We start from the raw sequence: 66,984 nt of genomic DNA, 5'->3' as shown, positions 1-66,984 counted from the left end.
GACAGGTAAGTTGATTGCAGAAACATCGATTCTAGCTACGCAATTGCTGTAGCTAGAATTGTGTATCTGCAGTCAACGTACTTTCTCTAATGTAGACAGAGCCAAAGAAAGCAGACTGCCTTCCACTCACTTCTGGCTAGAGGAGAGAAGATCCTGCTATGGTAGGAAACTGGAGGGGGAACGGGGGCTGCAGCCCTTCTCTGCCTTCCCTAAATAGCACTCTTGCCCCTTTTCAGAGAAATCAGCTGGAACTGTCTTCTGCTGAACCAGCTGGCCTCATGGGGTGGTTGGGCCAATCAGGTGACACAGCAATATAGAAGGCAAGGCACTATCAAGTGTACATTGTAACTCAGGCCTGGATTTTACTTAAAACATAGGTCAAGGCAGTTACGGAATTTACCCCTGAACACCATGGTCACGCTGATCTAGCCCCCTCCGTAGACACAGCTAGGTCAGTAGAAGAACACTTTCGTTACCTACAGGAGAGAAGTTGCTACGATGATGGAGGAACCCCTTCTGTAACTGTCATCTCTCTTCACCATGGAATCAGAGCAATGAGCAATGGTATTGCATATATGCTACTGTAATGTCCACAGTGTAAAACCTGCCTTAGGCTGTGACTACACTACCAGATAGATTTGAATTTATTTATATTAATTTTCTAAGTTTGGAATTTATAAGTTCGATTTTGACCATCCTCCCTTCACACTTTGCTCCCCACAAAGTCGAGCCATTGCTGCCACACACATTGGCTAACATTGACCGTTGCAGTAGTGCATTGTGGGAAGCTATCCCACAGTTCCCTCATCCCCGTAGCATTCTGGGTGTGCTCGCTGGTCTTGACGTCATCTTCCCCCATTGCATTTTCATTGTTCCCCTCCTGATCCCTGAAAATTTGTGGATCCTTTGGAAATAATGCAGAAGACACTTAACATTAGAAGAAAGAATTTTTGGTTTCCCCACACGTTACATTGCCAACATGGGTGCAGTGACTGTATTCTCAACTGGCCATCCATTGCACCTCCCATCATCATGGAAAAAAGAATTGCTGGTTTTCCACCCAGCAGCAGCATGCGCAGGTATGTGCCAAGTGCGGAGGGAGGGGGGTGTCGCTGGATGACCAGCAGCAGCAAACCCAGGTATGGGTGAAGGGGTGAGGGGGGTGTCACTGGATGACCAGTTGAGTTGTTCCTTTCCCCTTGTGGCAGCAAACCCCCCAGAAACTTAATCACCGGGGGAGATCACCCCATAGCACCAGCAAAGCCCCCAGTATCTTAACTGCCTGGGGGAGACTACCCCACCATAGCAGCAAAGCCCCCAGTATCTTAACCATGGTACGGAGACTACCCCATGACAGCAGCTTAGCCCTCAGTATCTTAACCACTGGGGGACACCTCCCCATGGTGGCAGCAAAGCCCTCTCTTTCCTGCACGACTGGCATCATTGCCAGCACCCAATGGCAGGCACACCCTTTTGTTGGGTTGGGTTGGGTTGGGGGCTACCCACATAACGTGGCTGAGTGCGGGAAAGACCCAGACTGTGTGGCACCTGTCGGGGAGGGAAGGGGGTTCGCAATCCTGCTGCCTTTGCCCACCTGGCGCAGGGCCTCCAAACCAGGGGCCACCCGGAGCGTACTGCAGAGCAGGTATGCTCCAAGGTCAAGGAGCTGCAGCAGGGCTATGCCTGGGCCAGGGACGAGGCCGGCCACTCTGGGGCAGCTCCAGCAACATGCCCCTACTACCGGGAGCTCTGGGGCATCCTGGGGCCCCAGGAGAGCTCCCCACTCCCAGCATTCCTGGACACATCGGGCGAGGAGCTGCAGCTGAAGGAGGAGAAAGAGCAGCAGCCTGGACCGGGGACCCAGAAGGGCAAGGGGACCACCGAGTGGTCGAGTGAGGAGGGGGACCTCACCATTGTCACCCCCTCCCGCTCCTTCAGCCAGGTGACTGGGAGCTGGACATCCCCGGACATCGCTGAGGGACCCTCCAGTATGTCCAGGCAGGGGTGCATACCTGCTCCACAGGGTGGGGGCGATGCAACGGCTAGTCTCCCGCACACAGGACTGGTGCTTCTGGGCCGCACACAGGCCACCCGCCACCTGGGATGCGACACCCTGCGGTGGTGCACCAGCGATGCCCAGCACCTACCCTCAGTGGACAGCACCGCAAGCTGCACAGGGGTGGCAGGCGGTCAGTGCCGGAGAGCACCTGGGGCCTGCACATCACAGGCTGGGAGGGGCCACCTGCAGGAGAGACCCCTGGATGCACCCCCAGGCTGGGAGGCCCAGCCCATGGGGGGTGGGTCGGTGCCCCTTGGGGGGGGGGTCAGTGTTCTTGCGGGGGGGAGCCCCTTGGGGTGGGCCCGGATGGGTGGGCAGGCCACAGCCTGGTCCCCTCAGTGCAGGGCACATGACTGACATGCTCTCCTCCTCTCCACACAGCCGCACCATCCGTGGGCCGGGGGAGACCTATGCCATCCCTCATCCCCAAGAGCACCCTCCCCGCAGCCCTTGGAGGTGCCCGGATGCCGCCCCAGGCAGTGCACTGTAGAGGCCATGGCTGGAGGGACCCCCGCCAGGCCGAGGAGGACCCAGCCAGCCAGCCAGCACCAGGCTGACGTGGCTGAGCAGCACCTGAGGCTAACCCAGGCCAACATGGTGTGGTGGAGGGCAGCCTGGGAGAGGCTGCTGACCACTCTAGAGGACATTGGCCACACCCTCCAGGACCATACAGCCACAATTGCCAGCCACCCCGGGAGCTCCCCCCGAGCCTGACCCCTCGCCCCCACTGAGCCCACACCCTCCGCTTCCCCCCCACACCTCGAGCCCGCCCCTGGGGAATTGCCCAGCCACCCGATGAGCTCGGGAGCAGCTGCAGTGATGGTGCACAGCTCTGGCAGCAGGGCATCCATAATGAGGGCGTCCTCCTGCAGGAGCTGTCACTGGGCCTCCATCGTGGGCATGAGTGAGCTCTGCCGGGCTGGGAAAGGCTGGGCAGCACTTGGCTTGTGTGGAGGGGAGGGACCCTTTAAAGGAGGCGGCTGGCTGCAGCCCCGGAAGGGCTTGTCAGCCATGGGACCCCGTCCGCAACGTTTCCTGCCTCCCTTCTTTCGAAAGAGGGCATTGAGCCATGTGGACTCCCTCTTTCAAAGGACCCGCGGCGGCACTTTGAAAGAGCAGATCAAAATGCCGATCTAAAAAATGGCGGAGGAGGCTCTCTTTCAACAGCCGCTCTTTTGACTGCCGAACTTCGATTTTCACCCTTTCGAAAGGGTGCTCATGTGTAGACCCAGCTAGGCTGTCATAAACTAACATGAGCCCACCACTAAGGCTTGCTGCTCCTGCTTGGAAAAATCAGGCTCTTCCTGTTAGTGGAGAGCAGCGGCTAGAGTGTAGCAGTGAGAGGGGCATTGTGGGTTCCATACAGTACACGACTGGAGGCTAATAAATTCCATTTTAGGACATGGTGCTTCCATGCTGGCCTTTAATCAAACTTCTGAATTCCAGCTTGACGCTACACCTGTCAGGTAACTGCGATTTTGTAACCTCAAGATTAGTGCACCCAAAGTTGAGCTAATGGTCTTTGCAGTGAAGACAGTCACATGGTAACATCAAGCTAACTGAATTAAATTCAAATTTATCTTGTAGTGTAGTTGCAGCCTTAGATTTACATGACACATCAGATAACAATGCACACGTGTACCTTTGGTCAGGAGATGAACATTGAATACTTATGCTGGAGCCACTTTAACTCCTTCCAGTAGGGGGCGGTGCTGCCAAGACACCAGATGCTCATTACAAGTGGTGTTTTGTGAATGGCGCTGACTTAGGTTTGTGCTTTTTTTCCTTTTCTTTTTCTGAGGTGTGAACCGTCCAAGGCCCATGGGAAGAAAAAGCCTCTGGCTGAAGAGTGGAAGCAACAGAAAAAATTAAAAATGTTAAAAATTTTCAGGGTTTGAACCCAGTTTTGTTTCTAATGACTTTTTAAAATGGATTGTTTTAAAACAAAGTTGCGCTCTAAAAAATTTTATTTCCAAATACATTCACTAAGTTGAACATTGTATTTGAAATCATTATCATTTTTCTTTTTCAAAAACTGCTACAATACCTTACTTCCCAGTTCTACCGGCCATCGTGGTCTTTTTCTTTTAAATTACTTAAAAGATCTTCAGCAGAGAGTAATTCTTAACAATTCAGCAATCCCATCTCTATATAAATGGCATGGTTCCCAGTTCTTTTTTCATCAGCTTCCATTGTTGATGTCAAATGCACTGATGAAAGTTCATCTGAGAGAGTGAGTCACTTTCTGTCCTCTTGCCAGTGGCTGATTGGAGATTAGGCATGAAATAAAACAGAACATTTCCCTAGTTGATTGTGGAATGCCAAAATTTGCAATATTTACACTGTTCTCATTCAGCACTATTTGGATGCTGTAATACATTTAACAGCCACACCTCTTTCGAGATGGGGCTCAAACCAGTTCATATTAGATTCTAATTTTTTTTGGGACAGAGACTTCCTTTTTGTTTTGTGTTTTCAAAGATCCTTGCAAAATGGGGTCATGACTAGAGCCTTAAAACCATATCAACAATAATACTAATTAACAAATGCATTGAATAAAGCTTGCTGAAAAAAGCAAGTTGAGAGAAGTCAGGTTGGGGCTCTGTGTAGTGTGAAAACTTTTCTCACCAACAGAAGTTAATTCAAGGAAAGATATCACCTCAGCCACCTTTTCTCACATATCTTGTGCTGGTTCAAGTTACAATACCCCCACAAACAGCACACAATTAGTTCTAGTATGAATACTAGCCAAAAATATTCTAAATCCAACTTTGCCCCTTTCCCTCAAATCATCCAGTTCTATGACTGGCTCATCTCTCTGCCATTTTTATGGAGATTAAAAAAAAAAATTCCTAAGACACAGCTATCATCTTGCAGATTCGGGACAAATGAGAAAATAGTTCTGTCAGAGTCCAAATTCAAAAACTCCCTGTTTAAAAACGTCCGAAGAGAGACCTACCCAAAGTTCTATGGAAATTTCAAAGGGCATTAAAAGTTAATCCTGTGTGATTTTTGTCACCAACAAGCCTCTCATTCTCATGGAAAAATAGGAATTTATGTACCATCATCAGGCCATTTTAGTACTGCAGACCAGCTATGAAGGTCCTACTGGGTGCCTTCATCACATCTTTGGAACTGACCTAATATATGCTTTGTAAGTACATCCTTTTTTCTGAACTGAACAACAGTGACAGGCAGCTATCTACAGTGTTAGATGGTGTGTCCGTACATATTTCTAGAGAAACAAAACTAGGTTAAAGTTTCTATCTTGTTTGGGTAGCACTCAAAAGCTTTAAGTACTAATTTGACATAATCCGGGCCTTTTGTGCCTGCAGAACTGAAAAAAGTACGGATGGGTTGAAATACCATTTCCACAGAAGCTGGGAATTGCAACAGGAAAATCTTGAGAGGTGATATGGTATTCCTAGCAGCAGATAGAGTTAGTAGGCAGGTCCAAAAAGGAGGTCACTAGAAGAAAGAACCTAGGACTGGAGTGGCTTTGGGGAAAAACTGGAAAAGGGCTTGACATTTGAGGGTCAGGTTTTTTCTTTGGCTTGCTCATTTTCTGAGGTGGGGGAATAGTCTGACACTAGCCTGTATCAATTGTAAATTGTTCCCCCTCCACAAGTGCTCAGCAGTGCTGGTTGGTGAGGGTTAAGGCTCTGTCTATTTCTTACCTCTGTCCACCTACTGGTGTGGAAGGCAGAGTAGCAGCCTGACAGGGACCCTGCGTAGAGACTCTCATGATCATAGAGGACTCATGACAGCCCTTAGGAGGTGCACTGCGTCCTGCTCCCCGTCAAATTGTAATTGTTAAATAGTGCTACCCCACTTGCCCCTGCTCTTCTTGTACCCCTCCCCCTGCAGGCACCACTGTGCAGGGTACAATTCAGGCATATCAAACTCAAAGCCTACTGAGAGCCATATAAATGAAAACTGATAGCTTTCAGGGCCACCAAAGAAAATGCACTTCTATCACAAAGTCATTATTTATTGTAATAGATTGTTTCATTTATATTTTATAATATTTTACATCTTGTTTTGAACATAATACAATAAGTTTAATTGAGAATTTAATACTTCATATGAATGTGATTGTTTTATAACTTTATTAATAGTTCATAAAATTTGAGAAAAGACATACCTAGCAGTGAGGGGTGAAAGAGATAGAAAACACTGATGATAAAAGTAAACCAGGTAGAAAAACCCTATCAGAAAAGCCAAAGCATCTCACAGGAAGTAGGGACAAATGGTTTTGCAGTGAACATGCAAAGCCAGGCATCAGGACATCTGCGTTCTGTGGCTAGCTCTGCACTCTTTGTGCTGTCAGTTTCATCATCTCTCAATATGAAGATAACCTACCACACAGGAAAGTTATGAGTTGCCAACATGAATGAATGAATGGGCTTTGAGATTTGTGGCTGTTAAGAACAACAGCAAGACTTAATTTAAAGAAGAGTCAGAGGTGTAGCTGTGTTAGTCTGTAGCCACAAAAACAACGAGGAGTCCTGTGGTACCTTACAGACTAACAGATATTTTGGAACAGAAGCTTTCGTGAGCAAAGACCCGCTTTGTCAGATGCAATGTAGTGGAGATTCCAAAGGTCTAATGATACAGACTCATGAATAGGAGGGAGTCCCAGTCAAGCTAATGAGAAACTTCCAAAGAGAAACTGCAGAGCTACAATTCATTTGCAAATTTGACACCATCAATAAAGGATTGAACAAAGACTGGTAGCAGCTGGCCACCTACAAAAGCAGTTTCTCCTCTCTTGGTGTTCATACCTCCACATTAGCTGCTGGAAGTGGGCCACATCCTCCCTGACTGAACTGACCTCATCAACTCTGGCCTCCTTGTTGAGCCTCTATTCTTTCTCTCTCTCGCGCACACACACACACACACACACTGATGTTGTTACAATTGCCATTCTGTTGCTCACTGCGACTTATTGATCAGATAGGTCAGGTGTGAGGAAGAGGAACGGGAATCTTCCTGTCCAGAATGGCTCCACATCGTAGCAGGATGGAACCCAAAGAATAATACAAGATATTCCCTTCCTTTATAGGGTTTATCAGGCCTTAATCAACTACTGAGCAGTACAATCAGTCCTGCTGGCAGTTATCTGGTATCGCTATGCTGACAACCCCTCCTGGGTGGTGTTTTCTGGGACAGTTATCAGAGGGGTAGCCAAGTTAGTCTGTATTTTCAAAAACAACAAGAAGTCCTGTGGCACCTTATAAACTAACAGATATTTTGGAGCATAAGCTTTTGTGAGCAAAGACCTGTTTCATTAGGTACATCTGACGAAGTGGGTCTTTGCCCATGAAAGCTGATGCTCCAAAATATGTGTTAGTCTATAAGGTGCCACAGGACTTCCTTTTGTTTCTGGGAAAGTTATTATCAGTTCCCTATTAAGGAGTGCTTGTCCCTAACTTTGAGGCTTGTCAGTCTGCCCAATCCGGTCTTCCCTGTCCAGTCTTTGTAGTTATTTCATGTCCCCAAATCTTCAGCCCCGTCTCTGGTCATCGGGGCATGCAGTGGTGTTTATGCCTCTCTCTCTAAAAGCATTCTTCCTCTCGTTCACACAGACACCACATTTACACAACTGCAGCATGGAATGAACAGTACCAAAGTTTCTTTCTCATACCATCATCACCATGCATTACAGTTTAACATCAGAATACACCAACATTACACAGAGCTGGAGCTAAGTTAACAAAGCTGCCTGGTGCTAAGGCTTACGGCCTACATTGTGTAGGTAGTTAGTATCATAGCACACATTCATTAGAAGTAATTTGTTGCTTAAAAAACTATAAGGTTACATTGTTTATATTGATTATAACTAATTAATTTATTGTGCATTATAAGGCTTCACCACCCCCTGGCCCTGTGAGGGCTGCACTGCTCCCCATTACAGCGCAGCCTCATTGCACTGACCTGTCAGGTCTCAGGAGGCTTACGCTGCCCGCCCCCACATACTCCATCCTTATATTACTCTGCCTTGTGCTCCTCAGCTGCCCCTTGCTCCATCCCTCTCATGGCTCCCCACCTGCTGCTGCCTCCTTGCTCCTCCCTTGCTGCCTTGGCCCATGTGGGTTTCACCGTCTGTCTCCTTAGAGCAATCACATACCCTTCTCTGGCAAGCATGAGCAGCAGGGGGTGGGACAAATACCAATCCTGGTTCCTCAGGCTGTCCACGTCTGGCACGTGTGTTAAAACCCCCTGGATCCTTGGTGCTTGTCGCACCCCCAGCCGCTCATGCATGCCAGAGAAGGGTGTGTGACTGGGCAGGCCATGCTTAGACGTTTTATTAACACCTAGTTGTGGGCTGCAAAGAAAATATCAGTCCGGGTGCATGTGGCCCTGTGGCCATGAGTTTGACATGGCTGGAACACTTGAATAAAAGCTCCAGCTGGGCTGGGTCAGCTAACTCAGCCGCATGGAACTTGGACTGAAGAGTTAAATATCTCCCTGTAGACGCTTAAGCTCTAGCCTTGGCTCTGAGACCCTCCTCCCTTGCTGAATCTCAGGGCCCTGGCTCCAGCTGAGCCCAAACAACTACACTGCAATTTTTAACCCTGCAGCCTGAGCCGTGTGAGCCCATCCACTGCCCTGAGGCATCCGCTGTGTCTGTGTGTGCGGCTCTGCAAATGTATTTCCCATGTACGTCAATCTCAGCCAACTTTTACATGCCAAAACGGTGCCAAACTCCCTTTCTCTCGTGTGCTCCGTGCTTTTGCTGAGAGTATCAGAGATCTGCTTAGCAGCAGGGGGAAACAGGAATCTGTGCTTCACTAATCAAGTGGCCAGGCAAATCAAACACATCGGAGCTAGACACCATATGCACTGCCATCCTGGAGACAATCTCAGAAGCAAAGTAATTAAGCACTGTACCAGCCACTCTGAGGACTTGCTCAGATAGCACAGGGAAAGGGGTTAGATAGGTAACTATATTGTGAATTTTGGGCCAAATCCAAAGTCCTTTGAGATCAAAGCAGAAAGAGCTCATTGCCAACAAGCTCTGTGTCAGGCCAATAAAGAAAATCTGGAGTGTAGTCTTGGATCTGCCATTGGAGTTTTTGTGTGACAGTCCTCTATCAGTTCTGTGCCTCAGTTTCCCAGTTTGGACAACTGGAATGATGCCAATCTCTATACATTAGCTCATTGGTGAGGTGAGGATTTTTCAGCCAGTAATTACTGCTTGCTTCTTTTAATCTCCTGTAGCTTTGTAGGCCAACTGGGATGCAAATGAGCTAATTTCTAGTGAATTTCTGCTTTTTTTTTACCTACAGTAAATACAGAATCCAGCCCAAGTCAGATGATAACTCAAGAAACAGAGATGGATGATAGCAATCCAGAAACTAGGTGAATATTATTAACTGAAATAAACAAGATATATTTTGTTCACTCAAGCTGTATTCCTAGGGAGAATTTAGTAACTAGACACAGCTATTTCTCAGTTCTTGTTTCTCTTCTGCTCTTACTGTAATTCGATAAGAGGCAAATGAGATTTTTTTTTTTTGTTAGAAGAAGTGGCTGGTCTCTGAATTTCAGGTTAACAGACGGACACGTTCAGATATGAAGACGGAGAAAGGCAGACAGAGGCGAACATAGACGCAAAGGGATGCAAGCAGGCAGAGATGGTCAGGAGAGACAGATGTATGTATTGCCGTCTTGGAACCATACTTTCAACATGAACGCACTTGGAACCATTACGCAAGCTATGGCCTGTGGGTACTTGTCACATTGTCTGGCACTCACAGTGGTGAGCCAGGTCAGTCTGAAGGCAGACACCCTTGCCCCCAAGCTAGGGCGTCATTCTGAACTCAAATTTCACCAAGCTAGTAACAAATGTCAGCTCCTAGATCTCTACATTATTAACCTCACTACAGAGTCACAGAGAGCCCAGTTAGGCTCTCCACTGGGGCCTACCATTCAGACATCTGGACTTTGTGATACTGGTATCTACATGAAACATGACCTGTGTTAGCTTACTATCAGCCCCAGAGGAGCTGGCACTCATCCCAGCTCAATGAATGCTCTTAGTCTCAAACCAAAGACAATGCTTACAGCTATTGCCTCTAGTAAACTACCTGAAGCTTTCATAGCTAAGAAGAACAAATGAGGTATGGAAGTGTTAAAGCAGTTTCATTAACAGGTGAGCCTAATAGCAGAGTTGTGTTCCTCTACTTGTTTTCTTTGTCTCTCAGGGTTATCCAGAATACCTTTGGGGATCTCTGCTTTTCCTTTGCAGCACTTTCCTGTGAGTGTCCCAGTAGTTCAGAGATACTGGATCCATTTCTGTAGCACCTTTCCATGGATAGCAATCTGGCAAGAGGTCCCATTCACAGCATGGACTTCTCCTGTGCTGAATAAATGCTACTATGGTTAACACAATGCTTTGATGTTAACAACCTTCTTCATTCACACTTCCTAGGCACAGATTGTATTTAGGTGGTTGGGTGACCATGTGCCCCAATTTTATAGGGATCTACCTAATATTTGGGGTTTGTCTTACCTAGCCTTTTATTACTTCCCACTTCTGTCCCAATTTTTCACACTTGCTATCTGGTCAGCCCCAGTGGATGGGTAAATGAAATTACTGGACTATATGCAATTAAATTGTAAAGTAACAGCACACAACAAGCCCACGTTAGTTTTCACTAAGTTTACACATCAAATGAATTCTAATCCTAACACACTTACTTTTGATCTAGGGTCAGTTAGGTCAAGGGATATATATGATGTAATGTGATAGCAATTTGCAGAATGTAGATAAGCCAACAAACAAACAAACAAAAACAATACTCGTGAACAGATAAGTGAATGTCTATGCCTACTAATACAATTAATCTCTTTGGTATCCATATGCAAGTCAATTGGCCCTGACTTTCTGGCCTGTAAGCTCACACTTGTATCAAGTATGCGAGCAACAAATCTCTTCATGTGAAAATGCTGCCTCTAACTTAGCTTCCCAAGGTCTCTGCAGACTCCAGCAGTACTCTTAACTTGCCCCCAGAACTGGAGATGGGGAGCATGAGCAGTGTGAAAGCTGGCTGCCCTGGAGAGATTCAGGTGCTGCCCAGCTGATTAGCAGAGTGTCCACAACTGCCCACAGTGGGTAGAATGTGTTTCTGTTAGTGGTGCACATCCTACATGCCTCGGTGCATATGACAAAATTTATTCCACCCATGAGTGAAAAAAAATTAGAGGGAACACAGGTGAGGACCCATTTCAGCAAGAGGATGCCATCAGCAGTGCAAGGCCTGCTCGATGCAAAGAAAGTCCTGTGGCTGGACCAGGGAGGCATAAAAAGCCTTGGCCTGACTGTGAATCAGCCCCTTGGTATCACAAGCTCCAGAGAGTAGGATACTTTCTCACCTAGCTCTATAAAAAACTGCGGATCTGTAGACACAAGAATAAATCTCCATACGAAAAGATTTGTCCACTGTTTTCATGGCTGTAGCCCGGCATAAAATTGGGAGCTTCAACTTTACATTAGGATTTGGTATTGGGCTGTGTGCGGGAGAGAAGGTTGGTCAAGGCTGGGGGTCGAAAAGGCATGTAATGGATGTTGAAATATACTTCATAAACTAGGCCACCCCACTGTATGCAAGTACAGGTTGAACCTCTCTAGTCCAGCCTCTCTCATCTGGCAACTTTCATAATCCAGCACGACTTTAGTTAGCCGGGCAACAATTTACCACAGTTGTGGCCAAGTTTCCCATGGTCCCATAAAGTTTATTAACAGCCTCCAGTCATGCCTCTGAGTGTTCTGTGCTGTTATGTAGCTCTAATTTACCCCTAAATGTCTTCTAAGAACCCAGTAAGCAGTGGAAGTGTTGGTAATGTGCTAGACAATATCCATCTCCCATAATCCGGCAAATTCTCTCATCCGGCACAATTCAGATCCCCAGGATGCCGGACGAGAGAGGTCCAACTTGTACAATGGATTTGCTTTTCAGTTAATAGGGAGATGTGATTGAGGGGAAAGTCCCACATTGCTCTTGTTAGAGAGTTCTGGCAATGACTGTTGTAATGCAAGCACTGACACATCATGTGCGTGGGAATTCCAAAGCCTGTTATGAGGGGTTCTCAGTTGTCTTCTGACTGGTTCATCATGGTCTGCTGTGGCAGTTTATTATGAATCTGAAAGTTGGTTCAGTGGTTAGGGTGTTACAATAAACTTGGAAGACCTGCTTTCTTGGGTACTCTGCTGATAAGAAGAATGTTTATCTGAAGGTTATCGAAGTTTGAGACCTCTCTCTGGCCAGAAAACGTGGAGATCTTGGTAGCTCTGGTCTGTTTGTGAAAATCTCAGTTTCTCTTCTGTAAACCCTTCCCAACCTCTCAAAAGATGGGAGGACAAAAATATTTGCCAGCTATTGTGGATGATTAAAACAGAGCAACATGTGTTGTCTGCAAACCACTCATATCAGCAGGTCTTTTATTATTATTATTATTATTATTATTATTATTATTAGTTCTTTATGCACTGTGTTTGACCACCTAAGTCACATGTTGCTGTCTTAGTTTCCCTTGCTGGATGACTGAAACGCTTCAAACACAAGGATGACAAAAAGTGATGTTTTCCAGGGTGAAATAATAAATATTCAAGCTAATGCAACCCATCTATTAATGGCAGGTGACTGCAAGAAGGGCCATGTTCATTTCCTAGGGATTCAGTCAATAATGCAACCAAACCAGTTCAAGTCCCACCCAGTAACTTAAAACAATTTCACCCCACCTGCTGGGTGCCTGTAAAGGCAGTTTTTTCCTTCTCACACACACACACAGTCTGAGATAGCAATAGTCTGTTTAATGAGAGTAGCCTAACATAACACTTCACCGTGACAGATGCAGTATTGGCCTGCTAAACCCAGGATTGTGAGTTCAAGCCTTGAGCAGGCCATTTAGGGACTGGGGCAAATAGACGTCAGGGATGGTGCTTGGTCCTGCCAAGAGGGCAGGGAGCTGGACTAGATGACCTTTTGTGGTCCCTTCCAGTTCTAGGAGGTGTGTGTGTGTGTATTCATAAACAAAGGAAAGGAAAACGCCATTAAGCAAGGCACTGTCCCCAGACTCTGCTGAGCCAAGTCCCTTGCGTAGAGCTCTTTATCCACACACTCCCACTTGTGGAGTGTACCACCGCCTCAACTTCACTCACAACACAGTCTGGTCCATACCACCCCAGAGTTCACAGGCACATCAGCATGGAGACTCTTGCCGCACAGGAGCAGGGTCACCTGCCAGCTGCCTGCCTGCTGCTAATGCTGGCTGCCCTACCCACCCCTCCGCCAGCCACTCTCCTGCTGCTCACACTGGTCACCCTGCCAGCCACTCGCCTGCTGCTTTATGGGTTTGGTTCTAGGCAAAACCCTGGGATTTCAGCTCTCAGTGGCTTCAGCTCTGTGCCTCGCCACAAAGAATCTCAGTATCCAGCAAGGCGGATTTTCACAGAATAACTACATACCCCAGCATTGGTCTGAGCTTTAGTTCTGTCTTTGAACAGTGGTGGGGAGTCCTAGTCAAACCCCACTTATAGCTATATGGCCTAAGGGCTTCCAACCAGCTGATTCAACCAGAACCCCTTCATCTTTTCTACTCCACAGTGCTCTGATGAGGGGATCCCTGAGTGATCCACACCTTACACAGAGATGATGACTGCCCTGTATCCCCAAAATAATTTCAAGCATTGGTGATAGTCCACAATTTTTACCTGTGGTGATAACATAAGTTGTGACTTCCCACTTCCATGTAAATCATCAGTAAAGGATGCATTCCTTAAATTCCTTCAGCTCTTGCTTCCACATTCCTTAAACTAAAATTCTTGAATTGTCCAAGAGTCATGCTGCTATCCAGCAGTCATCTGAATAATCTCACATGCTGAATAACATGATGCCAAAAATCAAAGCTAATTAAACTCAGTGCATTAATTTCCAAAATATTAATGGGTCAATCTGCTCCCCTAAAAGTCTTCTGAATATTGCTGGTGACAACAACATGAATATTAATATTGGGAGACAACATCCAAATGAAGATTTACAGGCATGGTAAACAACATGCAAATTTGGCCTGATTAATGGTGCATTTTGCATATTTTAGCTGAAAATGGGCAAAGTTTTCCTGCAGCTTAGCCAAGTAGGGAACTTGTAATAGGAACTTTCACATGCAATGTTAACGTGACGAAGTTTCAGTGTGTGGGACTGTCAGGGCAGTCTTCCAAATTCTCTCTGTGGTTCAGCTTTATAAAGAGATGTTTGCATGGTGAGAGAGTGATTGATTTCTGCCTTGGTTCCAGTTATGCTTAGCGTCGTATGCTCAGACAGAAACAAGTTGAACTTTCTAACTTTCCATGCTGGAGTATCTAGTAGCTGCCTTTTGTATCATGCCCCAGCATGAGAGGTGGTGATGGAGGGAAGAAAACAAAGAGCAGGTGGCGGAAGCACATCATGAAAAAACACCAAACAAAAGTGTGAAAGCAAGAATAGCATCAGAGATAATGAGAGAGCTTCAGCATTAGCCACCCTGGCAGTATTGCAATTTGGTACCATCTCTTGCCTGTCAGGGATTAGTGGCATGTCAGGGAACACTTGTCTATTTTAGATGAAGGCAAGTCTAGAAGAGCTGCAATGGTTTCAATACAATGGTGTTGGGGTATTATTTGCTAAGGGTCTGGAGGCAACTAGAAAAAGCACTAGAATGGTCTACTCTGCAGATCCTTTGTGTGCCCCTCATTCTGGCTTCAGCAGGGGCCTGGTTCAACACCTTGGCATAAATTTAAGCCATCTCAGGACAATATTGATTTAAGCCAGAGTTCCTACAGACCCCATGAGTTATTTAGTAATTGAGAAGGGCCCTAGGGCACATATTCCATAGCTGCACCTATGCACTGGATGGGGCTGGTGAGTAGGTAGTGGGTGGTGGAGCACATACACAGGTTTACACCACCTGAGGAGGTAGAAGTCCCAGATGGCTGGATCCTCTGGTTTCCCTCTGGACTTGTGTCCTCTTTTGTATATGACTAATGTTGTGTGTATTGACTTCATTACTCTTGCACGCTTAAATCATTAACCCCATACACCCATTTAGTTTAAATGCTGTTGCCACAGAACTCCCAGTCTTCTGTGACAGAACACTGCAAATTTCAGGAATTGCACTAAATTGGAAGTTATTGTGGCTACATCACCATCTTCACGAGGGAGCCCTGCACTATCATTTTCAATGTCTGGACTCCATAAACAAAACCGTTTTGACTGCTTGTAGATCCCACCCACCCTCGAAAAGGAAGGAAAAATTGTATCTCTTTACGTCTGTATAGTCACATTTTTGAGGCATTTGACCCAAACTATTAATACATATCCTGGGATGTGGATTGGATTCTGACGGGGCTGTTCCTCTATTCAGCCCATTGTCACCTGGCTGGGAGGTGACCACACATTCTACTGTGAATGCCAGCCCTAAAACAATTCTAACACAAGTACTGTGTCAATATTTATAACTCCACATACCAACATTATATGACCGTATAAGCAGCATAAACAGATTCTGTGAATCACCAGCTCTCCTTAGACACCTCACTTGGCCCACTTGGCACAAGATTTGGTGCAAACTTAGCATAGTGGATACAGTAATGTTTCTTTTATTCACTTTAAAATCTGATAATGTCACAGTGCTGAGCACCCTTTGGTTTTCTCTAAGGGTGCTCCAGCCCCAGAGCACTCATGGAATCAGTTCCTATGCCTGTGGGTGAAGAACTGGCCCGATAATATTGTTCTCAGTTTGTCCGTCTGAGAAGGATGAAGATGTGAATTGACTATGAGGTTTCATGTCTCTGTTTCTAATGACTCCAGCTCCCCACCTGGTGTAAATTGTCCATTGACTTGATGGAGCTATGATACTTTATTCTAGATGGGAGTCTGTCCCAAGGTAGTTCAAACCTACTGCTTAGATATTTAAGCAGTCTGCCGCAGTGAATAGTAACAGAGAAGTAGCTGTGTTAGTCTATATTCTAGCGAAACAAATCAGCAGTCTCGTAGCACCTTAAAGACCAACACAATAATTTATTAGGTGATTACCTTTTGTGGGGCAGACCTACTTCTTCAGATCTGGAGATATGCCATTTCCAGTACAGCATTGGTGATTTTATAACATAGAGATCCAACAAAACTGAAATAAAAGCTGATAAATCAGATACATATGACTAAGAGAGAAGGGATGAAGGGTGCGGAAGAGGGGAGTGAAATACTAAATGTCCTGCCTGAGATCATTACAAATATCAAAGAGCAGGAAGCTGCCATTGTAACACAAGAGGGAATTACTATTTCTATTAAGGCCAAGCCTCAATGTGTTGAATTTGAGCATAAACTGCAGTTCACACATTTCCCTTTGTAATCTGCTGGTAAAGTCTTTTTGTTGTAAAAAGTAAATTCTCAGGTCTTTAGCAGTATGGCCCACTCCATTGAAATGTTTTCCTGACAGATTTATGTGTATTTAGTTTCCTAATGTCTGCTTTGTGTCCATTCATTCTTTGGCGAAGTGATTGTCCAGTCTGTCCAATGTACATAGCAGAGGGGCATTGCTGGCACATGATTGCACATATAACACTGGTTGAGGTACAGGAGAATGAGCCCCTAATCCTGTAATTAACGTGGTTAGGTCCAGTGATGGTATCTTCAGAATAAATGTGTGGACAAAGTTAACAAAGAGGTTTGTTGCAAGGAAAAGTTCCAGGATTAGTATTACTGTGGTATGGCCTGTAGTTGCTAATGAGAATTTTCCTGATGTTAAGTGGTTATCTGTAGGAGAGAACAGGCCTCTCATGTAGGGCTTCTAGGAGTGTAGCATCATGTTCTAGTATAGTTTGTAGGTTGCTGATGCATTGCAGGGGTTTCAGCTGGGGGCTATAGGTGTGTTCTGTTTTGTACTATTTCGTATGGTTTTGTTCTGTTTGTTGTTTATTTTGTAATCATCATCATCATCATCATCTTCATCATCTTCAGTAATTGTGGGCTCAGCACCTGTTGGTATCTGATGCCTCTCTCACTATTTCCTTCCATCTTTCCCTGTCCAGTGCAGAGTGGCTTAGTTTCTGTAGACCAGCTCCGCACCAATCTACTATATCATCTCTCTATTCTCTGTAGGGTCTGCTTCTCCTATTCAAACCATCCATTATGCTGAATACCAGGGTCTTGTTTGGTAATGAAGTCGAGTTTAGATGCTCTGTTGATAACTTCCACCATCAAATAATTCAATAACGGTGGAGAATAACCTTATCATTAGAAAATTCCACACACTGTTGTAACATTCTTACCAGAATTCTTTCATATTTTTTTTTTGTGGTATGCCCAGATATTTCCTGTGATTTGCCTGAGGAATTCAAGATTCCTGCTCTTTAAACAGTTGAACCATTGCTGAGATTCATGAATGTGCAATGCTACCAGCACTCAACAATTCCTCTTTCAAAGAGCATGACAAATGGGTCAATGTTCTTTCTCACCCCACACTGCCAGGAACCAGTAGGCGTTGAGTCAAGAAAATCAAGAAAAGAAAAATTTGGATGGATAATGGGAATATTTTATGAATGCCTATGTCTGGTTTATCCTAGACTGTGGAATCATGTTTCCAAGGAATGTCATGGAATCCCCACCACCTGAGTCACTAAGAGAGAAACTACTGAAGAAGACTGTTATCTTGGTAAGGGATGTTCTAAGTGAACTGAGAGGTTTTTGCCCCTCTCATTTCTGCATGCATGTAGAAGTAGATTTCTGATTTTCATTCAAGAACAATAGCCCCATTTATTCCACTGACTCACTCACGGTCTGTCCTGATGTTCTTGGGCCTTAGCCAGTGTATTTCCAGTCTCAAGCGTTCATACTTCCGGAGTCACCATCCCAAACATCATATACTTAATTTAAAAACCATCAAATGATAATAAAAGTGCTTTTTATTTTAAGGCCTAACTTGAGCCTCACACTCATGTCACTTTTTAAAGCTGTTTTCTGCAGCCATGAGGGCTAAGAATGTGGGTAGGGATTGTCTATGCAGGGAAATTCCAGAAAGTTAATTTAAATTAACTTTCAAAGAGGACTGGTTAAACTACATTAATCTCCTGTGCGGATGCTGTCTAGTTCAGAATTAAATTGGTTCCAATATGTTAATCTAAATCATTTGTAAGGGGTTTAATGAAGCTTCTTTAATTCATTTTCTGAAAGGTAGTTTAGATTAAGTTTCATGAGCATCTCTGTGTAGAAACTCCACCCCTTCCCTTTAAAGAGCAGAGGAGATTTTCTTGCCATCTCTTAATTCAAGTATCTGTGCTTTTATGATAAAACACAAACCACAGCAAGTGTGGTGATAAAATCTGACATCACCCATGTTTAGGACTGGTAAGTATTTGTAGTAGAATTCATCCTATTCAGAGACAGCATAGATTCTAGCCACAGCTTAATAAACAATATGTCACAAGAGGGCTTCATTAGCACTGAACTGGGGCCTTAGTCCTGCTGGTGTCCTGGTGTACAGGAGTGAATTTCATCTTCATTCAGCTATTTGGATGAATAATTTTCGGACTGTTGGTGTCTCACGAACCATTCATGTTGTGCTCCAGGACACCTAATTAAAGTAGCTTTTGCTCCCCAATAGGGGACTTACTCTTGAGAAGTGCAAATGGTGAATAAGAATAGAGCCCAGCCAGTGGAAACTGAGTGTGCTAAAACTGACAGTTAGTATTCACAATCATTTTCATGACTGCATTACATTTCACAAAGACTTTTCAAATAATAAGGACCTGTGAATCAGATTCCATGCTTTTATTCTTGAGAAAAAGTAACAAATTAACCTTTAAAAAACTAAGTCAAGCAACTATGAATCATATTATACAGTCTGTATCAAAGCCACTTTTTATTGCAGCTGTTAAATATGATAGATATAAAAGGCAATCTTAAAACGTCATTATACCCGTTACATAAAGACTATGACATAACCACAGTTAGTTACATATAGTAGCAATAAATATACTGTGTACACTATCAGGAGCTTGACTGACATTTTAATATAAAACTTTTTAAGGTCAATGAAAGCACGTAGGTGCGGGGGGACACTAAACGACAAGCCCCAGAATTTTGACATAATTTTGGTAATGCTGCAAAAATAGAAATTAAATTTTCTGCTATACAGTAGATAATACAGCATAAATTTGCTTGTTACATAACCCCTTTCATGGTCTTCTAAAACCCTGTGTGACAATGAGTTACAAACTGATGAGTTGGAAAGTATAACCAAATGTGGCAGCAGTGTTGCATTCAGCAGCAAGTCACAGATCGTGTTGGGCAGCAGAAGCCACATCTTCTGAAACACCCATGCTGTTTGGTGCACAATGGGTGGTGGGCTCTTCTGAAAATCTGGCCTATGCCACTGTGGGAGCAGCTGAAGGCTGAGCGATTTGGCAAATGTGGCTCCTATTTTGGAGCTTAAGTGGGAGCTGAACTTTCTTGAAAATCTGCTCCCGCTTGGGATTGCTGAAGAACGGGCATTTGACCTTTAGTGCTTAGGCCTCTTCAATGCCTGCTGAAGATGGTGGGAGTTGACGGTACCCAGAAATACAGCCTGATGCTAAGGAAGCTACGAAGCTGTTTAAAAGGAGTGGCAATCTTGACTGTGACACTGGCGTGATTTTCTGCTCTTCTCAAAAAGTGCCAAGGGATCACCCCACCTGGGCAGCACCTGTGAAAGGGCTGTATAGAGCTCAGTTGATGATCTCATCCCGTGGTGGTTGGCTGCAATCTTGCAGCTTTACAATATCACATCCCCCATGGAGAATTTCCTGCCCTACTTGTTGAATTAGTCAAAGTTCAGGGTTCTGAGGCTGTTCACTTGGAAGTAGAAAGTGATGATGTCTGGTAGCTCTACTGTCTTGTTTATTTGCAAAGAACATAAAAAGTCCTGCTTCTCTAAATACAGGAAGAACCAAGCTCACAATCAACAGCTTCTTCTTTGTAGTCCCAGACCTCTTTAGCCAACATACTCTAAAAGCTCTCTCCAGCTTTATCCAGGATCACATTGCACTTGAAGGCTGCTCCTTGGTTTTTTTGTTTCTGCATCTTTCACTCTCCTGTATTCTCCCTTCCCTCACCCTGCCTCCTTAACCAACATAATACCCCACAAAAGCCGTCCCTGCACAGCCCAAACAATCCTAGACTGGTTCATGGCCCTTTGTTTTAGGCGAGGGCCTTGTGATTAGTCAATCCTGATCATAGCTGCTGGAACTAGGCGTGCTGCAGGGTGGGAGCAGCACCTACCCACTTGAAGTGGTTTCTATAATGTATGATATTTACAGTTTAGTTCCCTGGCTCTCAGCCCCTCACTATACAAACTGATCCAGCACCCCTGAGCCAGATAGTTATGCTCATTGAGAAGTGTGTTAACACTGAGTCTCACAGGTTTGCAATGCATGTAGTCATTAGCATCTCTCAGCATAACTTTCTAGTATAATACCTTTCCTCCTTTCAAGGCAGGGTCGATCTGAAAGATCCAGGACTGTAAGACACTGCTCAACCAGGCATTTAGAAGGTTTCTAGCTAATCCTTTAGACAGAATGACTTTTGTGCTATGGAAAGCACTGGGCTGACAGAACGGGAGGATGGCTAGTTGTCACACAGCTCTGCCAGGTTGCCACTGATGTGGAGGGTCTGTATTTAGCCGTTCAGGATAATTAACTCTCTGTAGCTTACTCAGCCCATAGCTAGTCTCCTGAGGCTGCCAGTCATAGGGGACTGTAGTCAGTGCAGGGGAGTGGATTCAATGATCTCTCGAGGTCCCTGCCAGTTCTAACATTCCATGATTCTGTAAGACACAGCTTAAGAATGTCACAGTGGACAAAAACCCAGCGTAAAAAATGTTTTTTTCCCCTTTGAAAAGACTTCACAATCACAGCCCTGGGTTAAGTCAGAACTATGAATGAGCAGAGGACCTCAGCAACCATTCTGACCCAATCTTTAAAAAGATTTTCTGGTTTCAAAGGCGAGACAGTTTTAGAAAACCTGGAAATGTGCGTCCAACAAGAGAGAGGCTTCCTGGCTTCAGTCTTAGGCAGGGGGCTTGGAATCTGAGCCCCATCACTCAGGGCCAAAGCCCCTGGTTTTCCACACCGCACAGTGGGGCTCAGGCTTCAGGTTTGTCCCCAGAGAATAGGACTCAGGCTTTGTCCCTGCACCCCAGCAAGACCAAGCTAGCCCTGGTGACCCCATTAAAAATGGATTTGCAACCCACTTTGGGGTCCCAACCAACAGTTTGCAAACCACTGGCCTAATTAATTGCTCAAGGTAAAAACTGAGCTAAAAGTGCCCCAAAGCACTCCTATTTACTGCCCTGACTCTGTCTTTTGGCTGAAGAGTATGAAAGCTTTAAACATCCAGTGCACATCTATGTTCATTGAAGCCAGATTTGCTCTCAGACAGGCAATTGATCCGAACGGTGGCTTGAATAATAAATCCTCCCCATGTACTATGTAAAAAAAGGTATCAACAGCCTGAAAATTTCCATGAATCACAATAAATAGTGACTGTAACACTGGAGTAAAGTTTCTGTGTTTCCTGGTTTTCCACAGGTTTCTACAAGTGTTTCTTCTTTTAGTCTACAGCTACACTGTAGCTGTAACTTGAAATAACTTATGCAATTTGCAAAATGCAAATTGTGTAAATTATTTCAAGTTACTTTGTTTCGAATTTGGCACAGCGCTAAAGTTCAAAATAAGCAGCTTTTTAGATGTTTCTGCTACCTCTTTCATGATAAGGGGTCATGGAAATGGAATACCATGCCTGAAATAGCACTGTTATTTCGAGCATGGTGTTTAGCCAGGGGGTTGCTATTTTGGGATACAAATAAACCGTGTTGCCATAGCCTTAGTGTTAAAAGGAAAGGAAACAGGAGATAACTGTTTCCCTGGCTGAAAAATCTGCTAATGATTACCCCGCTCTTTCTTTCTAGCTCTGACTTCATAAAGTTTCTCAATTTTTAAAAGGCAGACAGAAGCATGTGAATTTCAGTTCAGTTTTTGTCAGGTAACAAATTATAGATCCCCAACTGGGAGACCTATAGCTTTGTATTTTCTCTCTCCTATATTGAGTTTATTCTTCTTTCATCCTCTTTGTCTAGGGGCTGAATTTCTTACATCAATCCACTTTAAAACAATATTCGCAAATCCCTTGTGTGTTATAAAATGTCACTTTTTTCTTATTCAGGATCTACATGGATTCTTTCACATTAGCGAGAATAATTGAGCATTCAAATGACTCAGTAGCCAGTGGTAGCTGTAGTTTTCACACAGGAAATCAATTCAGAATTACGGGTACATATGTTTCATTTGTATTTTTATTACAAAACTATGGAAATGGTAAGCCAAGTCTACTTGACCTTGAAGGAAACAGCTTGTAGTATAAGATAATACAGTCATTTGTATGAAAATATATTACTATAGCAAAATGCTATACTGGTCTCTAACACCCACATCGGGCAAATATTTGTGACACTGAGTCTGATTCTTTTAAAGAATGACATTTCTCCTCAGTTCTCTTTTGAAATGATGGGCCAGTCAGGGTGTTAATTAAACAAAGCACATTGTGGAAAGAGACACTGTCAAGGTGAAAAATCTGATTTCTTTAAAAAAGGAGCCCTAATCTTTGCTTCTAACAATACATAATTGTGATTTAATACCTTGATCCTTCCCTCTGATCTGTGCAGACACTTCCTTATGACCATGCCTTCTCACCTGGGGTTCTGCCCAAGAGAATTGCCTGGCAGAATCATGGTCTAAATCATTTTAAAAACCTAATTTCTTTTTCACTATTTGTGGCAGTTTATTTCCTTTATGTATTTTACTTACTGAGCTGTTTCATTTCATTTCTGCCTATTGGTCCCAGTCCTTAATCATGTTTAGCCTTAAGCATGAGAGGAGCCCATTCACTATAATGAGATAACTGTTGAACTTATAGCTAAGCACATGAAACTCTTTGCAGGACTGGGGCCTCAGTAATTTCATTCTCTGCTGATCATGCATTAGAACAATTCTGATGTGAGCAACAATTCTGAAACAGTGAGAAGATGATTTTAATTGGGAGAAGGGTGGGAATTTTCATTGAATCAGAAAATCTTTTATGAAAACATTAATGCTCATATTCAGTTTTGTAATCTCCTTCCTGAAAAAAAAGGAAAAAAATACAAGAAAAGTTTTACAAAACCCAGAGTTCCAAGTTCAGCTGCTTGACAGTGTCTCAAAGTTGCCATTGACTTTTTAAAAATTCATTTCCCATTGCATTATTTACATGCTTTTTGCAACCATTTTTAACTGTCTGGGTCTGATCATCTTCTCAGTTACACTGGTTTTACAGTGATTTACTCCACTGGCCTCAGTGGAAATATTCCTGATATATGCCAGTGGAAGTGAGATCAGAATCTGTGTCCTTTTTATATGTACTGGTCACCATCATTGTTACAGAAGCCAAAATAACAGAGAAAGTTTCTACTGGAGATTATGTGCAGGGTCAATGTGCCAACACCACTTTAAAACAAGCGATGCAAGCAAAATCACTTACGTACATAAATGCAATAGCACAAGGAGGAGTTGCATATGAAAGCCAAACAACACTGAGTGGACTATAAACACAGACTCCAGAAAAATATTCAGTGATTTGTTTTGTAGAAAACTGGCTGCAGAGCACTGATAGCTAATTTGGGCCTGTGGCACGTAATTTTTTGGGCTATGAAATACATGATAAATATACAGTGGAAGAAACTGTATGTGTCTCACATGAAGATAGACTTAATATTGTTCTAGGATTTCTCAGAACGTGAGCAGAATATATCTCTAGCTGTTTATCAATATGTAGATCTCTCCAATAGGCTCTGCTTTATACTGTACGTTCTACTTTTTTCCCCTAAAATAATTTTATTATGATTTAGTGTACCAGCATTAAGTATTGATGATTTCACTGATGTATAGCTATAAAAATCAGGTATAGCAGTCTATTGGGAATGCATCGTGATCAAAAAATAATGCCACAGCTACTTATTGTAGAAACAAAGATCCCAGCGGATTTCGATAACTGTCCTAGGACGAATTGCATTTTGCCTTTATGGAGAATCCAAATGCACTTCACAGAAGTGCTAATATCAGGCAGCTGAAAATTACCTGTCCTGGACATGTGCGCTGTGATGACAGCTTATTGGCTTAATAATGGTATCTTCCTTGGGCCTAATCTACAATGAGGCAACTAGGAGGAGAATAGCAGGGTGCCAGCTGGGTAGAAGTGCTGAGCAGCAGGGGTTCACCCCTAATCTGGCAAAATCCCTCATTTGGGACTGGTCTGGTCTTGAGGGTGCTGGACCAGAGAAGTCAGACCTGTAATAGGAAAGCCAGGTGATAGGGGCTTGGAAGGATAGAGGAGAGGGTCGTGGATGGTGTCCTTCTCTTAACAAGCAGCTTTCAGTAAGAAAAAGGGCAAGAACTTTTGTTGCTAACCAAAAGCATAGCCAGTTCCCATTACTAATGTGTGTGAACAGAGCCATGGGGGCAATGCTTAGACCGAAGTATTGGCTCATCAGTTTTATTCCTTCTGTGCTTCTCTTTGCCCCTCCCCATCTTGTCTCAACTTGCCTTTGCCCTTTTCTGTTCTTCCCCTATACTGCATGCATGAAGAGCCAATTTTATTTTATTTATTTTGTCCTATAGCTTATGGTTGCATTAACATATCTGCTAGAAGGAGGAAAGCCATGGAGAGAACAGCCTGGCTTCCTTGCCAGTCTAGCAGCATTATATTTGTTGTGTGTATATATAATGACCTTAAATTTGAACAAGTCAACTAAGCCTTGTCAGGATCTCTAAAATTCCCTGTCCAGTGTGTGCAAATCCCATGGTTGGTTTATCAGAGGCGCACATTTGCCTTGGAAGGAAAATATATCTCAGCTACCTCTAGTAACACAGAACCAGCAAAGTCCTGTGAGTAATCACAGACAGATGTCCGTGTTAGTCTGTATCTTCACAAAAGAAAAAAGCAGTCTTGTAACACTTTAAAGACTAGCAAAATAATTTATTAGGTGATGAGCTTTCATGGGACAGACCCACTTCTTCAGAGCTGGAAAATTCTTATCAGAATTTTCCAGCTCTGAAGAAGTGGCTCTGTCCCACAAAAGCTTATCACTTTAATACATTATTTTGTTAGCCTTTAAATTGATACAGGACAGATCTTTTCTACTGTGAGTAAATATATAATAATGTCTCATTTTAACAGATCACAGGGGAGGACTTACTGGAAGAGGAGGAAGTTCCAGTGCCAGAGAGTGAGTGTGTCTGACTGCAAACTTAACCTGTTGTGTGTTTTCCACGATTGAGCTTGAGACTTAGTGGCATTTAAGAATATAAAGCTCGAGTATCTTAGAACATGACTTGAATTGTCTTGAGCGAATTGTTTTTCATGGAGGTGGAGGGAAAGCTGGGAAATTTCCCTGAGAGACAGTATAAGCTAGAAGGTTGAGCCTGATACTGGAAATGGAAAATTCCTGAGTTCTGCTCCTGGCTATACCTCCTACTCCCACTGTTGCACAAGTGAGTGCTAGCCAGCCTAATCTCTAGCAGTCTCTCATTTCAGAAAAACCTGCAGTAGTCAGTGGGGCCAACAGCTGCTGCAGGCCACAGGTCAAGGTGCAAGGGGGGTCCAGTTCTGTATCCCAGGTAGGGGCAGAGACAAGGGAGGAAGGGCTGAGGCCTAGGGTAGGCAGCCCTCAGTGCTGCCCAGATTGCAGCACCAGTCCTGCACCACCTCACATCCACACGCAGTGGTGGAGCTGCACTGCCACAGCACTTCAAAGGAGCCCAGAGTTTTGGGCCCCTTTGTAACGCTGTGCTCTGGGGCAAGTACCTCCTTAGACCCCCTCCCTTGTAGTGATCGTCTGGGTGTAGGGGACTTGAGGCCATCCTGGAAATTTTAAAAAAACATTTTGTTTTCAATTGGTGAAAGTTTCTGGAATTTTGCAATTTCTTTCCTCAAAAAAATACATGAACAAAACAAAACAATTTTTGAAGGAAACATTACTTATTTCCAACCTAATCCTAATTCTGGGGGCTTATACTGATGTGCTGCACAGCAAATTGAAAGTTTTCCAAATTTGAGATTTTGCTGAAAATTTTGCTCAATGTTTGCTTAAATCATCCCCTCTGGCAAGATTTCCTATCCTGACTCAATTTTTCATTCTGTCTTAGTATTGGAACTTTTTTCATAGTAAAATGGATTTTTACACTGAAGCGTTTTTGTGTGTTTCAGTGGACAACTCATTAGCAAAGCTAAGAAAAGAGCCATTTTGTGGCAGCAAACTGGCCCTGAACAAACACTTTTCTGCCAAATTTCTAAGAAAAAAACTCAGTAGTATTTTGTTTTTGTTTTGCGAACTGCAAGAAATGATTTTTAACTCCTTCAAAGGGCAGTTGTTATGGATTAATTAAACAGTTAAGATTATACAGTGCCTTGAAGATTTAAATTACTATATTAGCACAAAGTACCGAGCAAATCTATTTTTAGGGAGTGCCAGGAATTGACTGCTAAAGAGCGAGTTGGGGGTGGGGTAGCTGATGAAAGGTGAAACAAAAGGATCTTTGAACTTTGAGGACAGCTTACAGTGATTGCTGATTGGAGATGAAACATAGGCTTAGTTGACTTGTTTAAGGTTATTTTCCTGCCCATCTGTGAACCCTCCACCCTCCTCCCTCTTATAAACATTCAAGAGGCTACTAGTGTTAGCCTGGGAATGTGTTTTTTCTCTCCTCTGCTTCCCTAGTTTTTTCCTGTGGCTTGGTTAGGTGTGATCTATTTAGTATATCGGGATGGGTTGTTTAATTTAGCAAGTGGCTTCGACTCATCCTGCACAAGGATAAACTACAATATGGGCACCACAGCTACACAGGTAAATGAGAACATAGGTAAGGAAACTGCTTTTGAGAACATACCTGCTTGGCTGTGTGATACCCTGACCCTGCATTCACTATATTCCTTAGCAAGACTCCTTTGTGACTTCAGTGACACAACTTGATCCAGGACCCTTAAGAGCAGCTGTCCTTATTAGCTGCTGTCAGAAGCCTACAGTAAAAAAGCCCCAAAGAATGTTTTCTCTTCTTTAGTGTAATCCACCCACTGGATACCACTAACATTGACCATCAGCCTGTCCCCCTCTTCCATGGGCAGCACGGCCCCTAAGTAAATAGGCTGGAACCAGTTGCTTCCCATATCACACAGAGTCTTGGTGGCAGTAAGCAATGGGGTTGGCTCAGGGTAGCTGTCTGTAACTTTAGTGATGATGATCTGCGTTACAGAACCTGGTTTATTGTTATTTGAAGTGGACCCTCGGAAAGTGACCTGCGAGTAGATGTAGTAATCTCCAGCCTTTGGTATCACCAGTGACTCGTTGGTATAATTCATGTTGTGCTTGGTGAATGCTAAGCCTCGTTCATGTTCCCACTGGAGAACTGGATAGTGCTTTCCCACGGGGAGTGAAAGATCTTGCTTCTTAACTGAGAACATAAAGGAGAAAGGAAAGAAATCAGTTAGTTCAACCATTCAAGCAGGATATGTGGCAGTGACCATAACTCAGGTGCTGGAATCCTTCGAAACGGAACAGCCTGGACAGCATGGTCTCTTTTGTAAGAGTCCCCTTGGATGTGTTACAATAGCACCCGGAGGCCCCACTGAAATCAGAGCCCCACGGGGATAAGCATTCTCCATACAGATTGTGAGAGATGGGAATTGTTCCAAAGAACTTTCAGTCTAGCCAGACAAGGCAAGCAAAGAGTCAGAGGAAAGGAATACTCTCCCGTTTTCTTATAGAAAACAGGTACAGCGAGATTATGGGCAATGTTTCAAACACAGCTCAAGGGTGCCCACCTTGAGACACTGTAAAGAGACTTAATTGTCAGAGAACAGATATTGAGGCCCCTTTATGATTTCTCAGGACCCAGGAACTGCACCGCTCAACATCATTAGTCACTTGAAATCAAGCCTGATGCCACATAGGGAATTGTGGGCAAATCAAGAATGATACTCAGATCCTGTGAATCTTAGAGCAGCTTTTATCCACAAGTCGATCTTTCTTCACTACATCACAGGGGGACATTCACTCCAGTATGTAGAGGGATTCCTCCCCACAAGGCCCAATGCAGCATTTCACACTGATTTCAGGCCTATGTGACCACATCATCCCAAAATGCAGACAGCTCTGGGGCAGTTCTGTGATGAGCTGGTGAGGGTAGGGATAGTGCAGTGATTTAAGCATTGACCTGCTAAACCTGGGGTTGTGAGCTCAACCCTAGAGGAGGCCATTTAAGTATCCGGGGCAAACAGTTTAAACAAAAAACTGTCAAGGATGGTGATAGATCCTACTAAGAGGGCAGGGGACTGGACTCAATGACCTCTGACGGTCTCTTCTAGTTCTATGAGATAGGTATAAATGTACAGGGCAGTGGTCAAAGAAAACACCACACCTAATGGACCCATTAACTTTCCTTTGTACGGCCTAGCCCCCAGATTCTCTTATCTGGGGGCTGCAGAATTGGTTCATGCCCCTCTCTCTAAAGAGTGCACTTAGCAGGGGGTTAGAGCATGTCCTTACCCCCTCGGCTCTTCTACAGAGCATCCCCTGGTCTGGTACCTTGACACTGCAATAAAAGACCCTCTGCATGGCCGTGACTGGCCCGAGGCAGTTGCCTTGAGCATGAAGGGCTAAAAATTGCAGGGCTGATGTGCAGGCATGGGCTGGGCTTGGAATCTGAAACCCCGAAAGGAGAGGCAGCTGCTGCTCAGAGCCCAGACTCCAGCCTGAGCCCAAATGTCTACACTGCTGTTTTGAGCCCCGTAGCCCAAGGCTTGTGTGCCTGAATCCATTCACTTGCATTCTGAGCAGCATCCCCTGGGAGCTGAGCACTTGAGCAGCTGCCCAGGAGAGACTCAAATGCCACCCTGCTGATTAGCAGAGTGCCCACAGGGGCCCACAGCCAGCTGCAGGTGTTTCTGTTGGTGGTGCACATCCATGCATGGCTGGTGCATGTAACAAACATTTATTCCACCCATTGAGTGGAAAAATCAGAGGGAACATTGATTCTGAGAGTTGATGCCGTGGTCTTTGGACTGCAGAGCAGATGTACGCGACAAGCTCCATGAGAGCATGGCTGGCGATAATGCTAGGCATGCCTGTTAGGCATGGTATAGCAAAAAGCCACCCTTCAGTCCACTTCCCCAGCCTTTCCCATTGCTTTTAGCACCCCACCCCCCTACTCCTGCCCTTGAGAAAGGTGTAATGCCTCCCAGCACCTCCCCCTCCTCAGGTCTGCTCAGCCTCAGGGGAGCCACAACTGAGCATAATTCTCCTTTTGCACATGCTTGTGCAAATGAAGGGCTGATGGAGTTAGACTGGTGCTGAAAAGCTGAAAGTGAAGAGAGTCAAGACTTTGATGTTTATGGAACATTAAAGGCCTGTTTCTCCTGACCCTTAAACCGCTCTGCCTCCACTGACTGCTATGGAGTTACGCCTGATTCACATCCAGCTGAGACAACCAGTTTAAACAGTTTAAACTGCTAAGTGCAGTAGAAGAGTAAAATACCAGCCATTGATTTAAGCTGCAAGATAACTCAAGCGGTGGCTGTCAGCTGCTGCCCTGAGCATTCATTTTATAAGCAGCTTTTTCAAGCCATAAAGGGAATCTTTTCATTAAGTGCCTGGCTTTGCAGACACTCTGTATGAGTGCTGGGCCAGATCCTTGACTGGTATAAATCGGAAGAGCTCAGTAAAGCTAAGTGATACCTGCTTGAGATCTGGCCCAGAGAGTGTAAATGGCAGATTACTTTCTTTTCCCTACCTTGCCTGTCTTTCACCACCTGACTGCCAGATTCCTTCTGTCACGTGCCTTTCAGAGAAGAGCTTTGGTTCAGTAAAACGACTCAGGGAGATGTATCATTCTGGAATAGTTAACTTACCTGTCAGGTGTGCTCTTGGCTTTTCTGCACTGGATTCTATATCTGTAATTTAAAAAAAAAAAAGAAAAGAAGAAGATGATTTGCAAACATGCAAGTCTGATCAATTCTTCACAGAAAGATTCTTCACAGTCCCTCTTCATTTCAGCCTTGGTCTCTGTTACAAGCTATTTGTCAAGGCTGTTTTGTGTTTTCCATTTCTGAGGCACCTCAGTCCCCAGAAAGGTCATGGAGGGGATCCTCAAGGAAGCAATTTTGAAACACATAGAAGAGGGGAAATTGATCAAGAGGTTTCAACATGCACCACCTCCTTTGTTGTCCTGCTGCTTTAATACTAATTATAATTAGGCTGCCCTTCAAAAGCCACAGGGCAGGTATATTCCTACGCCGAGTCATTCCATATTCAGGGCCTGCAGCAAAAACCCTGCCACCTCCCCTCTCAGGCCATCTTACCAGCCCCCCACTGTTTCCTCAGGCCTGTCTGTGCTCTGCCACAGCCACATCCTCTCCTCCCTTCCTTCCCCATCTTGCCTCGAATCCGCATCTCTCTCCTCCTGCCCAGCTCTTGCCAATGAGCCTCCCTAACAAGCCCTGCACTGGGTGCTGGAGGACGTTTGCTGAGGAGGCAGTGCAGACTGCCTGCACTAAAAGGGGTGGGTGTGGGCATGGTGAACTTTGCCTTTTTTGCACTGGCCCACAGAGCAAGAAGGAGCTGGGAGTCTGTTTTCACATGTAGCTCCATTTTCCCTGCACAAAGTCCATGGGCAACATTGTACAGGGAAGTTGATTCCTATAAAGATTGCTGTTGACTCTGAACCTATCCTTTCATTTATGGGGTCTAGTGACTCAAACTCTCCCTCTCGGCTCAATCCTTCAGATTTAACCCAACTTGCAGGGACTTTGATGGGGTTGCAGGAGCATGTACCACAAGAGGATTTTGCTCATAGCATTGCAGATGGGAAAGACATCCCAGGTCCCGGGAGGAGTCTGAGATCTGCTTAGGAAGGGGTTTGCAAAGGTGGCTTTAAGCCACCTGCACACCCTGCCCCCAATTTCTCTGATGCCGTTCCCTGGTGGAAAGTAGCTTAGCTATAGGACTGGTTTGCATCTGGTTGCCTATTGCCCTTCTGGATATCACTGGGATGGTGGGGGTTGGTTGTCCCCCTGCTATGGTTTCTATATTGGGAGCTGCGATGAATTTGGCATAGAAGCTACAACATGATTCTCTTCTGCAGGTCTCCAAAGGGTTGCAATGTAGAGTCACATGAAGGCCCTTTTGCAGGACAAAGAGCTGACCCATCCTTGCGAGATGATCTAACCCATCGTGTTCTGGACGGTTCCTTTGGGAAATCTGATTTTAAGATAACACAAGCAATAGAGCTTCTCCTCCTCACAGGGGAGACTGGCCCACAGTATAACAGATCTCACTGACAGGAAGCTCTTCCTGACACTCAGCCTGAATTTACTTTCTCATATTTTAATCTCCTTCGACTTTTAATTATACCCATTTACACCACACTAAGCACAACCTTTTCCTTGTAAGGAGCCTGTTCTGCTTCCCTCCCCCCAACTCCTGTATGCTATTCGGCAGTGTACAAGACCCATGAAGATGCTGCCAGGGAAGAGGTAGAAGCTCTAAGTCACACAGGGGACGAAGTCACATAGGCCTGCTATCAGTGATCTTACGTGTCCACCTCAAAGGCCAACTCTAGGGGAGATACTGGGAGCATGGCTGGATCTGAAGAGGCCAGATTGTGATGCTTCTTAAAGGGTACCCAACAGTGATGGGTGATTCTTTATTACTTCCCCTTAGTGGAAGGAGTGAGGAAGACTTATCTGTGACAGCAATGGGTCAGTTCCTCTACCCCTCCTCTCTCTGGCAACTCAAACAGTGCCTTTCAGGCCTCTGCAGGCCCCTTTCTCTCTCTTACAGGTTAACAGTTGGTGACCTGCAGTCCCTGAACACCTCCCTGAAGTGGCCAGTCCCTGATCTACTGGAATTTCTGGACCCTTCGTTCCTCCCACCCCCTCCCCACCCCTACCTGCAGTGAGTCAGATGATAAAAAGTAGAACAAAGTGTTACCCATGCACATTGCTCTTCCTGATATAAGTGATTCTGGGCTACAGTGTGGTTCCTAGGCTGGCAGAAAGCCACCTTTGCCCACCCACACCTGTGTTTCTCGTGCTGTGTTTCTTCGACTCTGTCCCCAGGATCTTTTGTCTCAGATATTTGTGTTTATGGGTCATATCTCTCTTCACACCCTCCCACGCCGCTCTCTATTCTCTTTGTTCCCAGTTCTGTAGCAGGGAGGAGAGTGGTTTTAAGGTAATTACACATAGGCATTGGAATCCCTTGGAATCCTTGGTGGTTAGTAGAGAAGGGAGGTGTTTTTGCACAATAACACTGGGAAAGTGCATTTCAGTACCGGAAAGAGAGAAGGCGGATATGGTAATAATTTTTATTGGACCAGTTTTATTAGTGAGAGAGAAATCTTCTGAGATATTACCTCACCCCTGCAATGCCTAACATCCTGGGGCTGATCTGTTACAGAAACATTGCGTTTCAGTTCTGCTCCTGCATTTAGCTGCCAAGAGAAATTTGCAATAGCTGTTTCTACCCCCACCAGACACCTGAGCAAAGAGAGCTTTGATAGAGGAAGGAAGGGACTGGCACACTTACAAGCAGGTGGTGTCTGTTGCTTTAGGAATGTAGTCATGCTTTCATCTGCAACCTGCGAACAGATTAACAAGCAGTTAGTGTGCAGTTGTTTGAGAGAAGACAAACCATGGAGAATACAAATCCTAACTGTGTATGTATTATTTGCATCACAAGAGTCTATTGGAGCCTCTGACAATTGTCCCAGGGTAACAGATGAAGCAGAAAGACTTGTTTACAGCTGAATGGAGCCTGACAAACAAGCTGCCAAGGATTAGCTTTGGTGGTTAGGGCAAGAGCCTTCTCCTCCGCAGTTCTGGAAGGTTGAAATTGTTTCCCAGCATCTCTCTGCCTTATACACAAAGGCCAGCTTCCCAGGTATGACCAATCTGTGCTAAGCATGGGAGTGAGCTGGAGAACGATGGCTACAGGGCATATTCCTGCTTCCCACATCAACCAGAGCCTGAAATGTCCCATGGAATAACTTAGAAGGTCCCAATGTCTATGTTATGCTGCTCAGAGCTGATGTGTCTGCCAGCCAGGGAGTGTGAAGCACAGTTCAGTCTAGTTCCACTCCCTCCAATCCCCAGTTTAGTGCTGAATATCTCCTACATCTCAGGGTGGGGTGCAAATCAGGCAGAGGTGAAACAATGCAAAGAAGTTAAAGCTGGGAGCCAGTATCCGGCCCTGACTTCTTCTTATCTGAAAACAGTGGGGCTGGTCCACAGCTGGTGTCATATCTCCTCTGAATGGGAGTACACTGATGTACAGCAACTGAGGCTCTGGCTCCTAATTTCTCCCTTACTTCTGTACTTTGCAATTTCTCTGTCCCTCTACTCTTTATTATGTGAACCTATATCTCTATTATTGAATTCTCTAAGGCCCCGGGAAAGAATTTGTATGAAAGGCAGATCAATAACAAAAAGGATCCACGAATGCAATGGCAGAGAGCCATCCTTGCAAGTAAATAAGATCCTGACAGAGGAAAGAACTTGGTTTAATCATTTTCTAAATAATTTTTTTTCTCTAGAAGCCAGAATATCTGTGACGTGCATTCAGGCTCCCACTGTAAATATTGCAATATACCAATGACTTGCTCAGTTCCAAATACAATAGACTGCAGGAAGGGAGGTTGCCACTTGCCAGCCAGATGCCTGTCAACGGTGCTGTCTTTTCCAGCACGTGCATTCATGCAAGATTTTATTTCTTTTCAGCCAGATTCTCAGGAGATAGGAATCACCATAATTCTGAACCAATGGAGCTAGGCTAATTGATGATGTTGTCTATAGTTTGTGCACATGCACCCCCTCCTCTCCCTCACACTCTCCCAAAACCCCCAATAGCGGTACTTAGAGGCATATGGAACTTGCAGTGATTCTCACACTGGAGCATTTGCTTATGGTCCATGGATAATTACCACACATGCCAACTCTTCTCATTTCTAGGTGCAAAACTGCTTTACCACACTGCCTCAGCCTGCCCTCTACATTAAAGGCTCTTCTAACACTATTTATCTGGATGCCCCATTCTGGTAGCTGTTACTGAAATGGCAAAAAAGGAGCCAATGCCCTAATGAAAGGCAGAGCCAGAGTCCAGGGGACAATGTTAGGCTAGATGTGCAGTATGCTCATTGACAGCAGCTGAAGCAATGACCCACCTCTGTTAAAAACAAGGGTTATGCAAAAGTATGAGACCACCTTGCAGTACCGTATCTGCCGGGAGTGTGCTCATGTTGTCTGCTGATGCACTTGGTAGGCTAGCCCCTCAATAAGTGCACATCAGAATAGATGCCAATGGTGCCAATGGAGCTCTGTTGATTAACTCCAGCTGAAGAGCTGGCTAATGACAATTATTACTCAAAACCAGTAATATTTAATGTGTGTACACGGACAGTAACCAGCTTGAATTATTTTACATACACACACATCAGCCACTTCTGGGGGGAAAGGACACACATGGCATGTCAACATGGTGCAATACTTAGTTAAGCTTTGAGAGCAGGGGACTGAGCTAAGAGTCTTGGAGGTCCCCTCCGGTTCTTCTGTGAAGAACAGGAGAATGAATGGCTGAATCATCTTTCGGCAGATGGACAGCATCCTGAATGAACATTACTGAATTAAGTTACATCTAACTGAATTACTGGTAATAGCTGTGGGGCCCATTGTTTTAAAAATGCAGTTGTGCCTGTGCTACTGTGGAGTTGTGTGTTTGTAGCTGCTCTAGGAGATTGACTCACTAATGCAGTGTCTGGTAGGTTAGGAAATTCAGAGGGCTTTTAGAAACAGTACTGGTCAATTTCCCAGGAAGTACCTAAAGGCAAAGTGATTTCCAATGATGCATCTTGTTGCAAGTATACCTCGGTGAGGAGAAGCTTCTGTGTATTATTAGCACAGATCTGCAGGTGCTCTAGGAAGCTCAAGAGCAAAGTTTCCTAAAGAGGAGATATGTGGTGGACTAAACATGTCATCAGTGGGCTAGTTTTGAGTGAAGGCTGTGAAGAACTAGAGAGTACAAAGGAAATTTCTTGGGTGGGGTGTTGCCAAAGACCATGTTAATGTGGGGGTGATGTTTGCTAGGAGCTGACTCGTTTGCATGCTACATTGAAACTTGAGATTTTAAAACTGATGACCATTGTTGAGGGGATGTGCATGGGTTATCGTACAGAGGAGGTAGCTGAGCCACTTATAGGATGGTAATTTATGAATGTTTAAGTTACTCAACAAATTCTGGAGAAAGAAAACAAATGCAACAGCAAGTCCCATCTCTTCCCCAGTGATGCCATTGCTGCCTCAATCTTCCCACCATACCCCCACAGGAGAAGAGCAGGTTTTAAAAGGCACTCGTGGAAGCTGCAGGCCACAGGTTGCAGGACAGGAAGGAATCAGGAAGAACACCCTTAGTCATACAGAGGTTGAAATGTGTGGGATCAGGCCAGCTGCTAGATAGTGAACATTGCATGTTCTGCAAGGGCTCACGAGATTGGTGGCCAGTTTGAATACAACTGACATTTATGATGCAATGTGGAACATTGTGGTTAGTGGGCCATGTCATTTCCTGGGACAGAGTTCACAAGACTATAGTGTGGAAATTCCCTTGGAACACTCCTTCCCCATCAGATATTAAGCAGGGTTGTAATCACATAAATGTCAGGTTCATTAGATATGGCACAACAAAGCTCCGTTAGGCCCTGATTCAGTAAGGCACGTCAACATGTGCCTAACATTTACCATGTGAGAAGTACTGTTTATTGACTTCAGTGGGAATACATGCTTAATGTTAATTTACTGCTTATGTTGTTTGCTGAAGAAAAATTTACATAATCGGAATCCTAGTGATTTATTTAGAACCAACTGGTTTTTTTTAGAAAGTTTTGACTTTTTTGTCAAAAATGCATAGGAGTTTTTTGACATAAACTGGAAAAAATACATGTGAGTAAAAATCAACATCTTTCTAGCTGAGGCCAAAAGTTTCAGTTTTCTGAGGGTTGGGGGGACCCCTATGTTTTTTGAAGAAAATAGACATTTGAATGAAAATATTTATTTTGTTGAAAACCCAATTTTCCAAATGGGGGGAAAAAAAAGTTTTGATGGAAAATTTTCACTCAGTTCTAGTTTGCCACTTATTCTCAGAGAGCTCCCAAATGAGACCCCAAATGCAGTACCCCTCCACCCGCCAACCAAGCTTTGAAAAATCTAATTCTGAGTGTTGTAAATTGGACCACAGAGTTGGGAGTAACAAGGAGATGAGAAGTGACAGTACTTAGTGAATAGAGCACTTATTTGGAAATCAAGAAGTCTAGGCTCTATTCCTGGATCTGGTAGTAGCTGCTGGGTGACCTTGCCGACATTGCTTTCATAATCTTTACCTCAGTTTCCCTGTCTATGAACTGGGAATAATGATACTGACATGCTGAAATCATATGCTGAACAGCATTGGCTATTTAGAATAGTCTGTGCATGTATATAATATGTATCTGCTGTACATTAAAGATGTGTTAGGCTGAAAGATGCTATTTAAATACAAGCTATATTATCGTACAATCAGGGGGGGTATTGATAGACCCCATAATGAAAAACTTTTTTAAAAAAATAAGCCCTTTTATAATACATTGGAGGGTCTTCTCATTCCTCATTCTTGACTAATCTGGTATTTTTTACATGTCCTTATGATCACCCTAACTATGCTGCCATCGTGGAAAATCTCCCATTGATTGCAATGGGACCATATTAAGCCACCTTGAGAGCATCTTACATGTCTTAGCTGATTTGAAAACAAGGATCTCCTGATGGGCAGCTTTTGCTCCTTTGAAGGCTGTGGTATGCAAAAAGCTGCCACAGGCTTTCAGTTGCAAAAGTGGCCAAAAGTCCCATGTAGAAACGTTATCAAAATGTTTAATCAAAAGAAAACAGCTAAAGATTCCTCCTCCCACACAGCTCACCTTACTGTGCCTTATGAAAGGGAGTGTCCACATCGCACAGCTGAATTCAGCCCCAGAGTTGGGAACGATGGGTGGGAGGGGTCAGAAAGACTAATAAGCATCACTATTCAGATCACATCTGTTCCTCTTGGTCTTTACACAGGAAACGAGCAAGCCTTCTGGCACCAGATTCTCTGTGTGTCTATGGGCACACACATGTTCACATGCATCAGTAATCATAAACATGTGGGCCTGACAGGGACTACAAAAAGCCATCATGTCCCACCCCCTGTGCTGAAGTAAGACCAAGTATACCCAGGCCATCCCTTAAAGATTTCCAGTGATGGGGATTCCACAAGCTCACTCAGAAGTCCCCTGAAGAGTTTAACTACCCTTACACATACAGAGCATTTTTGCTATCTATATTGGCCTTGTTGAAGATTAAGCCCAACTATTGAGCACAATCCTTTTTATAACATATCTGAGGACTGTTAGGTGCCCCCACAGCCTTTCTGTCTCAAAGTTTTTGTTTTTGTTTTGTTTTGTTTTTTGTTTTGCTTGTTTGTTTTGTTTTGTTTTGTTTTTTTACACTTCATAGGCTAGGTTCTCTAAACCTTTTGTCATGTCTGTTGCTGTACTATGGACTCTGCCGTTTGTCGTCCTGTTTTCCTCCTCAAGTGTGGCTCCCAGCACCGGACACAGTGCACAGGTTGAGGCCCCACCAGTGCCAAATACAGCAGGATTATTGCCTCCTCTTAACAAACCCCGCAATGATATTAGCCTTTTGTGCAGCTGCATCACATTGTTGGCCTATATTCAATTTTTGATTCACTGCAACTCACAGACTGTGTCTACACTACAAAAATAACTTTGAAGTTACTTATTTCGAAGTACAACCTCAAAGTAAGCAACTTCAAAGTTGAGTAGCTACACAAAACCTACTTTGAAGTTAAACTTTGAAATAGGGCACTACTCCATTCCCAGGAATGGAATAAGGACTTTGAAGTTGGGTTCCCTACTTCTAAGTTAACTTCGAAGTAAGGGGAAAAAAATGTGTGTAGATTCTCAGCTGGCTACTTTGAAGTAGTGCCTAACTTCGAAGTTTACTTGTTAGATGTACCCTCAGTGTCTTTTCTGCAATACCACAGCCTAGCCACTTATTCCCCATTTTATAATTCTACATTTACCTTTTTTCTTCCTAAGAGCAGTACTTTGCCCTTGTTTTTATTCGACAGTGAGGCTTTCATAATTATTCTCCAAGTATGTCCTTCAATCACTAGTGTACCCACCCTATAGTAATTTCATCTAGCCAGTCTTCCCTAGTTTGGTTATAAGACTATTATGCAGGACTGTCTGAAAAGCCTTGCTAAAATCATGATATATCACATCTACTGCTTCCCTTTTATCCATTATACCAGTGTTTCTTAAAAATTTTGAGATCATGGAAAATCAAACAATAATATTTTTATACTGAACGCCAATGAAAATTTTCTTCGTAAAATAATGAGAAGTCCTGTGGCACCTTAAAGACTAACAGATATTTTGGAGCATAAGCTTTCATGGCCAAAGACCCGCTTCGTCAGATGCAACTTCCATGGTCTTTGCCCACGAAAGCTTATGCTCCAAAATATCTGTTAGTCTTTAAGGTGCCACAGGACTTCTCATTGTTTTTGCAGATACAGACTAACATGGCCACTCTGCTGATACTTCAGAAAAATGTTGTCAGACCAAAAAAACCTGAAACAGCCACATATACAGCAAAAACAAACTGAAGTAATTTAATCAGTTTTGATAGCAATGAAGAAATAATGTTGTATATGGTTTTAATAACAGAAAATATATACCATCAGTGTATTTTTCCAGACATCTGTGGCACATCTACGAATTGATCATGGAACACATTTTAAGAAACAGTGCACTAGGTTACTCCTTGTCAAAAAAGGAATTTAGATTTGTTTGGCATGATTTGTTTTTGACAAATCCATGTGTAAGAAAACAAAGTATAGAGCTCTATTTCAAAATATGTGTACACTAAAGATAGGAGATCAGGTATGGGTGCTTCTTACCCTCCTTGCATCTCTCGATTCCAGTGGTGCGAAGCCAGGATTGGTCACTCAATTCCGCAGAAAGACGAATAAGGGACAAGGCTTAGGGACCCTTTTAGCTGCAGAAGCCTTGGGAGGCTGTCACTTATCTGACCAGCAGATAGATACTGAAAAGCACTCAAAAATCATGGTGCTGTAGGTCCCATACTTATACCTCTGTACTCCTTTATTCTCTTTCTCCCTTCTTATGCCAAATTGGGGCTGGTCTGTCTGGGTGACGCCAGCTCTCGCAAGAGTAGTTTACACTTGCAAGGGAGAGAAACAATAAGTTTCGACTACTGGACATTCCTTTTATTAGGGTAAATATTTTCCCACCTAGGATGTTAATGTGTGTGCATCACGTTATTTATTAGGGGCTAAGAGCCATGTCTGTCACAGCTTCTCTGTCTGCTGTGAGCCTAATCGTTGTATATGTTCCCAGAGGCACATTGTAGCGGCACACCTGTGCTTTCTCACAGCTTCAAAGGCTGTGCTGGAATTTATGTTAAGTGCCCTGTTGTTTTGGCTCCCTTGTTTTTCCAGCAATGCTGGTCTGAGAGGGGGCTGGCTGTCTGGCTACACCATGGTAGCCATTCCTTATAACCCTATTATCCTCCACTTGTACACAAATTGATTATTTAACAATTTGTTCCATTGTCTCTTCAGACACTGACCAGTTAGGACAGCTAGCTTATAATTCCCATAGTTTTGCCTTTCTTTGGTCTTCTGGGACATCATCCATTTTCCATGAGTTCTTGAAGATTAGCAATTATTTCACTATTTCCTTAGTATCCTGTGGTGGATTTCATTGTGCTCTGCCAGCTTGAATAAATCTAACTTATCTGCATTTTCTGTAACATACTCTTTCTCTGTTTTGCATTGCCTCTCTCCCTTCTTGTTTTATGAGTTCTGTTGTATCTGGGTACAATTAAACTTTTCAGTGAAGACTGAGCAAAATAGTCATTAAAGACCTCTACAGCGTTCTTGACATTATCAGTTATTATCTCTCTTTCTCCTCTAAATAAAGATTCTACATATTCCTTTGTGTGTGTCTTGCTTATAATTGAAAGAGCCTCCTCTTTTTACCTTTCATGACCATTGCTAATTGTAACTCATTTTGAGCATGACCTGTTCCAATTTTGTTCCTATAACCTTGGGCTATTCTTTTATACTCCTTTGCAATTTGTCCACATTTCCACTTTTTGTAGGATTTCTTTAAGATGTTGGGGTCATTAAAAAGCTCCAGAGGAAGCTATGTTGCCCACTCCTCGTTCTTCTTATCCTTCCTTTGCATCAGGATAGTTTACAGTTGTGTTCTTAATATTGTCTCCTTGAGAGACTTCCAGGTCTCCTGAACTTTTTTCCCCTTAGGTTTTCTTCCCAGGGAACCTTCTCTACCACATCTCTGAGTTACTTGAAATCTGGGTTTCTTTCTGAAGTCTGTAGTCTACAGCTCTCTGGTTGCCTTTCCTTAGAATAATAAACTCAGTTATTTAATAGTCACTTTCATTCTGATTGCCTACAGATGTGCTATCAATTTCTCCCTGTTAGTCAAAATCAGATCCAAAATGCTTGTCCCTTTGGTGATGTTCTCAACTTTTTGAACAAAAAATTGTCCTCAATACAGTCCAAAACTTATTGGAGAGTTTGTGTTTTGCTGTATTAATTTTCCAATGGTAGTCAAAGTCCCTCATTACTGGCAGGTCTCGTGTTTTGGATATTTATTTTATTTATTCTAGAAATGCCTCATCTACCTTCTCTTCCTGGTATAATCTAGACATTAAATTTATTTTGTGCAATTTCCAGGCATGGAATATTGCCTAAGCTTGACCCATGATTAAGGGTCTGATCTAACACCCATGAAAGACGATCAAAAGACTCACTGACTTTCATGGGCGTTGTATTAGCCCACAAGGGAAACACATGATACTTGCATAAAGCCTGAGTTGTTACTACTCAGCAGGCTGGTGGTGTTAATGCAGGTAGAGTTGGGAGGTGATATCACAAACCTGGGGCCTGGATTTGAGGCTTCTCCTCAGCTCACTTACCACCATTCCTCCACCCCACGCATTGAGGACACTGACTCAGATTTCCTCAGCTCTTGCATGGTATGTTGAAGCCTTTTATCTTTGCAGCAATGTCATTCCTTTTAGCTCCTTTTCTGAGCCTTGCCACTGGCATCTGTGCTGGCCAGTGCAGGTCTGGCATGGAGAGATCCATGCCACAGCTGGGAGTTTGGAGGCCCATCTGAATGGCTGCAACCCACTCACATAATCACAACTTAAGTTTAAAGTGGCCTGCAGACCCTCATGTGCAACACTCCTCTGCTTGGGTGAATTTCCCTCTAAACTGGATTCTGCCAGCCCCAGAATGCCACCAAGCCTCTGCCTCCTGCCCGTCTCCCTCCCCGCCCATACAAACCCCACTGTTCAGTGAGATGGGAAGAGCAACCATTATAACTTTGTTCTCCCCTTATGGATAATTAAAGCTGAGCACGCTGATAAGGTAGCAATGGGCACATTCCTAGCTCCTGTGTCACTCCACTGATCGGCTCTATGGCAGGACCTGCCTACTTAAGTTTTCACCTAAATAAAGCCAATGGACTGGAACTTAGCTGGCGAAACAAATGTGCTGGTGGTGCCCCCTCACTGCTAGGGCACAGCTGCTGCAGAATTAGAACACAAAAGAAGCATCTGTTATTTTGACAAGGAGATGTTGGCGATGGTGGAAGATACCCAGACAGGCAACTCTGAAGCTTGATTCCCATAGTTACATACAGACAAGGAAAACAGATTTACGGTTTGTCCCAGTCATGTGTGTGAATCCTGCTCGGTTGCTGAAGAGCTGCTTCTCAAGGTCAGACAACACGCTAAGTTGTCTGGGGCTAGAATATGACTTTAGGCACATCTGCATGCAAGGAGTGGCATATAACTGGCACCAACCCAGTAGTAGACCAAGAAGGGACCCCTCGCTGTGTCACAACTCCCTCATGTTGTGTTTTGGGTTGTTGTAGTGATAAATCTAATTGTTATCAAAGTAACTGAGTTAGATCATTAGCCCAGTGGGTTTTGGCTGTTTCTAGCTTGTAGTATGAGATAGCATAAATGGGAAAGCAGATCTCTGTGTTCAAGCAAAAACTTTCTAAACTTGCTGCCTCCAAACACTGTAACACCTCACCTGCTTCCCACTAGCTCCTGAGGGAGAAGCGTTACTACTGGCTTATCACTTGGCAAAAAGTGAACACCTGCCCTCATACCCACTCAGCTGTGCAACCCAGACGTGTTGAGGAGCACAGTAGGCTCTTTTTTTTGTCCGCTACACTGGTCATCTTACCAACAATCTGCTGAAGGAGACAGCAAACCGTTATGTAGCTTTGCTGTCTCAGACCTGTTCACCTACTTTCAGGGCCCAGTGGGAATATAGCTTCGGCTTATACCTACATGCCCAGGCCCAAGCTTCAGGTACCCTGTGCAGAATGGTAAGTGGTTGAGGGGTAGACAGTGGCTCTCGTTCCACTGTGTGAAGTCAAACCGCTATCTATCTCTCGGTCCTTTTCTTCTCAGCTGATGCGGCTAATTATGATGGAGGGTAGGGTGACATAAAAGATGCCTTTAGCCAATATAATTTGATTTTTTAAAAATGGGAATGCTTGGGATCAAAAGGGAATTTTTTCAAACTTTATTGTTATTGTTTGGAAAAGAAAATACTTTATCCAAGAGCCCAGGCTTCTGATTGCATTCCCGTTGGAATGGACAGAGCTGCTCCTTTGAGTAATGGTGACAGCACAGGGCCCATATGCGAGGAGCCAAGTTCTGTTTAGAGCACTGGTTTATGGGTGCATTAGAAGAAGTTCTCAAGGAAAGTCAAACACACCCATAACCATTTCACAGCTACTAGTCACTGCTGACTGACTCAGTTCTCAATGGAGTAAGTGGAAGGCTTATTGGGCATGATAAATCATTTCGCAGCCCACTCCACTTGGCAGAAAGACAGATGGCAAGTTTCCAGCTATGATGATTTTATTTTTGCCTACTGAGATTTTCACACACTGTACCTCATTCATGTGTAACAGCCGGTTGTTAGAGGAGTATCAAGAGACTAGCACTAATTCCTTTCACATATCTGGATTAATACAATATCAAATAATATTGTCCAGAAGGAAGCAATCCTTGATGCTTACAGAGCATCTTCTATCTGAAGATCTCAGAGGTGTTCACCAGCATTGCTCCATTAGCTTTTGCAACACACCTGTGAGCCAGGTAAGTATTAATCTCATTTGACAGATTATGAATTTATTATTTCTATTGCAGGAACATGTAGAGACCCCAACCATCTTGACCCTCCCCAGAAAGGACATTGTCTCTGCTCTGGTAGGCTGACAGCATGGGGACTAGACTCGGTAGTAAAACTCTACCCAGATGCAGAACTCCAGCCATTCAGAATTCAGTGCAGGTGTCATGCTAAGGTATTACAGTAATGGATGCTATGAAAGCCTCTATAGCAGACAGAGAGAGCCACTAACAGTTTAAATAACTCACTAAAGGCACGAGGCCACGCAGTGAGTCAGTGTGAAAACTGGGAAGAGAAACTCTGATTTAAGAGTTATGTGTTTTTAAGCAGTATAAAACTGCTTTTATGTATACAAACATGCACTCATGCGCCTTGTACAAACCCTATAAACAGGAAATCTAATTTAAATATTCATCTAAGAACTCAGTAAACACAGTATGTGAAGAGGACCTAGAATTAACTTTGTATTTGACACCCTTGAGAAATTATAAAATCTCTGATGAAGAACTGTATGTACTGGAAGCAAGCCCCAGCTTAGTTTTAGTATGTGTGTTTGTACTTATAACTGCATGTCAAAGAGTATAAAAACCTGGTGGCAAAAAGTTTGCCAAGATAGAAATAGGGTTTATATTCTGGATATTAGCACTTCTTGATTATTGCTGTTTGTTTATTCATTCAGTTAAAGCTTTGTTCAGACCAAGTGGCAAAGAGTGAATTTCAAGCTAAAGCTTAAATTCATTAAGGTCTGGCTCTTGCAAACAATCACACCTACACTTGCCTTTCAGCATGTGGGCAATCCCAGTGGCTTTACTGACGTCTGTGGGAATATGCACCTGCTGCAAAAGCTGCTGTGGATGCCAGTAGCACAGGATTTAAAGACAAATACCTACAGAGGTATCCACGTGGAGATAGGTGTCCAGTTGTTTATTAGAGATGGACCTGAAACTGTCCCCTGAATACAATGGTCCTGAATTTTGGAAACTTTTGATTCAGATTTAGATGGGGTTTGGAATATTGGAATTAGGGTCACTCTCTATCATCGGACCATACTGGTACCTCATGTAAGCATCCAGAATCTCAGGGAAATCTGACCGTGGGACTCTGGAGCTGAAATGGCTAGCTCTCACCCATCAGACACACTCACAGATATAAATAGACAGATATACACACTAATGACAGCAGATGGCTGCTATAATAAACTCCTTTCAGTAATGAGAGAGGAAAGAGATCTGAGTTAGAAGCAGAAAAAGGGGGAACGGAATTTAGTGGCTAGATCAACAATTTACACTAACTGAGGAGTTGTCTTCTGTCTGCCAGTTAGATTTAACATTGTCCTGCTCCTCTGACCCTATTAAAACAAGGGAGGAGAAATGGAGATAAATCTGTGTATTAAAAAAACTGATTTGCTCCTCCTACCTCAGTGTGCATATGAAAGAAAGAAAGAAAGAACTTGAAAGTTTGTTTGGTATTCATTTACATCACAAATCTGTCAAGCAAGAAGCTACAAACTATTTCTCCAAACACTTACAGAAACTCCCTTCTCCTTTGCTTCATCTTCCCTTAAGCTGCTTTAGAAATGGCATTTGCTTACCTGAGCGGGGCCAGGTTCCTGAGCTCCGAGGTTTCCAGTCAGCAGATAGGCTGTGGACAAAGTCAGAAACAGGACAGACAGCAAGCAAAAAACCACAGCGCAGCGTATTTTCTTCAGATCCTCCCTGACACTCATTCCGGAGTCTTGATTGGTCATAGGAACTCCTTCCTCTCGGGAGCTTTCAGCAATGGGTTGCATGCCTATCATGGGCATGTGCATTTCTCTCTCTGTATGGAATCTGGGAAGAGGAAAATCTCTTCTGCTTGTTGTCCTGCATGGAGACCCCCATTAAATAAGGGCTCATTTGAGTGTGGGATGGCCCCCCCACAAGCACCCTCCCTCCCAAGGAATGCACCGCCTACAATAGAAACCCAGTTCAGGGAGACAGAGCACCACTTTTGCTGAGATCAGAGAGGTGCACGTACTAAGCCTGTGTCTGTTTTTCCCTCCCTTTGAAGAAGGAAGTTCGGAAAGTCCCAGGGGGTGGAACCAGGATAAATTAAGCTGGATCAAATGAAAAGCTTTTCCACCCAATGAAAGGGAACATGAAACCAATGGGAGTGAAAGTGAGAGATGAGAGAGCTCAGTGCAGAAATAATGCTCTGGATTCAAAATTGCAGAATACACAATTATTACACAATGATAATAACATCAAGCAAACCTGGGAGGGAGGAGGCAAGTGTCCTGTGATTGTTCAGGGATAGGTAAAGTGACTCTGGTAAAGAGCATGATCCTGAGAAGACCTGAGCAACTTCTAGCTTTTGGGGGAGTTGTACCCCTTTGGAGATGTTCAAGTAACCACTGATAGGATCAGGCCCCAAACAAGAATAACCTGTTTCTCATGTGAAACCAAACATCTTTGCAGGTTGGGAAAATGTTGTGCAGGTTTCAGTGTTGGATGGTTTCACTTCAGTACAAATCCCCTGGCAAGGAAAGGAGAAGAGAAGTAGAGTCTCTACTATACCCTACTTGCTTTAGGTTCATCTTAGTTTATTGATGGGCTGATATTATGATGTCAGCTAAAAAAAAAAAAAAAAGACGAGGAGCCCAGTCCTGGACCAAAAGGAATTTAGTGATTGACCTCACTGGAAACAGATCAGGACTCAAGCTAATAGTCCCAATATATATGCTGTGATTTATACACAGTCTTACATAGGGGAGGCATTGCCTCACAGGGAGTTCCAGGAAGTGCTTGGGAGCCACAGTCTCTCTCCAGATTATCTGATACATAGAAGGACTTGCACCTGCTGTATCTTCCTTTGGGACAGTGCATCCTGTGTGCCTGTCCTTCCTCCCTTCATTGCCATGACTCCTCAGTACACCTGTAAATCATGAGGCTACCGCTTCTCCTGGTCCCTGTATGCAAACCCAGAACAAGGCTGCTCTCTCACACCATGTGCATCCAGGCATGATTTAGACACAATCCGTGGGAAGACAGGAGAAGAAAGACTACAGATCAACAACTGAGGCAAGAGCCTGATCCTGATATCAGCTGCATGCCAGTAGTTCCCACTGACCTCCATGCTCACCCCTTCTAGATGGAGGAAGGAAACAGAGGCAAATCAGTTATTCCCCTTTTAAGTATTGGCCTGTCTGAATTTAGTGCATTGAAATTCTCAACCATAGTGCTATAATATTTAGCAACTGAGGCTCCAAAATGATCAGTTATTACTGATTGAATTAGAATCACCCTCACTTCAAGGTCTTGTAGAAAAGACAAAATGGAGAGCTAACAGTTTTCTAATAAAACCACAAGGTCTAATGGATTGATTACTGAAAAAGGAAGCTCAGAGTTACTTCAGTCTTTTGCAAGAGGGTACCACTGGTGCAGCTGAAGAGACTTCCACTTTATTGCTGGCTGCAAAAAAGTGAATGAATTAAAAGTCCTGATAAATTAATATCAAATATTGATGTCATATGAGGTGCTAGCTACGGTAGTAAAATAGAAAACTTGACAGGATGCAATATAATAATTTAAAGGCACACAGAAGGGAAGTCGATTGTAAGTCATACAGCTTTGGGCAAAATGTGTGACTTTCAATACAGGATTTTACTTAGGAATAGTCCTGTTAGGAAAGAAATGGGTTGCATTCAGATTAAGTTCTTTTAGTGTAAGTGATAAAGTGAAGAAGAAAAGCTAATGTTAGCAATCAAGCATGCTTATGCTATTGAGTTAGTATGTAGACCTGTGCTGAATGAAGCACTAAAAGAAAAGAACTGAATCCAAATGACGCGTTGATAAGGACGCTTGACCACAAAGTAAAATAATTGGAAATGTAATTGTTTAATTTATAATTCACAAACTTAGCCAATCCAGTGTTGCTAACCCTTGTGGATGGTCCTGGAGTCTTTAGGATTTGAAGATTAATGTTTAATTAAATATTATATTATATAATGAACCTTTCAGGAACACGTTCAACCAAAATTGGTAACCTTACAAGCCATATATGCTGAGGTCCCTAGCTTAATGGAGAACAGCAGTTCCTGAAGGGACTTTGCACTGTATAATTACCTGTTAAAACAGGTTTAAAAATAGCAACGAATATAGGAGAACATTATATAAATAAAATGACCTTTAAAAGTGACATTTGAGCAGCTTGTGACATGTTGATGGAGAAACTGCAAATTGCGAAAACATAACTTACAAGAATTCAAAAATTAGATGTCTTGTTCCCTGACTGGATGGTACGAGAGGACAACTCGGATTTTAGTTTGACCTTTTGAATTTTCAGAAGAAGTCTAGGTAGCCATGTGATTTGTCCAAGTTAGCACCTTCAAGAAGAGGAACTGAGATGTATCACCTTTCCGAAATAGGGTAAAAGGTCCCTCTCCTTCAGCATATTGCTTTCTCAAAGTTGAGAACCCCAGTGGCACCGTTTGTCTTGGATAAGATCCTTCAGTTCTCTCTCTTTATTTTCCAGCAATTTGAGGTGGTCATTAGCACCCTCGTAAAAGATTATAGTTGTATCTGTCCTACACGCCACCTGTTTTTGCAGTATCAATTCCTGTTCTGAATAACTGAGCTGAATGCTGAAGGATGAACAAGATCTTGTGATGAATAACGCAAAGACTTCCTCTGGGGTGATGACATACCAGCCAGTGGCCACTTCCTGAAACTGAGCACCTAATTACAAAGGAAATGTAAGGGCTTCTGTGTAACTGTGAAGATTGTGTGTCTTTGTTTTGTAAGAGGTTCCAGTCAAGATGATCGTAAAGTCATTTGTACACTGAACAGTTACTTTTGTTAACTAAGGCTATAGAACTGTATCTGTGTGTAAGTAATTGTCTCATTACACTTTTCAAATATATGTTGTCATCAGTCCTGCAGTTTATGCTGGACAGTGAATTGGGAAAGTTGGTCAGATCCTGGGGCCAATATAATCGATTGGAAATAGGTAAGAAAGGTTAACTATTGTAGATTAGCTGTGCAGGAGACCCTGGTGAATGGGCATGTAAGTAATTGAGCAAATTACACTGCAATTTGCTTTTGGATTATTTTTCCTGTGTTGTGTTAGCAACATAGGAGTTGATCACCAAATGGCTCAAGCAAACCTTATTCCGAGGGATTCAGTTAAAAATCTAAAAAAAGTCAACTTCCCAAGCCAGTAATTGAATGTTATTTTCTATGGTGATTGTGTGATTTGAGTCTGAAAACCTAAATGGTTATTTCGATCAATTTTCTAGTTCATGTTAGCCAAATATATATGTGTAGTGAAAGCTTTTTTCACTGCATTTCTTCTTTTCCACCATTTTTATTTTTTCCCAAAATATATATTGGAGGCCTGTTTTCCCAATATTTTTCCTCTCATTTTGATAGAGAAAAATCGACTTTTTCCAATTAGTTTGATAAAGTTTTGTTATATTTGATTTCTCGCCCCTGCCCCGCATTCCCTTTGCTCCACAGCAAAAAAGTTAAAAAGAGGCAGAAAGTGGGAGGAAAAACTCAACATTTTCATTGACTTTTTTCTGTTTTTTTTTTCCAAGTAGGAAAAATATGCCAGGGAAGGTTTAAAGAATGAGGTAAACTGGGACTGTTCAATTACTTTGCTGAAAAGTTTTGCTAAAAAATGTCATCAGAAACCAAAACATTTCAAATTTTTGCAGGAAAATATTGTCACCAGAACCCATGTTTTCAAGGAAAAAATTGTGACAATAAAATTTAAACCAGCTCTACTCATGAGCAATTTGGGGAAATAAAGATGTATAATTTTACAGATAGCCCTGTGCTGTCCTTGATACTACGTCTTTCTGTAGTGAGAAAAGCATACTGTCTGTCTGCTTCTCTCAGTGCAGGATTGGGGTGTTGGGAACTGAAGAAAGAGGGAAAGAAACATTTATCGGTTGGCTGAGTAAAGCACCACAGCAGAAAAGTAAAAACAGGATTACAAAAAGGTGGGCAGCAATGTGATCTAGTGCAGTGGTTTTCAAAGTGTTTGGGCTGAGTACCCTTTCCTATAACGTAGCCTACTGTTATACCCCCACCAGAGAAAAGATCATCACATACCTATAAAACAGAAAGAAATGGTCTGTAAAGGCTAATAGAATGCAACACAATGCACAAAGCCTAGAATATACTGTCCCAGATACTATTATTATTAACTGTTATTGTTATTATAATGGACAATTTTATATACACTTTTGCTTTGGATAAAAATAGTCCTTCAAATAAGTTGCTAGTTGAGCAGGGTGGCTTGAACCTGTAATCCCACTTTCTTGTGAGGCTGAGGCAGGTGACTTACTTACATTCAGATGTTGTGGGCTGGGGTACTGTGCTGATTGGATGTCTGGTGCCATTGACAGTCTGAACACCAGGTGGCTCACATACTAGTTAAAGCAACACAACTGATGTGCTGTGATGGGTGTGCTCTCTATGAGGGCTGATGAACCCACCAATTTAAGATGACAAACATTCAACTGGAAATGTTTGAGTTCTTTTTATTGCAGTTAATTAAAACGGAAGCAGTTTCCATGCTGGTGTCGCCACTCAGAACTGAAATAATCCATGGTAGCCTGTTTGTGATTAAGGATTTAAATATGTGAGTCATGCATTTTTGTTCATAATAAAAAGATATAGAAAAGGAGGTAAAGAAAAATTCACCGTCTAGGCATTTGTATAGCCAGATAAGAATATATAGTGTTGTCATTTGTAAATTTTTGGTGACTAGTATAAAGTAATTATTGATGTTACTTAAAAACAGCAAAATGGTTACTGCTCAGTGTTATGGATTTCTCTGCTTTATACCCCATGAATCACTGGCAACAGAGAGAACTGGAGAGAAACCTTCAGTGCCGTGCTATTTGTGGTACTACTTAATCTCTGACAGTAGTAGGTCTTGATCACCAGGAGAGAAGATTCAGTCTCACAGTGACATGTTGTGGAAAACGGCATCAGGCCCTTGACAGCTCATTGTGACAGGTCCAGGTAATCTTCCGTCCCTTGTATCCAAAAGTCCATCATCATAGAAAAGCTCTAATTTAAGCCCCCTGTCAGAAGAGAGATCAATAAATTTCTCCTGCACGCTCACAGACAGGTGCGGGATGGGGAGAGATTTAGTCACCTTGGGGCGCATATTCAGGTATCTGCATTGTCCATTTTGGGAAAATATTTTCTGTGTTGCTGGCTAAGTTGTTGGAAGTGATCCCTAATGGCAGCCTCTACTCCCTTGTGGAATCACATGTTGCCATTAGTTGCCAGCTGTTTTTGCGGTATAAAACAGTCAATCACATTTTTCTCTTTGCAGCTAGCCTCGAAATGTAATTTCTTAACCATTTTTTTAAGAGTGACAGTTACACCCTGAAGGCCTAAATTAAGCTTGTTGAGGCAAGAGAAAAGGTCTGGCAAGTAGGCTAATTGGCTGAAATAAGGCAGCAGTTTCCAAGAAAGAAGGCAGATCATGGTTAGTGAAAAAAAACCTTGAAGCTCGCTGCACAATTAAAGAGTCTTGTCAGCACTTTGCCACGCAACAGCCAGTCGAACCTCAGTGTGCATTAACAGCATCAAACTTCACATTTCAGCATATAGCAGCAAAAAATTTGAAGTGAGATGCTGAACCTTTAGCGAAATTAAACATTTTATCAGCATAAGAGTCTTGGTGGTCACTCGATAACAAGTAGGGTGTCTTCATGTCACTCTTCTATTTGTGAGTCCATTGACGGCTGATCAGCCCAGTTCTGAAGCCACAAGTCTTATCACAGAAGGGGCAGGTGCTGGTAGCTGTTGGATGTGCGCAGGGCAGTTTTTGCCTCTTTTTTTCTTCTCCACTTGGCCTCGTTTGCAATGTGGCAGGTCCTCTCAAATTGCACCCTGCACTCCCCCCACATGGATTATCATGCTCCCCTCGGGTCAGTCTTGGGCAAGGTTCCTCCAAGTGTTGATAGCGATGCTGCAGTTTTTCATATGTGCCTTTAGCACACTGTTATATCACTTTTATTGGCCTCCAATGCTCCTCTGTCCTTCCTCCAACTCGGAAAACAGAATCTGTTTTGGGAGGTGCTGATCAGACATCTGAATCATGCGATCAGTCCAACAAAGTTAAATTGAACTCGTTGAGGCAGGGAAGAAGGTCTGACACAAAGGCTAATTGGCTGAAACAAGGCAGCATTTTCCACATAAGAAGGCAGATGGTGGTTGGTGAAAAATACCTTAAATATTTCTGCACAATTCAAAGAGCTTTGTCAGCACTTTGCCATGCAACAGCAGACAGCCAAACCTCAGTGTGTGTTAACAGTGTCAGACTTCCCATTTCAGCACATAGTAGCAAATATTTTGAATTAAGAACCTGAGCCCTTAATAAAATTAACCATTTTATCAGCATCAGATAATACTATTGGCATCAAGTCTTGAGGCATTGTTGAAGAAGCAAAGATCTGTGTGCAAGGAGGTTGCACTTCACTAATGTAGTCTCTATTATTCCAGGCCTTGATGTTAACAGTAACTCCACTGTCCCTTCCATCATCAAGTTTGTCCCCTTAGTACAAATCCTTATCAGTCAATTCCATTATCACCCACAAAATTATCAGTCAATTAAAAAAAATCTCTTCCTGTTTTTCTGGTAGCCTGGTATAGGGTGAAAATTCCTCAGGCAGGCCATGGTTTGTGCTAAAGACCCCCTATTCAATTCTTACAGTCTGAACTAGGCCTATAATATAGAAACCCAGCTAGCAAGAGTGAAGAGGTACCTCATTGGGTTCCCTTCTCCCTTATCTCTCTCACAAGACCCAGAGAAGGATATCCCAGCTCAGGCAGGAAGGGCCTTGAAGTCTGAAGGAAGGAATAGCTGCCTCCGCAACTATATTCCACGGAGAGGCCCTGCATGTGGAAACCAATTGTTGGTGCTGTATGCTGTTAATGTCTTGTGCTTTAAATCTTCTAGATAAACCCCCCAGATGCACCAGTGTGCATCGGTCATTGTATATTTGTTTTATATAACATGTAGAGGAAACCACCTGTACTAGAGATAAGATGTTCTATAAACTATGGGTGGGGATACTCTGTAACCTTTTTAGATTATTGGCTTACTGAGCTCGTTTTGTTTTGCTGCTAGAACCTATCCAGGCGTGGATGATACCCAGGTTGTAGTTTCCCCCCACCCATCAATAATCTGTATAATCAATTGTCATCTATTGTCTGGCAGTGCTTCACTGAGTCCTGATGGGCAAAGTGGCACTTCACCAGTGCTGTGTGTAATCAACCCTCCTGCTTGCTTCATACCTGGTGTCCAGACTTTGTTCCAACACCTAGGGACTGACAAAAGAGAAAATCTTCATGTCTGTTACTTTATACATTTAAGTAACATAAACCAAAAGATTAGCTAAGCTAACTAAATCCAGGGACCTGTTTAGCTACGGAGTAAATTAATTTCCCAGTGGCCATGTTAATCCATATCTGTGAAAACAATGAGGAGTCCTGTGTCATCTTAAGAAAGTAACAGATTTATTTGGGCATAAACTTTCACGAGTAAAACCCACTTCAAAAGAAGGGTGATACTTATTAAACATAGGATCAGTGTTAACCAGGCCAATTCAGTTAGGGTGGCACAGTTCTGCTGCCAGCAGCTGATGGGAAGGCGTGAATACCAAAGCTATGGCTACACTGTAGCCATAACTTGAAATAACTCATGCAATTTGAATTGGCACAAATTGCATAATTTATTTTGAGGTAAATTATTTCAAACTTGGTGCCATCCACATGGCACCAAAGGTTGGAATAAGTGGCTGTTTTGAAGTTTCTGCTACCCCATGTACTATGAGGGGTACCGCAACCGGAGTGCCGTGCTTGAAATAGTGCTGCTATTTCCAGCTCTGTGTTTATCCATAGAGTTATTCTTTGTATCCCAAAGAGCATCTATAGTGTAGCCCATGCCCAAGAGAAAGGGAATTGGCTTTATAGTGAGATAATCATTCTAACTCCTTATTCAATCATAAATAATTGTGTTAAATTCGCAAATGAATTGCAGTCCAGTGTCCTTCCTGGACACTTGGAAATGGATTTAAAAGTAACCATACTTCTACCAACAATAAAACCAAACCAACCAACCAACCAAACATGAAAACAAAAACAAAAACAAAAAAACCACCATCCCCTCAAAACTAGACTACTAAGAGAAACAGTTCAAGAGCTGTCAGGCAGACTTCATCCTGGGACCTCTGGAGCTTAGGGTAGGGGCCCCTACAGTTTAAGCAAAAAGCCAACTGGGTCTCTGCTACGGCTTGAGAAGAGCCAGAGGAGTCTGTGAAGGCTGGGACTATAACAAGATTCATTAAAAAAGAGCTCGATAAATTCATGGTGGTTAGATCCATTAATGCCTATTGACCAGGACAGGTAAGGAATGGGTAATGAACGGTGTCCCAAGCCTCTGTTTGTCAGAAGTTGGAGATGGATGGCAGGAGAGATATGTGGGTTACAAAAGCAGAGCTGAAATTCATCTGAGAGTTTCAGGCAGTTACATTAGGACTGAAAAATGATTTAGAATGTTTACCTCACTACAAAGACAATTTCCTTCTCTTGATATTCACACTTCACTTTAGCCCATCTGAAGTGCCTTTGCCAAAGCATATGAGAATCTTGGCCTCACACTGAACATCAAAAAGACCAAAGTGTTCCATCAGCCCTTGCCAATGGGGCAATTTTATGTACCCTCTATTGAAGTCAATGGAGAACTGCTGGAAAATGTGGAGCATTTCCCATACCTTGGAAGTCATCTTTCCACCAAAGTTGATAATACTGCACAAATCCAGTATCTGAGCTGTGTAAAGGGTCTTCAAGAACCAGGACATCTGTGCCAAGACAAAGTTCCTTGTATACCACACAGTATTTGTTCCAGCACCACTGTACACATTTGAAACCTGGACAATATACAAGCATCATTTGAAGGCACTTGAACAATGTCATCAATGCCACCACAGGAGATTCCTAAATATCTCCTGGGAGGATAGGTGCATGAACACTAGGGTCCTGGAAGAGTCAAACATGAACAGAATTGAAGCCATTATCATTTACCAACAACTTGATTGGACTGGTCACGTGGTCTGGATGTCTGATCAGCACCTCCCAAAACAGATTCTGGTTTCCAAGATGGAGGAAGGACAGAGGAGCACTGGGGACCAGGGGAAGTGATTTAAGGACATGCTGAAGGCACACAAGGAAAAGTGCAGCATTGGTGTCAACACCTGGGAGAATCTTGCCTGAGACCATATCCAGCGGAGACTGGTAATCTGTGAGGGGGTGTTGCACTTTGAGAGGTCCTGACACAGTGCAGATGAGAAGTGGTGACAGAGAAAAGAGCAGCAAAAACTGCCCCACGCTTCTCCAACAGCTAGTTGCACCTGCCCCTTCTGCAAGAAGACCTGTGGCCTCATAATCGGTCTGCTCAGCCATCAACAGACTCATAAATAGGAGGGTGACAGGAAGATGTCCTACTCATTATCAAGTAACTGCCAAAAAGAGATTAACACCTCCCTGTAAGCTCTTGTAGGAATCCAAATCCACCCTGACTGAATTGACCTTGTTAACACCGGTCCTACACTCCATAAATATCTCCTTTCTTTTCATTTGCGAGTAACATACCCTGCCTCTGTAATTCTACTCCAATGCACCTGGTGAAGTGGATTTTCTCCACAAAAGTTTATGCCCAAATAAATCTGTTAGTCTTGAAGGAGCCATGTGATTCCTCTTTGTTTTTACGGTTTCTAAGGTAATTCACAAATAACAAACAAAACTGTTTTGACGCATATCACCAATGCACTCTGACACAGTGTTATTGGAGAAGAGTATGCTATCAAGTTTTTTTTCCTGTTTTTCCACTAAGCATGCGCTTTATCACTCTTTCACAGCAGTGATAATTAAATCTTCCACAACAGCGAGTGGTTTCCCTGTCTTAACTACTCTTTAAGCCACAAAGTATGAAGCTTGAAATGCAATTACATTTCTTGTGCAAAAATTCAATTGCAGAATTTTTATGGCATTTTAGCACTTCCAGTTTTCAATTGCTGGTTTGTCCTTAAAGTGATTTTTGCTTAGCCTGTAGGTATGGTAAGACTATTGTTTGATAAATCTGCACAAAACAGGACACACTGTGGCTGGGAATATGCACTAAACCCCCTCCTGGAAAATCCAAGTTCAATGTCCCTTTCATCACACTTGCATTCTTGATGTCCCTTTGTCATGTTCTATAGCACACTCCTCATGTTGATCATCTAAATCATGAGTGGCCTCCTTTGCATTTACCTGGCTACAGTCACCGACAGTAGATAAAGGAGCTGAAACTGTGATTGTACTAAGCTCCCGTTGATCCTATAGGTCCCACCCTTTGCTAATTTACCAGTCTTGAGTCAGCAATCCTATCTGTTCACTGAATTGCATACTAAAGCCTCTTAACTTGGACAACAAATGTCAATCATGCATGGTGAGAATGAAGCCAGCTGCACCTCATTAGCGTTAACTTTGCTAATGAAGTTGAGTTGGCCTCACACTTGTGGTTCTTTCATAAGTCTTAGGCAGTGATTTTTTTTTGTGAAGGAAGAAGAGCTGGTACTCAGGCAGCTCCTCGCGCATCCTCTTGCCCCGACCTGGGTTCTTGGTTGGGGCTGCCGGCAGGGTTCTGTGTACCAGCTGGCTAACCGTCGCAGGTCTACCAGGGACCCCTTTTGCCCTAACTTTTTTTTTGTATAAATGATATAAATTATAAATGACATAATGCATCCAGCATAATGGTGCACTGATCTCAGATGGTGACTTTTTAGATGCTACCATGAAGTAATGAAGAAAGAGGGAAATTAACATATTTCTTAGTCCAGTAGTGATAAGAATAGCGCTTTGCATACTTGTGCATTGAATGTGTAAGACAAGGTGGCTGAGGTAGTATCTTTGAGCTTTAAACTTGCTATGAGCTCTCCTTCTAGTGACACTTTAAAGGCGCAGTGGGTGTTAATATTCCTTTCATTGATCCAGGACAGGTTGGACATTTCAGAACACACATTTCTGGGAAAATTTGGGGCTGGACATCAGTTTTCCCTGTCAAATGCTCACTTTTGCAGCCACACAGGAGAGCGTCAGGTAATTTCCAGCTGATTTCGAAAGTGCTCATAGCTGGCAGCATGTGTTTCTATTGGTGGTATACATCTGCATATGCTTTGGTGCACATAAAATTTATTCCACCTGTGGGTGGAAAAAATTAGAACATTTCTGGAGAACGTGGAATCACTTTACCAGAGGTTAACCCAGGCTGGTGGAGATCTGTGGAAGTCTTTTGTACTGTGGACAGGTGTCAAGAACTAAAGCACTGTTCCAGGGCTACCTAATAAGTCACCATAAAATGCATCTTTGTTGTTGATTGTGGGAATCCCACACACAGATCTGCTGTAGCCAGGCCTTGTGGGGCACTCAGGATCACAGGGTGAAATGTGACAAACACTCACTGATCTGCATCGCTCTCATAAACATGCCAGGAGATGAAGAGTTCTGTGTAAGCTCGGTGACTTGTCTCTCTCACCAACAGAAGATGGGCCAATAAAAGGATATGACTTCATCCGCCTGGGCTCTCTCATATTCTGGGACCAACATAGTTGCAACCACATTTCATGCAATGAATGTGTGACATGCAGGGGTGATAACTCAAGACTGTCTTTCTTTCCAAGGCTCAAATGCTTGTGTCAGAGATGCAAAATATTGATGTCATGTGATGTCCATGTCTCCAATCTGTTACAGGTTCCAGTATTCTCCATCTGAGCATCTAAAAGTGTGTTACTAATATGAATGGAATAAGTATTCAGAACATAAGGTAAAGTTCCAGTCTGGATCCAAATCTTAACTTCACCAGTATTCAGAACATAAGAATGGCCATACTGGGTCAGACCAAAGGTCCATCGAGCCCAGCATCCCATCTGCCGACGGTGGCCAATGCCAGGTGCCCCAGAGAAGGAGAACAGAAGACAATGATCAAGTGATTTATCTCCTGCCATCCATCTCCTGCCCTTGTTATGAAGGCTAGGGCACCATACTTTATCCCTGGCTAATAGCCATTTATGGACCTAACCTGCAAAAATTTATCAAGCTCTTTTTTAAACCCTAATAGAGTCCTGGCCTTCACAGCCTCCTCGGGCAAGGAGTTCCACAGGTTGACTGTGCGCTGTGTGAAGAAAAATTTCCTTTTATTAGTTTTGAACCTACTACCCATCAATTTCATTTGGTGTCCCCTAGTTCTTGTATTATGGGAAAAGGTAAATAATTTTTCTATATTCACTTTCTCCACGCCATTCATGATTTTATATACCTCTATCATATCGCCCCTCAATCGCCTCTTTTCCAAACTGAAAAGTCCCAGTCTCTCTAGCCTCTCCCCATATGGGACCCTTTCCAAGCCCCTAATCATCTTAGTCGCCCTTTTCTGAACCTTTTCTAATGCCAATATATCTTTTTTGAGGTGAGGAGACCACATCCGCACGCAGTACTCAAGATGTGGGCGTACCATAGTTTTATATAGGGGAAGTATGATATCTTTTGTCTTATTATCGATCCCTTTTTTAATAATTCCTAACATCCTATTTGCCTTACTAACTGCCGCTGCACACTGCGTGGATGTCTTCAGAGAACTATCCACTATCCACAATAAGCATTGTAATGTCGCTGTGTAGTGCCATCTTTCAAAAGCAGAGTATAAATATTTTAAAGGTAGTTCCAGTGGAATCAATGGGAATATTGCATAAGTGAAAACAACTCAAATGAGCAAATGCTTGTTTGATAGCTGCCACGTTTGACAATGCCCCATGGATTGAATGTGGGAGCCTCTAGAACTAAAACTGGGAGCTGCTACAATTTGAGTTCAAGAATAAGTCCTCTCTAGGTGGGCCTACTAGTCTCATCTCCTTTGTGGATTGTGCAGAGAATAACTCGTAACCCTAACACAACAATGGGTGACGTTGGAAGATTTAGCTTGACTTGCCTTAGGTCATGCCTCCCATTGGTGTCAGAAATGTTGAAAGAATAAAGTTCTATAGACTTTCAGTCTCATGTTCTCACCACTAGATCAGATTCCTTCCTACGTGGGAGTCGATGACAAAAATGAAAAAGGAACAAAAGAACAGGGGTGGAAGAAAGAAAAAGAAATTAAACCAAATATCAGGGGTTCCATTTTATGGCAGTTGGCATTTATTTGAAGGAGCAGAAGCTGATGGTTCTACAGAGGGTTGTGAAAATGACAGAACTAGTTTCCTTTTCTGTGTCACTAATAATTGCCAAGATGAATGTGACTGAAATGGTTCAGAGACTAACACAGACTGACTTTTCATCCTTTGTGTTACTTGGCATCTCAATTTTCTTGGAGACAGGAAGCAGCCCCAATAGTTTTGTTTTCCTTTCTCTCAGTTTCCCATTTCCAGTCAGAGAATGCAATGTCTGCATTGCAAACACTGCTGGGAAATCCTGACCATTATCAATTATATGCAGTACTTTTTGGTGCCCATACTCGCTGGTACTGAGTATTGGAACCTCAGCAGCTCCAGCCGTGGGATTGGCTGAGGGAAGGTGTGGGGAGGTGGGGAGCTGGCTGAAAACTTGCACCTCTTTTTTTTTTTTTTTACAAAAATGGTGGTGATTAAATGTAAAAAGACACAAATCTTCAGGTCTGGCCAAACTAACCTTGAAGTTTGTGCCGAAGGGCAGGAGGACAAACATGACATTCAGCAGTTCCCCAGCCTTGAGGTCAACAAGGATTGGTTTATTTTCCCATGTAAACTACAGCACCCTCTGATTCATTCTGATAGTTTGTCAAGCCCTTGGGAACTGTTCTAGGGATCAATGATTTCCAGACAGCAAATCCCACATTTGGGGCATCAGCTCCCTGTTCTTCCACATGCTAGGCAGGATGCTGTGGAAACCAAAACCATGCTCCATTTTCACCTTCAGCCCACACTTTTCCACCTCAGATGGTAGCTAATAGCCATAAAGATGCAATGCTTGTGAAATTACACACACTCTGTATTAAGAAAATTCTTTGCAGAGATGCTGCAAGTACAGCTATCATTCCAGCCATGTACATAAACACTGGTTTCCTGTGTTTGCTCCAAACTTTACCTTTCTGCAGCCTGTGTTCCATGTTGCAGGGGGGGCTGTTATAATCTTTCCTTCAACCAATTTTCTCCTGTGGCTGAATAGCTCACCTAGCTCATTAGGCCATAATCCATTAGATTAATCCAATTATAGGACAACTAGGACTGGAAGGGACCTTGCGAGGTCCTTGAGTCCAGTCCTCTGCCCTCACGGCAGGACCAAATGCCATCTAGACCATCTCCGATAGACGTCTGTCTAACTTGCTTTTAAATATCTCCAGTGGTGGAGATTCCACAACCTCCCTAGATAGTTTATTTCAGTGTATAGCTACCCTGACAGTTAGGAAGTTTTTCCTAATGTTCAACCTAAACCTCCCTTGCTGCAGTTTGAGCCCATTGCTCCTTGTCCTGTCCTCAGAGGTCAAGGAGAGCAATTTTTCCTCCCTCCTCCTTGTAACACTCTTTTAGGTACTTGTAAACCACTATCATGTCCCCTCCAAGTCTTCTCTTTTCTTAACTAAACAAGCCCAGTTCTTTCAGTCTGTCCTCATAGCTCATGTTCTCTAGATATTTAATCATTCTTGTTGCTTTTCTCTGGACCTTCTCCAAATTCTCCACAACGTATACCCTCAGTTTTTGGTAAAGGCTAGTGATTTCTTCTCAATGATCTGTTCAGTGATTTGGGATTAGTGCAGATCTAAAATTTCCCTGAAGGTTTTCTTGCCACTACTAACCCACAGATCTACTCTGTGTTTGTTTCAACAGGTGTAATGACAAATGTAATGTAATCTGTGAGAGTCTGCTAATTCCTTCTTCATATTTATCCAGTCTAATATTGCTCCTTATTGTTACAGGGATTACTTTGCAACTGGCTCCATAATCCAGTGGGAGTCCAGCTAGTCATTGATCTATTAGCATACCTGCAAATACACCCTTTGCATGACTGTCAGCCTCCTTCTGCAGTGTGGTATATCTTGACAGTCGTCAGGTTTGCTAAGGATTTATGGACATGCTGAAACAACACATGAAAAAGTGTGGCATTGGTGTCAGCACCTGGGAGAACCTTGCCCAGGGCTGTATCTAGTGGAGAGTGATAATTGGTGATGGGGTTGCACAATTTTGGAGGTTCTGTGGCAGTACAGATGAGGAGAGGTGGGGAGGGAGAAAGGAGCGTCAAAAACTGCCCCAGACCCCTCCAGCAGCTACCAGCACCTGCCCTTTCTGTGATAAGACCTGCAGGTCCAGAATTGGGCTGATCAGCCATCAATGGACTCACAAATAGGAGGGTGACAGGCAGACATCTACTCATTATGGAGTGACCACCAAGAGAGGATAAAATCACATTGCTGGTGCCCTCATCTATGGAATCAGTCATTGCATGGGGTGCTTCTTTCTTCTTCGAGGGGTAAACTGCAGCATCAGGAGACAAGGTGCTTTTGTTTCCCACAAACTTTGCCCTCTTTCCTATAGTCTGTGTAATGTTTCTTCCAGCCTTTCTTTGTGTCTTTTTGTGATGCATATTGGTCTGTCTTTGTCCTGCTGCTGGCATTCCTTTCACTTGAGCCCATCCCCTTGTTCTTCAAGAGTCACCGTGTTGATCCTTTCCTTGGGCAGCTCAGCTGCCGCAGCTGTTTGGAGGCACATCTCTAAGGTTATAACTGACACTTTCCACAATCTTACCTGCTAGACCAAGAGCCCAGTGGAGGTGGTTGCAGAGGGGCCAGTGGTTGGGAGTTCTCCCAGCCGGTGACGGGGGTGGGGGCTGATATTGTCCTCCCATGGTCCAGCAAACTCTCTTTTTTGGGACAAGTGAGGTCCCAAGAGTGCTGAACCAGGAAGGTCCAACCTTTACTTTCATTGGCTCTTCTTTACCCTCCTGTGATCAGCTCTTAATACCAACTCAGTCCTTCTTTGCACTGCTTACTTGCTTATGCACAGTATTTGGCTGGAAATCCAGCATTCCCTGTGGCCCAAATCCCTCTATGACACGTTTTTGCTCTTTTTGTAGGCCCTGTTTGGTTTCCCAGGCTGTAAATCAAACTTTCTTTTTTTCTGTGGATCTCATGAGACTGGCTGAGGCCACTGGTCCATGTACCATATATGGGCTCATTACTTGTGAGAATGCTGAGATTTTAAAAGCAAACCAGCTCTTCACCCCTAGACAGATTTGCTCATATTCCAGCCATGTGCACACAAGCTGGCTTTCTGCTAGCTGCTCCAAACTCTTCCTTCCTTCAGCCTGAGCTATTCCTCACAAGGCCTGTGCACATTGCCTCATGTACATGAACCCCCGGGGGTGGGAGGGGACAAGAATTAATAGTTCTGTCATCTGGGAATTCCCCTATGCTGAGGGAATCTCCAGGTGCCTTTTTTAGGTCATGCTTCTGTGCTGAGGGCATTAGGAAAGCAGTAGAGTCTCAACAGAGCATAGACTGGGTCTCAAGAATGAAAATGTTTCTAATAATATTTGTGATGCTGTCTCCGTTTCCCCTCCCTCTCATTTCAAGGTTGCTAACTCTCCAGGTTTTGCCTGGAACTCCTGGAACTGGGATGTATCTGCTGGAGCTACATAAGCCAAACCAGGAGATTTTGGGCTGCTAAAAGTCCAGGGCTGCAGTGGGTGAAAGCCGGGATCTCTGCCTGCCCTGGTCCATGCTGCTCCCAGAAGCAGCCAGCATGCCCCTTGGCTCCTGGAGGGGCAAGAGGCCCTGCAAGATGGCCTTGCCTGCAGGCCCAGCTGCTGCAGCTCCCATTGGTTGCAGTTCTCTGCCAAGGGGAGCTATACAGTCAGTGCTCAGTTGGTGGCTACATGTACAGACTGCCCCCTCCCCCAGCCTTCCCAGGAGCTACAGGGTCATGCCAGCCACTTGCAGGAGTGCAGGAGTAGGCCAGCAAGGCTACCTGCCTTAATCCCACCGTGCTGCTCACTGGGAGCTGACCGACATAAGCAATACCCAGATGGAGTCTGCATCCTGGAAACTATCCCATGCCCAACCCCTCTCCTCCAGCGCTGGGCCCCCTCCTGCAGCCAGCACCCTATGACCCCTCCCACACCCTGAACCTCCTTCCACACTGACTCCCTGCCCTACCCAGTGAACATGGGAGAGAGCAAGCAATGGGGGGAAGGAGATGGAATGGGTGGCAGGGACAGAGCAAGGTTGTTCGGTTTTGTATGATTACACAGTTGTGCCCCACACGATGTGCATGGAAAGGGGAATAAAGCCTGGCTCTATGCCTCACCTGTATGACTGCGGGGTAGTGCATGAGCACAGTGTAGACAGAGTTTTGATGTGAGCAGGAAGTAGCCTGCATCAGCTAAAGGCCTGACACAGATTTTCCTCCTGGAGCAAGTGATCATATGGACTCAGACAAGCACACTGTGATCCCCACTTGGAGCAAAGCCCTTTGACCCTCAGGGGTGAGGAGGGTAGGCTGAGCTGGACTCAATCTCTGCTGTATAAATAAATCCAAGGTAACAAGCGCAAAGGAGAATATTTAGGTTTTGATCACTTTTTACCACCCTCGGCTGCCCAGAGTCTGTATCAAATGTTCTGCCACAGAAGAGAAGAGAGCTAAACAATCTGCTGTTGTGTCTGCATTGGCTAGCCCGCTGCATATGTCTCATTAGTCCTTCAGAAGTAAATTGCTGCATGTGAGGAGAGCTGGTGTTTACTGCAAGCACAGCAAGAGGCTGCCAAAGATATACAAAGAGACATCAGTTATGTATCTCTGTTTGTCTCAAGGAGAAAAGAACAGACCATAGCAAGAGAGGTTGCACAAAAAAAACCAAACCAACCAACCAAACAAAAAAAACCAATCAGACAGCACAGAAGGAACCAGATGTGGTTCCTGGCATTCACTCAGCTGCGTGGGGAGTGTAGCCACCTGCCTTGGCCTGCTGTGCACCTCACAGAAGAGCAAGGCAGTTGAAATCCAAGAGGCCATGGGAAAGGGCGGAGAGAAGTTACTTAATCTGCATTGGTCCTGGATCCAACATGCCTCGCAGAGTGGAGCAGGTGCAACGTTCTTAAGAGCTATTGCAGCACTCTCATTCCTTGGGAGGCTAGCCTTTCCCAGCTTTGGATGGCGCAGAGGTGCAGCAGTCTCAAAATCTGTCATATAAACTACCTCCCCCTGAAAATGCAGAAAGTTCAGTGATACAGAATAGCAAAGGGAAATTAGGAAAATATAGACCAGGGCAAAACACATGCTGTCATTTTAGGGTTGGGGGAAAAAAGAAAAAACTAAGAAAACAGATGAAGAAAAAACAGAGGGCAAGGATACACAGGAAAAGATTAATCTAACTTGCAGTGTCTGCCACCAGATTGAAACCTTTCCATAGTCTGACCATATTTGGATTCCTGGTTTATATTCAAGTATCAGAGAGGTAGCTGTGTTAGTCTGTATCTTCAAGAACAAGAAGAAGTCCTGTGGCACCTGATAGACTAACAGATATTTTGGAGCATAAGCTTTCGTGGGCAAAGACCCGCTTCATCAGAGGCATGAGTTGGGGGGTGCTCCGAGGGGTATTTAAAGAGTGGGGTCCCAGTAAAAGGGAGGGCCAGAGCTGACAAGGTCTATTCAGTCAAGGTGGAAATGGCCCATTATGAGTAGTATGTTCATTCCATGTACATACATACAATGTACATACATTCCATTGATACATACTACTGATAATGGGCCATTTCCACCTTGACTGAATAGACCTTGTCAGCTCTGGCCCTCCCTTTTACTGGGACCCCACTCTTTAAATACCCCTCTGAGCACCCCCCAACTCATGCCTCTGATGAAGCGGGTCTTTGCCCACGAAAGCTTATGCTCCAGAATATCTTTTAGTCTCTAAGGTGCTACAGGACTTCTTGTTGTTCTGGTTTATATTCTGACACAGCTCAATTTCTAAACAACCCACTTGCAGAGGAGAAAGTTGTTGCATCAAGCCTCTTGCAACAGAAGACAGGCTGTTGAGACATGGGAAGACGGACTTAAGAGGGGTTCAGAGGTGATTGTGTAGTTAAGTAAGCAAGCCTAAAGACACAGCAGACTAGAAACAGTCTGTGAAGTTGCACTCATCGGGATGAAAGTAAGGAGGACTCTTAATCACCACAATTCAGGGCATAAGGAAACCATTAGATGAGATCAGGAGAAGTATTATGCTTTACTTAATAACTGGATGCTGTCTGAGAACTTAATGTGCTCCTCACTGGTAGAGACAGCAAATGTTAAGAAGTTGCATTAGAGGAGCCAGTTGGATTTTCTGGCATGTGTCCAGAACACCGAGGGCTTTCAAAGTTTGTATCGACACCTGGAACAAAGCTTGATGTTAGACAGGAAACCACTGAGGCAGCAATGTATGCTTGTCCAGGATGCCCAGTAATGAAGTTGATGATGTTAAAGTAAAAGGAGATTCCTTGTGGGCTTCGGCAGGAAAACTCAGCTACTGTGTAAGGCAGCTTGGAGGGGATAAAAGTATGGGTCATCATGGCTAATCACACTTCTGAAGTAAAGATGAGCAAATTCTCTGTAGCTAGGAGTGTGAAAAGCTGCTATTTGAGTGTCAGAGACAAGTCCAGAAGATGATAGAAACTGTGATGAGCAGAGGTCAGATGCTGTCAGAGTGGACAGAGTTCCACACTCCCAATGCTTCCCTCATCATACCAATAACTCCTACACTTTTCCTGGGTTGAGCTTGAGTCGTAGCCTTTGCATCCCACTCAGGCCCTCAGATGTTTGCATAATAGCTCCCAAAGGGTCACCATGTGAGTTGCTTGCAATGCACCTGCTTGGGTGGTAGACTCACGGTTTGTATCTCTGTTCTTCTTCCACCAGCACGCCCTTAATGTGACTGTGGGCTGCAGTTATAATAAACACACTTGCTCATACAATAATGAGTCAGTAACATGTGATAGCTAGGAGGTAAGAAGTGAACAAATACAGCTGGATAAATACAAGGTTATGGAATCTCCATCACTGGAGATATTTAAGGGAAGGTTAAATAGACGTCTATCAGGGATGGTCTTGATGAAGGTGGGGGACCGGACTCAATGACCTCTCGAGGTCCCTTCTAGTTCTAGTGTTCTATGATTCTAAAGGTACTCAGGCACTGAGAATGGTGCTGGCTGAATCTCAAAAAGTTCCACAGCTGGGAGACACATCTGAAATGCTACTCAGGAGTCTACAGAACAATCAAATTCTCTGATGAGCTGGTGTTCATGTAAGCCATGGACTGGCGTAGGCTGCAATTAACACCTTTTGGCATGTCTAGCTTCGATTCATGATGCAAATCACACATTCCAGAGGCCAAGAAGAGTTTTGGCAGGGTTCAGAAATGGACGAAGATTCAGAGGAGTTGCTCTTGTTTCTGTCAAAGTGTATTTTCTAACACCTAGCACTGAGGCTCTCAATGTCACAGACCTGGTGCACTGCACCTTATTTCCCCTCAGACATCTATCTTTGCTTCTAGCTCCAGTGCAGTTTATTTGCTGAGTGATGACCAGGCCCACCAACTTGGGGGAGTGTAAAGGGAACAGCTATTCTAAGCCCCAGCAATTTAAAAGGCTCAGGGCTCCTGGCTGCCACTGCTGCTATTGAGGCAATGGCAGCAGCTGGGGTCCCAGGCCCTTTAAACTGTGTCCTGAGCCGTGGAAGGCACTGAAGGGCTGGGAGGGAGAGGCTGACCCCAGCCCACCCCTCCCCCACATGGCTCCTCCCCTTCCAGTGTCCAAGAGTTGCCTGTCCCACCTTGCCCAGAGCCCAGCAAGGTCTGTTGGCTGTCCTGCTGGAGATCCTTTTTTCTCTTTTTTCTTGACTCAGGTATTCTCAGGCTGCTGGTCACCTGCCTTTGCATGTATTTGCCAGCCAAAACAGTCTGTCTAAATAGACCTTCTTGCTTTCTTTCCAGACACTGATACTAGAGTAGTTGCTTCACATATGAGTTATCCCATGGCTTTTTCAAGGAAAGCCTAGTTTAGTCTTAAGGCTACAAGAATTCCAAAGAAAACATATTAAAATAATAAAAGAATGTAGACACAAACTATCAAGCTTCTCAGATGTCACACCACCCTCACAGTTTTTTTATTACAGTAGTTTTCCTATATGTCCCCTCTTTTTCATGGGGGGTGGTCCACTAATCTCTGTTGGACAGATTTTTGAAATATGAATAAATGTCCCTTTGCTTCTGTGATGTTGCTGCTGCCTTCAGAGTGAGGTGGCCAAAGTGTGGTGGCTGCTGCACCCACTTTTCTCCCCCTTCAGCTCTCTCTCTCCTGACAGTATCCTCTATTTGGGAACTTGTTAGAGCCACAGTAAAATTACAGAATTTCCACAGGACCTGGTATTG

General features: G+C 43.7%; 1 protein-coding gene across 1 annotated transcript; it reads right to left on the bottom strand.

Annotated features, from left to right (window-relative positions):
* Window positions 1-25,236: 25,236 nt before the first annotated feature.
* Window positions 25,237-45,423, bottom strand: TNFSF15 (TNF superfamily member 15). Its single transcript, XM_075015616.1, has 4 exons — window positions 45,105-45,423; window positions 32,747-32,798; window positions 30,070-30,111; window positions 25,237-27,614 (listed from the first exon to the last, which is right to left on the bottom strand). Exons 1-4 carry the CDS (start codon window positions 45,321-45,323, stop codon window positions 27,184-27,186), a joined length of 744 nt encoding a protein of 247 aa, XP_074871717.1. The 5' UTR covers window positions 45,324-45,423; the 3' UTR covers window positions 25,237-27,183.
* Between the last annotated feature and the right edge of the window lie 21,561 nt (window positions 45,424-66,984).

The sequence above is a fragment of the Carettochelys insculpta genome, chromosome 21, assembly GCF_033958435.1.
Source record: "Carettochelys insculpta isolate YL-2023 chromosome 21, ASM3395843v1, whole genome shotgun sequence".
NCBI lineage: Eukaryota > Metazoa > Chordata > Testudines > Carettochelyidae > Carettochelys > Carettochelys insculpta.
Note: the sequence above shows the minus strand (reverse complement) of the source record. Positions and strands in the feature narration are given on the sequence as shown.

Coding starts and splice junctions, on each gene's coding strand:
- TNFSF15 (XM_075015616.1), bottom strand. CDS start 45,323: ATGCACATGCCCATGATAGGCATGCAACCCATTGCTGAAAGCTCCCGA. Junction 32,799..45,104: donor AGGAACCTGGCCCCGCTCAG/GTAAGCAAATGC, acceptor ATCTGTTCGCAG/GTTGCAGATGAAAGCATGAC. Junction 27,615..30,069: donor GCCAAGAGCACACCTGACAG/GTAAGTTAACTA, acceptor TTATGTTCTCAG/TTAAGAAGCAAGATCTTTCA.